This window comes from Hyla sarda, chromosome 4, assembly GCF_029499605.1.
Source record: "Hyla sarda isolate aHylSar1 chromosome 4, aHylSar1.hap1, whole genome shotgun sequence".
Taxonomy (NCBI): domain Eukaryota; kingdom Metazoa; phylum Chordata; class Amphibia; order Anura; family Hylidae; genus Hyla; species Hyla sarda.
The window spans coordinates 62,363,160-62,432,508 of NC_079192.1; the positions used below are offsets into that span (position 1 = coordinate 62,363,160).

The 69,349-nt window shown below is 42.1% G+C and overlaps 1 protein-coding gene across 1 annotated transcript; it reads left to right on the forward strand.

Annotated features, from left to right (window-relative positions):
- The first annotated feature begins 36,057 nt into the window (after positions 1-36,057).
- Positions 36,058-40,801, forward strand: NKX2-6 (NK2 homeobox 6). Its single transcript, XM_056569788.1, has 2 exons — positions 36,058-36,268; positions 40,159-40,801. The coding sequence occupies exons 1-2, from the start codon at positions 36,058-36,060 to the stop codon at positions 40,695-40,697; spliced, it is 750 nt and encodes a 249-aa protein (XP_056425763.1). The 3' UTR covers positions 40,698-40,801.
- Positions 40,802-69,349: the final 28,548 nt, after the last annotated feature.

Consider the following 69,349-nt stretch of genomic DNA (forward strand, 5'->3'; position numbering starts at 1 on the left):
AAATAAAGTGCATATAACATGTATATACGGAGTTGTCTAAGGTGTCTATGGCGATTTATCTAGGAGGTATCCTGCCAGGTCAGGAGAAACGTAACTGCCTCACCGCCATGACAAATTCCCACAAGGTACAAAAGTATACACATTATATTGTATAAAGTTGTACAACACATAGTCAGTGTTACGAGTAGCGCCGCTGGGCGTGGGCGCACTCTCTACCCTACTCTCCGCACGGAGCACAACGCGCTTCGCATGATGCAATGCAATAGTGCTTGGTCAGCCGGTTCTCACCTGCCCCGCCATCGTCCTGCTTCCTCTGTCCTCCCTGGTGGCCTCCTAGGGCGCGTGCGCACCAATTCTCAGAGATTTAAAGGGCCAGTTCACCACTGATTGGTGTTTCCCCTGAACTGACCCTATTTAACCCTGCACTTTCTCCCATTCCCTGCCAGAGCTTTGTGCCCTGTTGCCTTAGAGAAAGCGTTCCCTGTGTTATCTGCTATTCGGTGTACCAGTTATCTTGCTACATTTCCGTGTACCAGTTCCTTGCCGCCAGCCCTGACCTCCCTGCCTGTCCCCGACTCTGAGTATGTCTCTTCCTTCTGTGCCTCGCATCACCTCGGCTGCCTTTGTGGACGAGTCGTGCCCAGTGTAACTTTGTTGTACAATATAATATTGCTTATTGAGTTCTGAGCAGAAGGAGCTAGTGCAGATGGGCCCAAGCAGCCAAGGCATTGGGTAGATAGCCTCAGGCAGCCCAACCCACAACTTATGTATATTAATGTTCTGAATGTGTTAATAAAGCAGTTACAAGGTCAGTTAACCCCACATGGTTATTGCCCTACAACATAGGAGACTGTATGGAAATTTTTTGCAAGATGCTACATGGACTCATTTCTATTCTGTTTGCCACAATCGGACCTGTAAAGGACATTTTGTACTTATGCCTTACGAACTGTCACTAGACCCCAGTGGCCACTTCTAGTCACCCCCCCCCCCCTCCAGGACTGGATGCAGAGGACAGCAGTGCTTAAGAGGGGGAGTTTGTGGTGGCCCAGTATGGGAGGTGTTACCCTGTATCCTTGCTGTACCCAGCCCACCTGTCAGGGCCCACTTGCATCTGCCCCCCCCCCATGTAAATATGTTTCTAATGTATTATACCATGTAATCTGTTCAGAAAGCATTGTCACTTGACTGTTTACCATGTGACTTGTCATGTTATTGTTCTAATAGTACAGTTTGTTCACTGTGGCAGCAGTTTCATCCTTATAACAACACAGATATGGGAGGGTCTCACTCGAATCCCAGCTGGGTCCCTGGAGCAGCCATGGATCAGCCTCCTCAGTGTGTCTTCCTCCAGTAGCTCCAGGGTCACACTCTCACTCTGCCTGCATTCTCAGCACAACACAGATCCGGGTTCCTCCCACTCACTGCCTCTTCTGAGCCTCCACTCCAGATCACAGCGCTGCTGGCACCTGTGTGTGCTGTTGTTCGTGTGGGGGCCGCTACGCTCACAGTCCACTGCTCCCCGCTCGCTACTGCTGTGTCAGGTGAGGTCCCTCTGCACCACTGCCATCCAGCACACTCACATCCCAGCTTTCAGCGCAGCTGAGCGGTGTCCCGGACCAGCAGCATGTGTTTGGTCCACGGAGGGGGCAGGAAGCAGGGGGGAGGAGCCTCTCAACCTCCTCACATCATGTCCTGTCCTCCCCTATATACCCCCCCTGTCAGGGCACACTTGCATCTGCCCCCCCCCCCCCATGTAAATATGTTTCTAATGTATTATACCATGTAATGTGTTCAGAAAGTGTTGTCACTTTAAGACTGTTTACCATGTGACTTGTCATGTTATTGTTACCCAGGAGGTACCAGTGACCAGTGAAAACTGGCAGGCAGCATATAACTGCAATGCTTTGGAATACTAAGTATTCCAAAGCATTAAAAAGTGTAAAAATAAATAAATAATTAAAATAAAAGTGTAAAAATAAATAAAAATGTAATAAAAGTGTAAAAATAAATAAAAATGTAATAAAAGGGTAAAAATAAATAAAAATTTTATAAAAGTGTAAAAAAAAAAATATTAAAAATACATTTATTAAATGAAATTAAAAAAATGCATAATGTGTAGGATCGCATTGGCGGACATCCGCAGCATGTAATATGCTGCGGATGTCCGCCACGTGATCCTACACATTATGCAGCAGTCACGGTAATGAGCTCGCTGCTGCGGCTGGGTAGCTTTGTGTGTCCACTCATAGCAGCGGATTTCCCGCCGGCAGTCATGAGCGGACACACTGAGCTACCCAGCCGCAGCAGTAATGGATATATTCGCCATGAGCGGGTGCTTATTCCCACAACATGGCGGATATATCCATCAGGAGTCTTAACTGTCACAGACAGACACGTTATACTGCCAGCCGACCAATCAGAGAGGTCCCTGGTCCAGCCAATAACTTGTAGGGGTGCGGTATATAAATGGGGTCACTTGTGGGGATAATGGTACTGTTCTGCCCTGAAAGCCAAATGGCGCTCCTCTCCTTCTGAGTCCTACCACGCGGCCAAGGAACCATATATGGCCAAAGCGGGGGTATTTCCGAACATGGGACAAGCAGCTAAATAAAATATAGGGGGCATTTCTTTCAATATCAGAAGTGATGTACAAAAAATATGCCCCCCCCCCCCCCCCAAATGATGCATTTGTGAAAAATTGCAAATTTCAAATTTTTAACACTGACTTTGTAATAATTCCTGCCAAAAAACTATGGTGTTAAAATACTCACTGTACCCCCTAGCAAATACCTTGAGGGGTCTAATTTTTAAAATGGGGTCATTTGGGGGGGGGGTGTTCCTATGTTCTACTACCTTTTAATTTCTGCAAACCTTGCATAGCACATAAAAAAAGATGTACTTTTCAAATTTTCAAAATTTTCAAAATTTCAAGTTAAATTGTTAGGCTTTTAACTAATTTAAAATGTTAAAAACTAAAAAATGACGTCAAAATAAAGTAGACATCTGAAAGTATAAGTTTCATAAACTATTTGGTCAGTAAGTATAAATATATGCAACCTATTAGTGTTAAAATAGCAAAAAATCTAAATTTTTTGTAAAAATTTCATGATTTTTTGCATTGTAAAAAAAAAAAACTACAAATGATATCGTCTTACTTTTACTATGTACATGAAGGACAACTTGTGACAAAAAAACAATGTCAGAATTATCGTGATTGGCAAAACGTTACCAGAGTTATTCTCTAATAAAGACAGACATCCCCGATGTGAAAAAAACAGGCCTGGTCTTTCAGGGGCGTACAGGTTTATTTGCATTGGTCCTTAAGGGGTTAATGAAAGTGCCCATTTAAACCACCTCTACCCATCTATTAAAAAATGAATTAATAAATAAAAAAATGAAAAGAAAAACATATCCCCAGGCAACCACTTTAGGGCAATGCATAACATGTACATCATGAGGCGCAGCAATGTCAGCTCTTTTTGGAGCCCTGAATTAGAAAAGTAAGGCGGGATTAATATATATCAGGCGTCGGGCATAGTTTCCCTCTGTTCAGTTGAATGGGACAGTTCACATTAGTGATGTGCGGCAATAGGCCATATTCGAATTTGCGATATTTCGCGAATATATGGACGAATATTCGTCCTATATTCGTGAATTTCGCAAATTCGTTCACTTCTTTTTTCATGCGAAATTCGTAATGAAATTCGCAAAATGCGCATGCTCGATTATACATTTCAACTAACTACTTTCCTATTGGTTGCTAGGGATGTTGCTAACCTCTGACAACTGTATTTGCATCCTTCTCATTGGCCCACAAGCTAAAAAAAAAAAAAAGGGAGGGATCAGTGTCCTCTGGAAGTGCCGATATTCGCCAACATTCGTGTATTTGCCTTCTTTGGACCGCAAGCTGGAAGCAGGGAGGGATGATCACTTTTTATTTACACAGTACACATCATTGTGATGTGTACTGTGAAAAAAATATATATATATATTTGTTATAACGAATATATTTCACTATATTGTAAATATTAGCGAAATCGCAAAGTGCCAATATTCGCGGTAAAAATTCGCCATTTGAATATTCACGCCCAACACTGTTCACAAGCGTCTCAATTTTGACACCGAATAGTTGAACACACCGGACAGCACCGGACAGGGGAACGTAGTTTGCTGTCCGGTGCCAGAAACAATGGACGCCGAATGCCATACAACTGATGCAGGTTGTCATCAGTTGCGGCATCAGTTGCGTCAAGATTTAGTTCACCTAAGCCTTATGGTGCGTTGACACACGCGCGGATTTTTTTGCGGGTTTTCCGCTGCGTATTTAAAAAGGGATGGGCTCTTCTCGGCTGTCCGCAGAAGATTTTCCATGGCGGAATTTACGCTGCAGAAAATCCGCCGCAAGCCCCATTGAAGTCAGTTGGGACTGCGCGGATTTTCCGCAGCATAAATTCTGCCGCGGAAAATCTGCTGCGGACAGCTGAGAAGAGCCCGCCCCTTTTCACATATGCAGTGGAAAACCCGCAAAAAAAATCTGCGCGTGCGTCAACACACCCTTAGGCTGGGTTCACACCACGTTTTGTTAAATACGGTTCCCGTATACGGCTGGGAGGAGGGGGACGGGGCTTAATCGCGGCACCCGCACTCAGCCGTATTCGGGAACCGTATTTAATGTATGTCCATGAGCCGACTGTATGCGGTTTCCCGACCGTAGGCAAAAACGCGGTCGACCGCGTTTTTGCCTGCGGTCGGGAAACCGCATACGGCCGAAAACGAAGCCGACCGGAGGCTGCGGTTCACTCCGGTCGGCTCATAGACATACATTAAATACGGTTCACGAATACGGCTGAGTGCGGGTGCCGCAATTAAGCCACGCCCCCCTCCTCCCAGCCGTATACGGGAACCGTATTTAACAAAACGTGGTGTCAACGCACCCTTAGGCTGCTGGACTTCCTTATTGTATGTAAAGGTGTCCACCCTCTTCCGGTTGTTATGACATTACATAGTCCTTATACATGATAGTATGGTTGGGCTCCATTGGATTGTACTCGCTCCCCGAGTGTTGTGTGAGCGAGGAGAGACTCGGCAAACACTGGTTAACTCCTGACCCTTGGGAGTCAATATTCCCTTGTTAACTCTTTTATCGGGGGATTGGAAATATGTATATTTGTTTGTACACTTTCAGTGTGAAAGTCAATTTATCTCGTCTCTTGACCGTGAATTTGAAGAGCTCCATTGACTTGTCACTCACTTATTGTGCAATATTACTGTTAATGTACGGAATGTACACTCCACCGATTCCTTCAAGTAGTGTCCCCATTAACTCATTACATACATTTAATGGTGGTTAGTGATCTCCATGACACTAAGTCAATAGGAGGATTGTGCTCGACCTCTTCAACGTTCATTCAGGAACTTGTCAATCTGTGGAGGGTTTAACGTTTCTCCTTAATGGAGAAGATGCCAAACATCAACCTAAAACAGTCTTTTCCAACCAGGGTGCCTCCAGCTGTTGCAAAACTACAACTCCCAGCATGCCCGGACAGCCGTTGGCATGCTGGGAGTTGTAGTTTTGCAACAGCTGGAGGCACCCTGGTTGGAAAACACTGACCTAAAAAGGAACTGTATCAATAGCCCTGACTTACTTTAAAGGGGTACTCTGGTGGAAAACTTTTTTATTTTTTTAATTTTATTTTTTTAAATCAACTGGTGCCAGAAAGTTAAACAGATTTGTAATTTACTTCTATTAAAAAAATCCTAATCCTTCCAGTACTTCTTAGCCGCTGAATACTACAGAGGAAATTCTTTTCTTTTTGGAACACAGAGCTCTCTGCTGACATCACGAGCACAGTGCTCTCTGCTGACATCTCTGTCCATTTTAGGAACTGTCCAGAGTAGGAGAAAATCCCAATAGCAAACATATGATGCTCTGGACAGTTCCTAAAATGGACAGAGATGTCAGCAGAGAGCACTGTGCTCGTGATGTGTTCCAAAAAGAAAAGAATTTCCTCTGTAGTATTCAGCAGCTAATAAGTACTGGAAGGATTAATATTTTTTTTAATAGAAGTCATTTACAAATCTGTTTAACTTTCTGGAACCAATTGATTTAAAAAACAATGTTTTCCAGTGGAGTACCCCTTTAATTGACACCATGCAATGCTTTGGTTGCCCTGTGGGGGTGCTGCAGGGTAATAAAACACTTTGTTTTAGGCTCCGATACAGCTGCAATCAGCTCAGTTTCAGAGAACACTTCTAACAAAATGGAAGTGTAATGGACAACCTCTAATTCCATGCATCCCAGAAGATTCTTAGTGGATTCAGCCCACTATTAAAGGGGTACTCCGGTGGAAAAAAATATATATTTTTTTTGTTTTGTTTTTTAATCAACTGGTGCCAGAAAGTTAAACAGATTTGTAATTTACTTCTATTAAAAAAAATCTTAATCCTTCCAGTACTTCTTAGCCGCTTAATACTACAGAGGAAATTCTTTTCTTTTTGGAACACAGAGCTCTCTGCTGACATCATGACCACAGTGCTCTCTGCTGACATCTCTGTCCATTTTAGGAACTGTCCAGAGTAGGAGAAAATCCCAATAGCAAACATATGCTGCTCTGGACAGTTCCTAAAATGGACACAGATGTCAGCAGAGAGCACTGTGCTCGTGATGTCTTCCAAAAAGAAAATAATTTCCTCTGTAGTGTTCAGCAGCTAATAAGTACTGGAAGGATTAATATTTTTTTTAATAGAAGTCATTTACAAATCTGTTTAACTTTCTGGAACCAATTGATTTAAAAAACAATGTTTTCCAGTGGAGTACCCCTTTAATTGACACCATGCAATGCTTTGGTTGCCCTGTGGGGGTGCTGCAGGGTAATAAAACACTTTGTTTTAGGCTCCGATACAGCTGCAATCAGCTTAGTTTCAGAGAACACTTCTAACAAAATGGAAGTGTAATAGACAACCTCTAATTCCATGCATCCCAGAAGATTCTTAGTGGATTCACCCCACTATTAAAGGGGTACTCCGGTGGAATTTTTTTTTTTTTTTATCAACTGGTGCCGCATGCGCTCGAAACGCGTCTGAGTTCAGGCTGATTTTACCTGTGTGCTGTGTTTCCAATAAAGCTGCATAGAAATAGTGCTGGATCATCTGCCTTTCATTTTCGTTGCTGGTGTTGGCTGGACACCGATCCGGGCACATTACAGGGGATTGGAGAGCTGGTGTTTCCTCGTGGACTCTGCTAGATCTTGACACAACTGATGACAAAAGGCTGGGTTCACATACTGTATGTCAGTTGTCCGGCACAGTTTCCATAGATAGATAGAGAGATAGATAGATAGATAGATAGATAGATATGAGATAGATAGATAGATATGAGATAGATAGATATGAGATAGATAGATGATATCAGGGCTGGCGTTAGGGGGGGGGGCAACCTGGGTAGTTGCCCAGGGCATCCATCCAAAATGGGGCCCCTGAAAATCTTTAGGACACACTACAGAATTTTGCTGCAATTTGCGCAAAATCACGGTAAAATCATTTTTTTTTTTTTTTAGCAATGCAAATCGCGGCAAAATACATTAGTGTGATTATAGCCCTAAAGCAGTTCGGGCTGCAGAGAGCCCATAGACAGAAATAATAGACTTACTATTGACCTTCTAGGACCTGCGATGACTCCTATAGGCTAGGACTTGCAGGTCTTGGAAGATCCATAGTAAGTCTGCTCTGTACAATGAATGAAGAAAGGAGAAGGTAATAGGGGAAAGTATAGAGAGTGGGGGGGGGGGGATAAACATTTCCAGCGCATAAATCGTTGCCTACCCAGTGCGGATCCACTAACATATTGTGGGGGGTAATTTAAGATTTTGACCCCTTGAGGACACAGCTAATTTTGATTTTTGCCATAACTTTTATATTTTTCCATCCAAAGACCCATATGGGGCTTGTTTTTTTGCACCATCAATTGTATTTTGTAATGACACTTTTCATTCTACCATAAAATGTATGGCGCAAATATATATATATATTATTTTGTGGGGAAATTGAAAAGGGAACAGCAATTTAGCTAATTTTGGAGGATTTTGGGGGAGATTTATCAAAACATATCCAGAGGAAAAGTTGCCCAGTTGCCCATAGCAACCAATCAGCTCCCTTCTTTCATTTTTAACAAGGCCTCTGCAAACTGAAAGAAGCGATCTGATTGGTTGCTATGGGTAATGGGTATTGATAAATGTCCCCCTTTATTTTCCTGCTATGCACTTTATGGTAAAACTGACAGGTTCTCTTTATTCTGTACATCCATACGATTTAAATGATCCCCATATTATATGTGTTTCTATTATTGCACTAGTTTTTAAAGAACTTTTCTGTATACAGGGCTGCATGAAGGCTCATTTTGTTGCACTGTGATCTGTAGTACAGTTAGGAGCATGAAGGTGGGCATTATTACACAGTAAGAGGCAAAAAAGGGGCATTATTACAGTGCGGGGCATTAAGAGGAAAACTATCACTGTGTAAAGAATGAAATGAGCACTTTTACTGACAGGCAGCACTAAGATCACTTTTATAGTATATGTGGGCGCTATTACTGACAGGCAGCACTGAGAAGATCGCTGTTATACTATATGTGGTTTCTATTACTGACAGGCAGCACTGAGAAGATCACTGTTATAGTATATGTGGGTGCTATTACTCATAGGCAGCACTGAGAAGATCACTGTTATAGTATATGTGGGCGTAATTACTGACAGGCAGCACTGAGAAAATCACTGTTATAGTATATGTGGGTGCTATTACTCATAGGCAGCACTGAGAAGATCACTGTTATAGTATATGTGGGTGCTATTACTCATAGGCAGCACTGAGAAGATCACTGTTATAGTATATGTGGCCGCAATTACTGACAGGCAGCACTTAGAAAATCACTGTTATAGTACAGGTGGGCGCTATTACTGACAGGCAGCACTGAGAAGATCACTGTTATAGTATATGTGGGCGCAATTACTGACAGGCAGCACTGAGAAGATCACTGTTATTGTATATGTGGGCACTATTACTGACAGGCAGCACTGAGAAGATCACTATTATAGTATATGTGGGCGCTATTACTGACAGGCAGCACTGAGAAGATCACTGTTATAGTATATGTGGGCGCAATTACTGACAGGCAGCACTGAGAAGATCACTGTTATTGTATATGTGGGCACTATTACTGACAGGCAGCACTGAGAAGATCACTGTTATAGTATATGTGGGCGCTATTACTGACAGGCAGCACTGAGAAGATCACTGTTATAGTATATGTGGGCACTATTACTGACAGGCAGCACTGAGAAGATCACTATTATAGTATATGTGGGCACTATTACTGACAGGCAGCCATAGGCGTGCGCAGCCTATTGCATTAGGGTGTGCACCCTAAAGCACAAACTCACGCTGCGCGCGTGCATATATATATATGTATATATATACGCACACAGTTAGTATAGTTCCCCCACATTAGGTGCAGTATAGTTCCCCCACATTAGGTGCAGTATAAGTCCCGCCACATTAGGTGCAGTATAGTTCCCCCACATTAGGTGCAGTATAAGTCCCACCACATTAGGTTGGCAGTATAAGTCCCCGCACATTAGGTTGGCAGTACAGTTCCCCCATATTAGGTTTGCAGTACAGTTCCCCCACATTAGGTTGGCAGTACAGTTCCCCCACATTAGGTTGGCAGTACAGTTCCCCCACATTAGGTGCCACCTAATGTGGGGGAACTGTACTGCACCTAATCTGGGGGAACTGTACTGCACCTAATGAAGGGGAACTGTACTGCACCTAATGTGGGAGAACTGTACTGCACCTAATGTGGGGGAACTGTACTGCACCAGTACAGTTCCCCTACATTAAGTGCAGTACAGTTCCCCCACATTATGTGCAGTACAGTTCCCCTACATTATGTGCAGAACAGTTCACCTACATTAGGTGCAGTATAGTTCCCCACATTAGGTGCAGTATAGTTCCCCCACATTAGGTGCAGTATAGTTCCCCACATTAGGTGCAGTATAGTTCCCCACATTAGGTGCAGTATAGTTCCCCCACATTAGGTTGGCAGTATAGTTCCCCACATTAGGTTGGCAGTATAGTTCCCCACATTAGGTGCAGTATAGTTCCCCCACATTAGGTGCAGTATAAGTCCCCGCAAATTAGGTTGGCAGTACAGTTCCCCCACATTAAGTTTGCAGTACAGTTTCCACACATTAGGTTGGCAGTACAGTTCCCCCACATTTGGTTGGCAGTACAGTTCCCCCACATTAGGTGCCACCTAATGTGGGGGAACTGTACTGCACCTAATGTGTGGGAACTGTACTGCACCTAATGTGGGGGAACTGGCCAGACGAAGCATGTGAAACGGTCCCGTTGCCAGACAGCTGTACCCCCTGTACGTCTTTCTCTCCCCATGTATGTGAGTACTAATAAAGAAGAAACTGCTTGAAAATCAGCTCCGGTGAGTCGCCGACTTCTTTCTCGTTCTACTGTTATAAGATTATTATATTTCTCATGTTGTAGTCACAGCCATTTGACATTTGCAGCACAATCTCATTTACTCACCTTAGCCGAGATGCAGCACAATTCAGGGAGCGCAACATGCTGATCTTTGGTCACGCAATCTGGGGGCCCCATTTTAAATTTTTACCCAGGGCCACACTTAGTATAAAACTGGCCCTTGATGATAGATAGATAGATAGATAGATAGAGATACACAGCCACAAAAGAGGTCCAGCAGCACAACGATGTAAATCAAACGTGTTTTATTTAACCCATGTACAAGTGGATGCGACGTTTCGACAGGATCACGCTGCCATTCTCAAGCATGTTCAAGTGATCACAAGTCTTACATTATATAAGGTGAACAATCAAATACATCTTAAAAGCTCATAATACAATCACGTGACATTATCAAAAGTCTACATCACTCACAATTCATCTAAAAGTATCATATAAATCCATACAGTAGTGCAAAATCATATGAAATACAGTACAAAAGAATATCACAACTCAACGCATGAAAAAGAGTGGAGCGATAATAATCACCAATAAACTGCAGCTGGGTAATAAAAACATGATTAAAAACAACGGTGCGGGGACTGAATATCGTAGCGTTCTCAGACACACCATCATTGTAGACACGGACGCTGACACCGGCTGTGTGCATCACGTGGTCAGTGCCGGGCTAGGATCATGTGACACTCAAACCTCTCCTGAGATCTCACGTTGGTGGAGAGTATAGGGCGGGCATCATAATTATATAAATCAAAAAGAGTAAATATATTAAAGTATAAATATTCAGGTACCTGACAAGTGATTAGAGAATTAGAGTGTGTTGAGAGTTTTGTGAAAGGCTGTTGTGAAAGAAAAACTGCATTCCAATAGAAGGAGAGCAGCACCCAGGCAAACAGGGATCAGTGCACGCAGAGTCCAGACCCGGGTCAGGGATCCATATATAAACAAAAATTGGAAATATCCGCAGCACACTGAGTAATAAAGTCCCAAAAAAGTTTTTATTCCATCACAGTGAGGGTGTCCAGAACAATGTTTCAACCAGCTCCCTGGTTGAAAAAGACCAGGGAGCTGGTTGAAACGTTGTTCTGGACACCCTCATTGTGATGGAATAAAAACTTTTTTGGGACTTTATTACTCAGTGTGCTGCGGATATTTCCAATTTTTTTGTTTGTTTAGATAGATAGATAGATATGAGATAGATAGATAGATAGATATGAGATAGATAGATAGATAGATATTAGATAGATAGATAGATAGATAGATAGATATGAGATAGATAGATAGATAGATATGAGATAGATAAATATGAGATAGATATATATGAGATAGATAGATAGATAGATAGATAGATATGAGATAGATAGATATGAGATAGATAGATGGATAGATAGATAATAGATTGCTATGAGATAGATAGATAGATAGATAGATAGATAGATAGATATGAGATAGATTGATATGAGACAGATAGATAGATATGAGATAGATAGATAGATAGATAGATATGAGATAGATAGATAGATAGATAGATAGATAGATAGATAGATATGAGGTAGATAGATATGAGATAGATAGATAGATATAAGATAGATAGATAGATAGATAGAAAGATAGATGAGAGATAGATAGATAGATAGATAGATAGATATGAGATAGATATATATGAGATAGATAGATAGATAGATATATATGAGATAGATAGTTAGATAGATATAAGATAGATAGATATGAGACAGATAGATAGATATGAGATAGTTAGATAGATATGAGATAGATAGATAGATAGATATGAGATAGATAGATAGATAAATATGAGATAGATAGATAGAAAGATAGATGAGAGATAGATATGAGATAGATAGATAGATATGAGATAGATAGATAGAAAGATAGATAGATAGATAGATATGAGATAGATAGATGGAGAGATAGATATGAGATAGATAGATAGATAGATAGATAGATAGATACAAGGTAGTAATCCGCAGCACTCCAGGAGTAGGTGCAAAAATAAAGTGCTTTATTCCATACTAATACAGCTCTGTATTAGTATGGAATAAAGCACTTTATTTTTGCACCTACTCCTGGAGTGCTGCGAATTACTACCTTGGATGTGTGACCGCCTTGACGGGCTATTTTGCCGCTGGCACCGCTTTACTTATCTGCCTTTTGGATGTGCTGCTCTGTTGGTTTTTTGGATAGATGGATAGATAGATAGATAGATATAGATAGATATGAGATAGATAGATAGATAGATAGATATGAGATAGATAGATATGAGATAGATAGATGGAGAGATTCATGAATCAAAAATAAATAAATAAATACATACATTTCCCAGTTATTCACCAAACAGCAGAATTAGCTTGGTTATATTTCTTTTAGATGTGGTAATAGCTAAAATAGCTTCAAATGTCATGTGTGTCCATTATAAGCAAAATGTATAAAAACAAAAAAAAAGTTAATTTATTGATGATTAATAATTCACCAACTTTGTTACAGATTTTTTTAGGTTTCTTTTTCATTTTATTACTATTAAATTAATCACAATAATATGTTTCATTTTTTTTTTTATAATGGCCATATTACATTATTACATTGCAGAATATGGACACTTCAGGCCACTAAAAAAAAAATCTCAAGAAATACAACTACATATATCACAAGAAGTCAAGGACATGGAGAAAAAAAAGGTCATAACAAAAACTAATGCAACTATTATGCACAGTAAAAGGAAAATAATGATTTATTTATATAAATATTTTCCTTCACAGTGCAGAATAGTTGTGTTACGCCGAGCGCTCCGGGTCCCTGCTCCTCCCCGAAGCGCTCGCGGCGTTTCTCTCCCTGCAGCGCCCCGGTCAGACCCGCTGACCGGGAGCGCTGCACTGACATGGCCGGCGGGGATGCGATTCGCATAGCGGGACGCGCCCGCCCGCGAATCGCATCCCAGGTCACTTACCTGTCCCGGTCCCCGGCTGTCATGCTCTGGCGCGCGTGGCTCCGCTCTCTAGGGCGCGCGCGCGCCAGCGCTCTGTGATTTAAAGGGTCAGTGCACCAATGATGGTGCCTGGCCCAATCACCTTGATTAGCTTGCACCTGTTCCTTGCCCTATTTATACCTCACTTCCCCTGCACTCCCCTGCCGGATCTTGTTGCCTTAGTGCCTTGTGAAAGCTATTACTGTGTTTACCCATACTGTGTTCCTGACCTCCTGCTATTGCCATATTGACTACGAACCTTGCCGCCTGCCCCGACCTTCTGCTACGTCTGACCTTGCCTCTGCCTAGTCCTTCTGTCCCACGCCTTCTCAGCAGTCAGCGAGGTTGAGCCGTTGCTAGTGGATACGACCTGGTTGCTACTGCCGCAGCAAGACCATCCCGCTTTGCGGCGGGCTCTGGTGAATACCAGTAGCATCTTAGAAGCGGTCCACCGGCACGGTCCACGCCAATCCCTCGCTGACACAGAGGATCCACAACCAGCTAGCCGAATCGTGACAAGTTGAAGTAGTTTTTGTTATGTTTCTTTTTATGAAGTGTGATTGATTGATTGATGTGAATCATTTTATATATTGAAAAATTGGTCTGTAACTCAAACTCATCTTATTGAAAATTCCTAGGTATAATAATTACTGACATGTATTTAATATAGGTTTTTATTTCTTGGAAATGTTTTTTTTTGTTCAGATTATTATCTTGTGCTTTGTGTTTTTTTTTATTTATTTATTTATTTTTTTAACAAAGAAAAAAAATTGCCATATTTCTGATGACGATGTTGATGAAAGCAATAATCATTATTTTATAAACTTTTTATGTTTTTTTTATTGTAAGGTTTAGTTACTTATCTATTTTGTTTCAACCCTGTATCCAATTATATTCAATGTCCGTGTAGCACCTCTGTATTGACTGATTATGATCATTAAAAAAATGCTATAGCACCTTGACCCTTGATAAAGCCAGTCACGGACGGCCAAACGTCGGGGAGGGGGGGGGTGTATGAGTGCCTTTTAATAAGCAGCATTTGGATCAGTACAATTGTCTAACAGTGCTGGATGTGAATGGATAATTCCAAAAGTAAAAAAATAGATATCCTGGCTAGGAATCATTTTCCAGCACTGACATGAATATAAGAAGAATGAAAAATAATTATTAACCCCAGATTGACCAAATTACTGTGGTTTTAATCCACATTATTGTTTTGTTGTCTCACTAAGTTTGGACACTATTTTAAAATAACCTAATAAAAGTTGTATTTTAACTAATAGGGTTCCCGAGCTTGGGAAATTAGTCCCAGGAGGGCGCAAGCCTGAATGGGGATTTGAGTAATTTATTTAACCCCTTTAGGACGCAGGGTGTACCTGTATGCCCTGAGTCTGCTCCCTTTTATAACACAGGGCCACAGCGTAAAAAAAAAAAAAGTCAATAAAGATAATTTAACCCATTCACTAATAAAGGTTTGAATCACCCTCCTTTTTTTTTTAGAAAAAAAACCAATGTAAATAAAAATAAACATATGTGGTATCGCCACATGCGGAAATGTCTGAATTATAAATATATGTCATTAATTAAACCTCACGGTCAATGGCGTACGCGCAAAAAAATTCCTGGTCACTTTTTACATCATGAAAAAACTAATAAAAAGCGATCAAAAAGTCCGATCAATACAAAAATGGTACCGATAAAAACTTCAGATTACAGCTCAAAAAAGAGCCCTCATACCGCCCCATACGTGGAAAATAAAATAGTTATAGGGGTCAGAAAATGACAATTTTAAACGTATAAATTAGTAGTAAGGATTTTTTCCAGAAGTACAACAAAATCAAACCTATATAAGTAGGGTATCATTTTAATCGTATGGACCTACAGAACAAGTCATTTTTACAAAAAAAACATTTACTGCGTAGAAACGGAAGCCCCCAAAAGTTACAAAATGGCGCTTTTTCTTCAATTTTGTCGCACAATGATTTTTTTTCCATTTCGCTGTAGATTTTTGAGTAAAATGACTGATGTCACTGCAAAGTAGAATTGGTGGCGCAAAAAGTAAGCCATCATATGGATTTTTAGGTGCAAAATTGAAAGAATTATGATTTTTTAAAGGTAAGGAGGAAAAAACAACAGTGCAAAACCGGAAAAACCCTCAGTCCTTAAGGGGTTAAACCCCCTTTGTGTCACTTATATTTACTTGAAAATGACGTGAGAGATCGCCAAAATCTTGTCTGCTGCATCATGGAATAAAAGTCCCAAGTTTCTTTTGCACTAATTTGGTGTGCTGCCTATATCTATTTTATCTAAAGAAGAATCGGGGTACCGAGGCTCTATTGTGCTTGCGCCCATCTTCATCTGGTCTGGATGTACTGCTTCTTATGGGAATTTATCTATCTAGTTTATATCTATCTCTCTATCTCATATCTAGCTATCTATTATCTATTTATCAATCTATCTATTTTATATCTATTTATCTATCTCATATCTATCTATCTATCTCATATCTATCTATCTATATATCTTTCTATTTTATATCTATCTATTTATCTATCTATCTCATATCTATCGATCATGTCTATGCATCTATCTATATCTTATCTATCTATCTTATATCTATCTATCTCTTATCTATCTATCTCATATCTATCTCTTATCTATTTATTTTATATCTATCTATCTCATATCTATCTATCTCATATCTATCTATTTTATATCTATTTATCAATCTATCTATTTTACATCTATCTATTTATTTATCTATCTCATATCTATCTCTTATCTATTTATTTTATATATTTATCTATCTATCTCATATCTATTTATCTATCTATCTCATATCTATCTATATATCTATCTCATATCTATCTATCTATTTTATATCTATCTATCTCTCTCATATCTATCTATCTCATATCTATCTATCTATCTCATATCTATCTTTTTTATATCTATCTATTTATCAATCTATTTTATATATATTTATCTATCTCATATCTATCTCTTATCTATTTATTTTATATATTTATCTATTTATCTATCTATCTCATATCCATCTATCTCATATCTATTATCTATCTCATATCTATCTCTTATCTATTTATTTTATATATTTATCTATTTATCTATCTATCTCATATCTATCTCATATCTATCTTTTTTATATCTGTCTATTTATCGATCTATCTATTTTACATCTATTTATCTATCGCATATCTATCTATCTATTTTATCTCTATCTATATCTCATATCTATCTAATTCCTATCTATATCTATCTAGTTAGTTTAGCTAATAATGCAGTGTTTACCAATCTCAGGTGCCTCCAGCTGTTGCAAAACTACAACTCTCAGCAAGCCTGTCCGGGCTTGCTGGTAGTTGTAGTTTTGAAACAGCTGGAGGCACCCTGGTTGGAAAACACTGTAATAAATCATGTGGCTATGCCTTAAAGTTCTTCATGTGTTCCACAATCCTTCTCTCTCCGGCATGCTGGGAGTTGTAGTTCTGCTACAGCTGGAGAGCCTCAGGATTGAGAAACACTGTTCTACATAGTTGGAAAACCATTGTCTGTCCTAGAATGAAGGGACAATAGAAGAGAACTGACTTCTCTGTACATGGTGATGGACACTGTGGCAGACACTGGGGTTGGACTCTGTTCACACATCCAGCAGATCATTAGAGCTGATCCTGGTAGATTCCTCCATCCCCATCAGCATATATATATATATATATATATATATATATATATATATATATATATAATCACTCTATACACCCCCAGGTGAGAAGCAGGTGGGGAGGGTCCTCCTGTCCTGACACAGTCCCTGCAGGATGTAGCAGAGCTGGTGTGATCAGTGCTAATGAGGGACACGGTGCGAGCTCTAATGTGCGGCTTTATCAGCGAGAACCGCAGCCTCTTATCTCCAGCACTGATAAGAGTCATTAGAGGAGGATAAAGCCGCATCTCCCCTTCCTGCTGCTCACAATCCCAGCCAAGTACTGTCCCTGGTGGCGCCATCTCTCCATCAGCTGCACAGGGTGTAAGGTTTCCTCTGTCTAGGCCGGGTGTCCATGTGTACACAGGGGATGTACTGCTCCATGTGACCAGCATCCCCATCATATCCAATACATAGGATCAGTGTCATTTGGACTGATCATTCACATAAAGACATATATATTATATTTTGCATATACAGATGTAGCAGAGCTGAATATGTGCTCATAGGCATAAAATGGTTATTGGTAACATGCACCTGTTAACCAGCATTCTTTATGGTATCTGGTTAAAGTAATATCTGTTAAAAATGTTGCAGATTTTTTTCTTGTTCTCAAATATTCCTATATAAAACTGTAAGAAATTAGGGTGTATTACGGTTCCGAAAATATGCAAACCATAAGGCTATGTTCACATGACGGTATAGTCATTTGGACTGATCATTCACATAAAAACCCATATTATTTTTTGCATATACAGATGTATTTTGCAGATACAGATGTAGCAGAGCTGAGTATGTGCTCATAGGCATAAAATGGTTATTGGTAACATGCGCCTGTTAACCAGCATTCTTGATGGTATCTAGTTAAAGTAATTTCTGTTAAAAATGTTTCTTATTTTTTTTCTCAAATATTCCTATATAAAACTGTGAGAAATTAGGGTGTATTATGATTTTGAAAATATGCAAACCATAAGGCTATGTTCACACGAGAGGAATGTCTGCACGGAAAAAATCTCTGTGTGCAGACATTCAGGAGACTGTAGTATACCACACTATAATCTGCCGTCTCATAGACGGCTTTGCATTCCGTTCGGAGTCCACAGAAAGAGTGAACGTGTTCATTCTTTCGGCGGACACGGAAATCGGAATTTTCGTGCCAGAAACATTGCAGAAATTCCGCCGTGTGTACAGTGCTGAAATTCTGACGTGGCCTAAGGCTATGTTTACATGACGAAATGTCAGCACGGAGAATCTCAGTAGGGACATTTCGGCGAGTTCAGGCATAAAATGCTGGCGCTAGGACCGCACAGGAATGTGCCATCTCATAGACGGCTATGCATTCCGTGCAAACTGCACACAAAGAATGAACGTGTTCATTCTTTGTGCGGAAACAGAAAATGGAATTTTCATGTCGGAAACATCTGGCGTGGAAATTCCACCATGTGCACAGCGCAGCAGAATCCCATTGAATTCAACGGGACTCTGCTGCAACGGAATCTCCGTGCCAAACTCCAATGTGGAATCTGGCATGGAAATTCTGACGTGTGAACATGGGCTTAGAGTTCAAAACAGGTAAATACTACTATATATATATATATATATATATATATATATATATATACCCTTAGCCTTGAGGGGACAGCCAATTTTCATTTATGAGTTTTCGCTTTTTCCTCCTCGCCTTCTTGGTTTTTATGTAGAGCACTTTATGGTAAAAATCACAAGTTCTCTTTATTCTGTAGGTTAAAGTGATTAAAACAATAACCAATTTATAAAGTTTTTCTATTATTGTTCCACTTTAATAGGAAGTTAAACTTTATTGAACAAAATCAGTGTATTTAAAATTGTCCTCTTCTGATCCCTATAACTTTTTTTATTTTTCCGTATAAGGGGATGTATGGGGGCTCATTTCTTGCACCGTGATCTGCAGTTTTCATCAGTACCTACATTCTAGTTTTTTTTTATTGATTTTTTATTTTTTTTTCAAATATATGATGTGATTAAAAATCTGTATTTTGGGACTTTGGTATTGCTTTACATTTACGCTGTTCACCCTACGGCATCATTAACATAATATTTTAATGGTATCAGTGCGGAAATGTCCGATCTAAGTATGTTGATTTATTTTTATCTTTTACTCTTTTTTTTATGGGAAAAGGGGAATAGTATTCTTTATTGGTGGAGGGGCTTATTCACTTTTCTTAAAACTTTTTTTTTTACTTTCTTTTTGTTTTTTTTACAATTTTTTTATTCACCATGGGGGGCTATTTATTGCAATCTTTAGATTGCTAATACTGATCAGTGCTATGCATAGGCACAGCACTGATCAGTTTTATCTGTGATCTACTTCTCTGGTCTGCTCTTGGCCGACCAGAGAAGAATATCCCATGATGGCAGCAGGAGGCAGGTAAGGGGACCTCCTGCCACCATCTTAGCTGATCTGATCCCCAAGGCCATACCACGGGCGATTAGATCAGCTACTGGAACCGCCGCATAGCCACAGATCCCGTAATCAATATTGATCACGGCCACTGAGGGGTTAAAGGAATTCTGTCATCAGTTTAACCTGCACTAACCTGTCAGTACAGACAGGTAGGGCAGGTGACACTGATGACAACCATACTTACCTGGTCCTGTTCCGTGCTCTGGTTCTCCAGCTATCCTCTTTGGTATCTTCAGCTCTGGGCCCGACTTGGAGCATGGGCGGAGCTTAGGGATGTCACTAAGCTCCGCCCATGCTCCAAGTCGGGCCCGGAGCTGAAGATACCGAAGAGGATTGCTGGAGAATCACAGCACGGAGCAGGACCAGGTAAGTATTGTTGTCATTAGTGTCACCTGCACTACATGTCTGTACCGACAGTTTAGTGCAGAGTAAACTGATGACAGATTTCCTTTAATGGTGGACATCAGCGCGATCGCTGATGTCCGCCATTATCGGCGAGTCACTGGCTGCTGATAGCAGCCGGGACCCATGGTCTATGGTGTGGGTGCAGCTCCTGCACTCGCTTCGTAGCCCTGGCAGGACACAGGACATACATGGATGTCCTGGTGCGTTAAGTCCCAGGTGCCCAGGGCATACCTGTACGACCTGCATCCACTAGGAGTTAAAGACTTTACATTTTTTTAGTCACCCATAGGAGACTATTATAAGCAATCACTTGATTTCTTTTACTGTTCAATGCTACGCATTGGCATAGCACTAATCAGAAACATTGACAATCCACTAGTACAGCCTGTCTGGCGGCAGACCATTCAGATGGATCCAGGAAGAGCGGCACAGAGCAGGCGAGGGGACCTCCGGGCCACCATCTTGACTCATCGAACCCCCGCAATTGTGCGATATTGCAAAACTACAACTCCCAGCATGCACGGACAGCCGTTGGCTGTCCGGGCATGCTGAGAGCTGTAGTTTTGCAACATCTGAAAGGCCACAGTTTAGAGACCACTAACATTGAGAACCAAGGGATCAGTATCCCTATCATACCGGAGGGCAACTGAGCCAGATCCGAGGACCTTAAAAGTGTCACAATACTGTATCCATTGCCATACGAAGTCATCAACCCTCAAGTCACCACCCAATCCCCCCCCCCCCCCTGTAGAGCCCTTCTCATAACTGGCTGCACAGGACTTGTCAGGGTAGGAGAGGCTGATCCTCTTAACTTGTCAGGGTGTTGGTATAAGAGATTAATAGTGACAAGTCCAGGTGAACGTGCTCCTATATCATAATGCTAAAAGCCAAGCAATTCCCGGGGAAGGTATTGGCCCCTTACACCTGCTCTGCGCACATCTGGTGGCTGTAACCTGAGCTGCGTACATGCTGGCATTGTGTACAGTACTGAACGCTCAATAGTCAGCATTATGGAGACTTATACACAAATGCAAAGGACTCATCTGCCTCCACGGCTGCTACAAGATTATACTGTACATGTTCTTCCAGCCACCACAAAATGTATCTCCATAGGTAGGATTTCCAAGACACATGGCCATAGAGTTCTCTTCTAGTTTGATCTATTGGGGTCTAGTTTGAAAAAATCTTTTTGGAAGCCATTGGACACATTAGCTGCCCTAAGCTTGTTTCTTTCCCCTGAAAGGGATTTTCCTGGGGTATGGTCAAGGGTATAGCTATAGGGGGTGCAAAGGTAGCAGATGCACCCAAGCCATGGTGCCTGGGGTGACCCATTTTGCAATATAAAAAAAACACCAGTATCATAATGACACAATGTAGATGGAGACTGTTCAAATTTTGGATTGGATGCCATGAACGTCTTGTTACGCCTCGGGTTATGTCTCATTGGTTGGCACTAAGTGGAGAAACACAGACATTTGTTGAACAGGTCGCTCTATAACATGCTCTACACACTCTAGTCTATAGACATAGGAAGACAATTATCCTCCTAAAAAATCCTTTCCACCATGGCCTGTCCACCAACCTGTAGGACAACCAGGTCACAGTTCCCATTCCTGGATAGACTGAGTTGTCAAACTCAATTATACCCCCAAAAGATCCTTTCTACCATGGTCTGTCCACCAACCGGTAGGACAACCAGGTCAAAGTGCCCATTCCTGGATAGAGTTGTCTAAGGCTGGGTTCACATATGTCCGATATCTGGCATAGGTGAACTCAGCCTAGATCTTCACACAACTGATGCCACAACTGATGACAAATTGTCATCAGTTGTATGGCATCTGGCATCCATTGTTTCTGGACAGCGGACAGGGAAACACAGCAAGCTGTGTTCCCCTGTCCGGTGCCCTCCGGTGTGTCCAACCATCCTGTGTCAAAATTGGGACATTGGATGATTGTAAACTGTCTTTCTAGCATCAGTTTCCCTCCAGTGCACAATAGAGGGAAACTATGCCATATGTGAACCCAGCCTACCGCAATTATCCCCCCAAAAGATCCTTTTTACCATGACCTGTCCACCAACCTGTAGGACAACCAGGTCACAGTGCCCATTCCTGGACGGACTGAGGTGTTGAACTCAAGTGATGCTACAGGTTCTGTAACTCCTACTTGACTTGATTGACAGCCCACACAGCCTTCCTGTTTCTGCAATTTGTACCTATTCAGTCAAGATTGTTTTTTTTTTTACATGTCCAAAAAATTGAGCCTCGGCCCGGATGGCACTGGCATTTTGTTAGATTTTGTTTTGTTTTACTATACTGATGCACTTGAATGAGAACTAAGCACAAAGTGAAAGCGGCGGTGCAGGGTCTTTTGCTTTTACATAGCAATAGAGTTGAAACTGAATGATGACCATGTAACTTAATACAAATTACTGCATAAGTTGAATCCATTTTCCAGACTTCCATGTGAAAAAAAAACTAGGTAATAAAAAGGTATTAAGAATATCTGCAGCATGTCTAATGCACTGCTGTGCTCCCAGCAGCACTCCGTATAGGGAACTGCTCCAGTCTGTCCATTCTGAGTGCTGCAGCTCCCTCCTTCGAAGATGAAATCATGACATAATTTAGCCATAATTGGATAATCCATTTTATAAGCATTTTATATTTACAAGACACACTTCATTATTTGTCTGTGGGGAATCAGGGTAGGTAAGTATCTTTTTTATTTTTACACCTAACCAGCCATATTTATCCCCAGATAACTGTTTACCTTTGTATGGTCAGTCTTTATCTTACCCTACCTGTTATGTTAAAGGCAATTTCCGGGCTAGACATCTTATCCCCAAAGGATAGGGGATAAGATGTCTGGTCCCGCCATTGAACACCTCCAGGATCTCCCTGCTGGTCATGGTCACAAGCCTCCGTCCCACATTGCCAGTTATCTGGCACAAAGCGAAGTTCGCTCCGTGCACTGGATGTCTGGGGTTCCGCAGCCTAGATCGCGGGGGTCCGGTGGCTGGGGACCCCTGCGATCTCTCTGCTGCACCCAGCGTTCGGTTAGAGCGTTGGGTGCAGCGCCGAACGCCCGTGATGTCACTGCCACACACTCTCAATACTATCCAGCCATTCTTCAAATGATCCCCCGTACAGTGGAAAGTCAAGCCCTGGCAGAGAAGGTAATAGGACCTTGTCAGAACCCTAGCCGGCGTGGAGAATCTTCAGTCTCATATCAAGTCTGGCCCAGGAGAAGCTGTCTCCAACCTTGGACCGTGTATAGGCTAATGTTGCCCTGGCGTCACGAAGTGATCAGGTATTCCGTGCACCCCCGTGTCACCACATGTATTAAATCACACAAATTATAGCCTTATCAATTGCCTCCCATTGTGCTGGTGATGGCTGAGGGGCAGACTAAGTATTTAGCTATCATCTACATTAAACATTGAGATACTTTGTACATTACTTATCTTACACTGCAACATGTATTAAAGCTACATTTACAGTTCTACTTGTTATGCACCCTTAATATCTGAGAACCTATAATACAGTAAGACACTGAAAGCCCCTTTACATGGGTTGATTATTGGCCGATTGAGCGTTCGTAGGGCCAGTGATCTACCGAGGAACAAGAAGACAAGGATGAGACGTGTAAAGGCCAATCTGCTTGCAGAAATTACAAGGTTTGGTCAGCACACATCTAATGTGTACGACAAATCTAAGGGTCTATTTACACAGCGGAATTTCAGAAGTGTGAATGGGAATGTGGAATCCCATAGAAGCCTATGGGCTTTAATTCGAGCTGTAATTCTGCAAGCGGAAATTCTGCAGTGTGAATAGACCCTAAGTGTTCTTTAGGACGGGCATTGAGAGTAATGTCTGGAAGCTCTCCTGCATCTCCATGTCTGGGCTCGCGGTTCCTCGCGTATCAGTGAGATACTCCAGGTCTCACGCTGTTTATTTTATTTCCTGATTATGAAGTTCAAATCCTTCCCCTCTCTTGCCGTGTCTCTGTTTACAGACGGGCCCCATGTGGAGGCACAGGATACATATCTGTGAATGGCTCCATCTTGTCATGTTCGTCACGGGACAGCAGGGCGAGAACTGGAGACATATGGATTTAGCTTAAGGAAAGTCCAGTAAGATGTGAGGTGGGATGGAGATATCACATTGACACTCATCTTTATCGTAGCAAAAAGGCTCGGGCCAGTGGATAATGTTCTATAATCAGCAATCCCTTATATCCTCTCCTCCAATTCATATATCTACATATTACAACTATTTCCATTCACAACCCTCAGATATATCTCCCATATTATATCCATTCCTCATAAAGAATCTAGACATGACCACACATAGTGCCAAATAGCCAAGCATGATGTGTGGCCTGTTTAGATAGGTACAATGGACAACCTGGACACTAAATCTGGCCAAAATCTATTAGATAGCTTGTTTGGTCAACAGCTATCATTACTCCCCTCCCCAAACACATGCACACTTAGTTTGGATGAGCAGGTATGCACTTTCAATAGGGAGATAGAGGTAAGACGCTGCCAGACTCTTCTGGTAATGGCTTAAAAAGGATGGAGCATGTTGAATGCCAACTTCACAATCCTTGTCCTCCCAACCATCATCTACAAATACTAGAACTTGTACTTACAAGCTCTGTATGAACACATCTTCCGATCCATCAATGTCCTGAATTAAAGGGGTACTCTGGTGGAAAACTCTTTTTTTTTTTTTTTTTATGAACTGGTGCCAGGAACTTAAACAGATTTGTAAATGACTTCTATTAAAAAAATCTTTACCCTTCCAGTACTTTTTAGCAGCTGTATGCTAGAGAGGAAATTCTTTTCCTTTAGAATTTCTTTTTTGTCTTGTCCACAGTGCTCTCTGTTGACACCTCTGTCCTTGTCAGGTACTGTCCAGAGTAGCATAGGTTTGCAATGGGGATTTTCTCCTGCTCTGGACAGTTCCTGATACGGGCATAAGGTGTCAGCAGAGAGCACTGTGGACAAGACAAAAAAGAAATTAAAATAGAATATAATTTCCTCTGTAGCATACAGCTCCCTGCTCCTCCCCGGAGCACTCGCGGCGTTCACCTCCATGCAGCACCCCGGTCAGACCCGCTGACCAGGAGCGCTGCATCAGTGTTACCGGCGGGGATGCAACCCGCGTAGCGGGACGCGCCCGCCCGCGGCTTGCATCCCAATCCCCTCACCTGTCCCGTCCTCCGTCGGCTCAGTCCCGGCGCGCGCGGCCCCGCTCCCTAGGGTGCGCGCGCGCCGACTCTCTGAGATTTAAAGGGCCAGTGCGCCATTGATTGGCGCCTGGTCCAATCAGTACTCACACCTGTGTCCTCATTTTAAAAACCTTAGACTCCGTTCCCCTGGTACGGCCCACGTCATCACCCCACTGACACCCATCCGGATCCTGACACTCTAAATAAGTACTGGAAGGGTAAAGATTTTTTCATAGAAGTAATTTACAAATCTGTTTAACTTTCTAGCACCAGTTGATTTAAAAACAAATAATAATTCCACCGGAGTACCCCTTTAAGTCTGAGTTCACATGTAGTGTTTTGTAAAAAAAAAAAATAATTATAAATTTAAAAAGCCAAAAAAATGCCAAGTGGGTTTAGTGTTTCATTATTGACTCCCACCTAACATCTGGCCGTGGTGGTGGAAACATAGCCTTACAGTTCCACTCCTGGTTTTGGTAAAAAGTGACCAAAATACTACATGTGAACACAACCTAAAGGTGCAAGTATGTATAAATTATTAGTACAATTCAAATATAATCAAATGTAACAATAATAATTTCATGTAGATATACGGAAAACTCGAATTTCATACTTTGTGTTAGTGGCTCTTAGTTCCCCATACAATACATGACCCAAGTTTGATACATAAGCTATATCATGCACACTCACCATCACTAGTCATGCATCCATCTATTTTATTACTCTAATTTAGTCATGTGACCACAAGTCTGACTCTCCAAATCTTCCAGTGCCTAATGGTTACAACAGGATGTCAGACTCTAACTTCCTGTCAAACTACAGGATGACATTGTCACCTACAGGACCCCCTCCTACTATTCCCAGATCTTTCCTCTCCCAGCTCCATCTGCTATCTCTATGGGATCAGCATGTAAAGTAGTTAAACATCTTACCTCCAGCTCTATCTATATACTGCTGCTGTGGGATCTGAATATATAGTACGTACATTCTTTTCCTGAGGCTGTGTTCACACATTGTGTTTCTTATGCTTTTTTTTTTTCTGTTTTTGCTGTGATCCTCCCCAAATTATGGCAATGTTGATTTTACCTCAATTGTGCAAAATATGGTTAAAAACATGTAATTTTTACCATGATTTTGGAAAATCACTGCAAAAACTGCTAAAATAGATAAAATATTCATGAAACACCTAAATAAAGCTTATCCCATGCCTGCCACAGCAGCAGGTAAGCAAAAGGCATACACAAAAAGCTCTACATTATTCTCTAATAATAGCCTTTGCTCACACGTTCAGGTTATTAATTGTAATTAATGAAAACAAACAGAATGGAGTTGGAAAGAGGAGAAGTCTCAGTCTTCTCTTTATACATATCCTTCCATTCATGGTCTGCTTCTGGCTTTTTATTCAATACTAGCTGAGTACCCGGCGTTGCCCGGTTTTTCCTTCCTAATCCTTGTTGGGGATGAAAATAAACAAAGGAGGAAGCTTTAAACTTCATATCCCGTCCTCATATATTGTTGTCATATCCCAACCCCATATCCCGTCCTCAAATCCCGACCTCCTATCCCAACCTCCTATACCGTCATCATATCTCGACCTCCTATCCCGTCCTCCTATCGCGTCCTCCTATCCTGACCTCCTATACCGACATCCTATCCCGTCCTCCTATCCTGACCTCCTATCCCGACCTCCTATCCCGTCCTCCTATCCTGACCTCCTATCCCGACCTCGTATCCTGTCCTCCTATCCTGACCTCCTATCCCATCCTCCTATCCCAACTCCTATCCCATACTACTACCTCGACCTCCTATCCCGACCTCTTTTCCTGACCTCCTGTCCCGTCCTCCTATCCCGGTCCTACTATCTTGTCCTCCTATCCCATCCTCATATCCCGTCCTTCTATCCCAAACTCCTATCCCAACCTCCTATCCCAACCTCCTATCCCGGACCTCCTATCCCGTCCTCCTATCCCGTCCTCCTATCCCGACCTCTTATCTCGACCTCCTATCCCGACCTCCTATCCCAACCTCCTATCCCGGTCCTCCTTTGCCGTCCTCCTATCCTGACCTCCTATCCCATTTTCCTATCCCATCCTCCTATCCCAACCTCCTATCCTGACCTCCTATCCCATCCTCAAATTTCGTCCTCATATCCCGTCCTCCTATCCCGACCTCCTATTCCGACCTCCTATCCCGTAATATGTGTACCACTTATTGAAATATCTCCAGCTGTACGGAAGTTATGTGAGAACATACATTTCCCATTGATTTGCATGGGACTTTAAACAAAAACCCCGACCCTCACAAATGGGGGTACTAAAGGGTTAAATTAACTATCCTATATTTTAAGTGGACATATAAGTAACATGTGACCAAGCATTATCGAAATATCTCAAGCCAAGTGGAAATTCAGAAGTGTGAATGAGAGTGCGGCATCCCATAGAAGTCTATTGGGCTTTCATTTTAGTCTGAATTCCTTAAAGGGGTACTCCACCCCTAGACATCTTATCCCCTATCCAAAGGATAGGGGATAAGATGTCTGATTGGAAGCGCTGGAGGTTCTGGCTCCCGACCACGGGGACGGAAGATCGTGACGTCACGACTCCGCCCCCCTGTGACTGTCACGCCCCCTCCCATAGACTTGCATTGAGGGGGCGGGGCCTGATGTCACACGGGGCGGAGTCGTGATGTCACGATCTTCCGTCCCCGTGGTCGGGAGCCAGAACCTCCAGCGCTTCCGGAAGCAGAAACGGTGGGTGCTGCATGCTATATTGCGGGGGTCCCCAATATCAGGCATAAGATGTCTAGGGGTGGAGTACACCTTTAAGCGGAATTTCGCAAGTGGAAATTCTGCCGTGTGAATAGACCCTTAGGGCTATACCGCTTGCGAAATTCCACCTCAAATGAAAGCCCAATAGACTTCTATTGGATTCCACGCTTCTGAATTTCCGTACGAATTCCGCACCAACTCCACACAAAATCCACACAAGCCAGAAACCACCCAAAGAAGCGGAAGCGGAATTGATGGAGAAATTCTGCCCGTGTGAATAAACCCTTATGCTTCCATAACAATATGTGGTGAAGTGAGCCTGATGTTACTATACTGTGATAGCCTGGGGGATGTAGGGTATGGGGAGCATAGCTGTGCTGTTAACCCTTGCTATTCGTGATGCCAGGGCGTGGGCTCCTCAGTGATGCTTGTCCTATCGCCACCCTCCCCAAGAGCGATAGGGAGGTAGATAATAATAGATTGTCCATAACCGGAACGTTTTCTGAAAACAGGTATAACTTTTACTGAAGGTTTTCTGCAAGCTTCAATAACAGAACAGTCTCTATGCATACAAGTGCTTTCTTTGGAGATTGACAAAGGTTGGGACTTTAGCAATTTAGAGTCTTTAAGTACTATGCGTTGTTCCACTGGATTTAATGGATTAGTTCCGGTCCAGTAGTCATGCTAGCATTAGCGGGGGTAGATTAGAACTCACGGTTTTAGTTCTGCCGAGGGCGGTAGGTTTTTGAGGCCTAGCGTGTCTTTGAAAGTTGCGTAGATCCGTCCTGCTAGTCCGGCATCCACGAGAGCAGCAACCCAAGAGAGCGATAATTGGCTTCAGCTCCCTTATATGGGCAGGGACTGGACTAGTGCTAATTGGCCCATTACTGATGTCAATCACCATTACAAAGATTTATGGGTAACACGTGATCCAAGGACCTCCTAAGGTCCTTCAACAAGGAGATTATCATGGTCACATGACCGAAGGTCTACTAGGTACGGTATGTAATACGGTACCGGGACACCACAATACTATATGTTACTGGGACTGGTGGTGATGGTGGTGGACACTTGCAGCCAATGTTATCTCATATCTATATCCATATTTTCCACAGGATACAAAGAAAAGAATTAAAATGGATTATTTGGGTTTGTAGTATATGGGTTGTGTGCAGTATTGCAGGTTATATTGACATTCACTTAAAAGAGGATGAGCTGCAATACCAGATGTAGTCCATGCACAAAGGTGGCGCTGTTCTTTTTCTTTAATCCTTTTTCTGTTACAATATTTCTTTTTTACTTCACCAGTGGTAATAAAGGACTTGTGTGTGGCAAGTGTAATGTGTGGGGTGGTCCGGGGATGACTTTAATAGACACTCTGCGCTTATCTCCCCTCTAATGTGTTTGTAATGGACGCAGAGCTTTGGATTACCCATCAACCAGGCACTGAGCCCATCTCTTCACTGATCTGTCACATTACAAGGGGCTATTTGATAAGGCAAACAAACAGCGGCAGAGACAAAACAAACACCAGAGAGGGGGGTGGCGGTAATAAAGGGCTCATTGTGTGGCTGCGGTGGTAACCCACTGAGGCCATAGAGGTGAGAGGAATCTACCAGGATGGCAGAGTGGGCTTTATAATAGTGGACCCCAAGCTGCGGACCTCCAGATGTTGCAAAACTACAACTCCCAGCATGCCCTGATAGGGGATACATTTTAAACCACTTTAAGGGCCCATTCATGCAACATATTTTCTGAGTGGAACTCCGCTGCATTAAAAATGGTGCAGCAGCCCCCCATTTCATGGGATTCCGCTGCACCATTCACACTACAGAATTGCCACGGTGGACAATCCGGACCGCAGACTCCGCCAAAAGAATGAATATGTTCATTCTTTAGGCGGAATGTGCTTGGAAATGCATTGCCTTCTATGTAGACTGCGCATTTCCGATCGGTCCCAGCGCCGCTCTGAATATCTCAGGGTTGATAATCCGTAGTGTGAATGAGCTCTAAGAACTCATTCTACTCTATTCATTCTACAAGAAGTGCAGGCATTGAGAAACCTGAAGCAAATGATGATGGGTTCACATATGTGCGGAGTTCAGTATAGCTTCCCTCTGACGCGCACTGGAGGGAAACTGATGATAGAACTGATCCCATTCATTTGAATGGGACAGTTCACAATCATCCAGTGTCTCACTCAATTTTGACACCGGATGGTTGGACACACTGGAGGGCACCGGACAGGGGAACACAGCTTGCTGCGTTCCCTTCTCTGTTACCCAGTAAGGCTGGGTTCACATATAGCAGTCGTCCGGCACAGTTTCCCTCCGGCGTGCATCGGAGGGAAACTGATGCTAGAACTGATCCCATTCATTTGAATGGGACAGTTCACAATCATCCAGCGTCTCAATTTTGACGCCGGATGGTTGGACATGCTTGCTGCGTGCTGCGTTCCCCTGTCCGTTGCCCAGAAACAATGGACGCCGCATGCCATACAACTGATGACAAGTTGTCATCAGTTGTGGCATCAGTTGCGTCGAGATTTAGGCTGAGTTCACCAATGCCGGATGCCAGACTTACTGTTTGTGAACCCAGCCTATTAGATGCCATTTTCGGATTTTAGTGTTGCAATTTCTAATACAGTGACCCCCCGACCTACGATGGCCGCAACATACGATCGTTTCAACATACGATGGCCTCTCAGAGGCCATCGCATGTTGAAGGCAGCATCAACATACGATGCTTTTGTATGTCGGGGCCATCGCATAAACGGCTATCCGGCAGCACAGATCCCTTGCATCGTCGGCGCTCTCCATCGTCGTCAACATGTCGCTGCGCACGCCGTCCCGTCATCCAATAGGAGCGGCGCGCGTAGAGACGTGATGGCGGCGACGGAGAGCGAGGATGCTGGGGAAGCAGAGGCCTTGCCGGAGCGTCGGGGACACCATGGGGACGCGGCGACAGCGATGGAAGGCGACATCCCGGGCAGCGGTGACGAGCGGTGATGGCCCGGAGCGGCGGGGACACATGAGTATAACCTCCAATACCAGTGGTCTTCAACCTGCGGACCTCCAGATGTTGTAAAACTACAACTCCCAGCATGCCCGGACAGCCAATGGCTGTCCGGGCATGCTGGGTGTTGTAGTTTTGCAACATCTGAAGGTCCGCAGGTTGTAGACCACTGTCCTATACTTTACATTGCACGGATCCCTCAACATACGATGGTTTCAACAAACGATGGTCCATTTGGAACGGATTACCATCGTATGTTGAGGGACCACTGTATGTTTTAATGTTAATACTAAGGACTGCACCATGTTATTTATAGGGGAGGGACATAGTCATAGTGCATAGATGATGTTAAAATGATGCCCCTCCCTGGAAACATTTCTGTGGCCACCCTATATGCTGTGTGGGATGTGACGGCACTGACAGTATTAGTCCATCTATGAGGATTTTTGATCCGTGCACCTCCTACACTGTCATGTCCAAAACCCTGACATACAAAGGGACCACCTTGTTTGAGGGTGCGTTCACACGCTATTACTAGCGGCGGGTTTCATGCTGCGGGAAACCTGCTGCGAGTTACGCTACCATTGATTTGAATGGGTCCACAGACAGTCCGCAATAGTGTCAGATTTGTGGACTGTCCGCGGAACCATTTAAATCAATGGTAGAGTAACTCGCAGCGGGTTTACCGCAGCATGAAACTCGCTGCTAGTAATAGGGTGTGGACGCACCCTTAATGGGAATCTGTGGACAGCCGGGGCTTTGGCCATTGACTTCTTTGCAGTATCAGGGTATGTTCACACAATGGAATCTCTGTGCGGAATTCCGCAGAAGAATTCCGCATGGACATTCCACTGCAGCAGAGTCCCATTGATTTCAATAGGATTCTGCCGCACTGTGCACACGGTGGAATGTTGGATGTTTCTGCTGTGGAAATCCCAATTCCTGCGTGTGACTATGAATCCACCATAGGTGGCCCATGTAGGTCCGTGGTGTATGTTCTTCATTCATTAAAGGGGTACTCCAGTGGAAAACATTATTATTATTATTATTTTTATTAACTGATGCCAGAAAGTTAAACAGATTTGTAAATTACTTCTATTTAAAAAATCTTAATCCTTCCAGTACTTATCAGCTGCTGTATGCTCCAGAGGAAGTTCTTTTCTTTTTGAATTTCTTTTCTGTCTGACCACAGTGCTCTCTGCTGACATGTCAGGAACTGTCCACAGCAGGAGAGGTTTATTACGGGGATTTGCTCCTGCTCTGGACAGTTCCTGACATGAACAGGGGTGTCAGCAGAGAGCACTGTGGTCAGACAGAAAAGAAATTCAAAAAGAAAAGAACTTCTTGTGGAGCATACAGCAGCTGATAAGTACTGGAAGGATTAAGATTTTTAAATAGAAGTCATTTACAAATCTGTTTAACTTTCTGACACCAGTTGAATTTAAAAAAATTCTAACCCTTTAACCCAATTCTGGATCTCTTCAAAATGACACTATAATACATTGAGCCCTGGTATACATAAAAAGGAGGTGTCCTAACAGAAAGAAAAATGGGCATAAGGTTTGTTTCCCTAAAGTTAAACCTTATCCATTTTTTCTTGGGAGAGGAACCCTGAATGGGGTCCCACCTAATAAAAATAGTTATAGGACCCCTCTTTTTAAAGGGGTACTCCACTGGAAAACATTTTATTTTTTATTTTTTTAAATCAACTGGTGCCAGAAAGTTAAACAGTTTTGTAAATTACTTCTATTTAAAAATCTTAACCCTTCCAGTACTTATCGGCTGCTGTATGCTCCACAGGAAGTTGTGTAGTTCTTTTCTGTCTGACCACACTGCTCTCTGCTGACACCTCTGTCCATGTAAGGAACTGTCCAGAGCAGGATAGGTTTGCTATGGGGATTTGATCCTGCTCTGGACAGTTCCTGACATGGACAGAGGTGTCAGCAGAGAGCATGCTGGGAGTGGTGGTTTCGCAACATCTGGAGGTCCACCGTTTGGAGACCACTGATATATACCTTAAAAAGAGGGGTCCTATAACTATTTTTATTAGGTGGGACCCCATCCAGTATTCCTCTCCCAAGAAGAAATGGATAAGGTGTAATGAGGGAAGCAAACCTTATGCCCATTTTCCTCTCTGCTAGGACACCGCCTCTTTATGTATACCAGGGCTCAATGTATAATATTGTCATTTTGAAGAGTTCCAGAATGGGGTTAAAGGGGTACTCCAATGGAAAAAAAAATAAAAAAATCAACTGGTGTCAGAAAGTTAAACAGATTTTTAAATTAAATCTATTTAAACATCTTAATCCTTCCAGTACTTATCGGCTGCTGTATGCTCCACAGGAAGTTGTGTAGTTCTTTTCTGTCTGACCACACTGCTCTCTGCTGACACCTCTGTCCATGTAAGGAACTGTCCAGAGCAGGATAGGTTTGCTATGGGGATTTGCTCCTGCTCTGGACAGTTCCTGATATGGACACAGGTGTCAGCAGAGAACAAAGTGGTCAGACAGAAAAGAACTACACAACTTCCTGTGGAGCATACAGCAGCTGATAAGTACTGGAAGGATTAAGATTTTTAAATATAAGTAATTTACAAAACTGTTTAACTTTCTGGCACCAGTTAATTTAAAAAAAAAATTGTTTTCCTTCAGAGTACCCCTTTAACCCCATTCTGGAACTCTTCAAAATGACAATATTATACATTGAGCCCTGGTATACATAAAGAGGCGGTGTCCTAGCAGAGAGGAAAATGGGCATAAGGTTTGCTTCCCTCACTACATCTTATCCATTTCTTCTTGGTAGAGGAATCCTGGATGGGGTCCCACCTAATAAAAATAGTTATGTGACCCCTCTTTTTAAGGTATATATCAGTGGTCTCCACAAGGTAGACCTCTGAGTGTTGCGAAACCACCACTCCCAGCATGCTCGGACAGCCGGGCATGCTGGGAATGGTGATTTCGCACATGTGGAGGTCCAGGGCTGAAGTCCTGCAGGAACTTGCGGGAACTGAGTTCCTGCACTTTTTTTCACAGCAGGAACAAGGTATATATCAGTGGTCTCCAAACGGTAGACCTCCAGATGTTGCGAAACCACCACTCCCAGCATGCCCGGACAGCCAACGGCTGTCCGGACATGCTGGGAATGGTGATTTCGCACATGTGGAGGTCCAGGGCTGAAGTCCTGCAGGAACTTGCGGGAACTGAGTTCCTGCACTTTTTTTCACAGCAGGAACAAGGTATATATCAGTGGTCTCCAAACGGTAGACCTCCAGATGTTGCGAAACCACCACTCCCAGCATGCCCGGACAGCCAACGGCTGTCCGGACATGCTGGGAATGGTGATTTCGCACATCTGGAGGTCCAGGGCTGAAGTCCTGCAGGAACTTGTGGGAACTGAGTTCCTGCACTTTTTTTCACAGCAGGAATAAGGTATATATCAGTGGTCTCCAAACGGTGGACCTCCAGATGTTGCGAAACCACCACTCCCAGCATGCCCGGACAGTCATTGGCTGTCCGGGCATGCTGGGAATGGTGGTTTCGCACATCTGAAGGTCCAGGGCTGAAGTCCTGCAGGAACTTATGGGAACTGAGTTCCTGCACTTTTTTTCACAGCAGAAACAAGGTATATATCAGTGGTCTCCAAACGGTAGACCTCCAGATGTTGCGAAACCACCACTCCCAGCATGCCCGGACAGCCGTTCGCTGTCCAGGCATGCTGGCAATGATGGTTTTGCACATCTGGAGGTCCAGGGCTGAAGTCCTGCAGGAACTTGTGGGAACTGAGTTCCTGCACTTTTTTTCACAGCAGGAATAAGGTATATATCAGTGGTCTCCAAACGGTGGACCTCCAGATGTTGCGAAACCACCACTCCCAGCATGCCCCGGACAGTCATTGGCTGTCCGGGCATGCTGGGAATGGTGGTTTCGCACATCTGAAGGTCCAGGGCTGAAGTCCTGCAGGAACTTATGGGAACTGAGTTTCTGCACTTTTTTTCACAGCAGAAACAAGGTATATATCAGTGGTCTCCAAACGGTAGACCTCCAGATGTTGCGAAACCACCACTCCCAGCATGCCCGGACAGCCGTTGGCTGTCCAGGCATGCTGGCAATGGTGGTTTTGCACATCTGGAGGTCCAGGGCTGAAGTCCTGCAGGAACTTGTGGGAACTGAGTTCCTGCACTTTTTTCACAGCAGGAACAAGGTATATATCAGTGGTCTCCGAATGGTGGACCTCCAGATGTTGCGAAACCACCACTCCCAGCATGCCCGGACAGCCGTTGGCTGTCCGGGCATGCTGGGAATGGTGGTTTCGCACATCTTGAGGTCCAGGGCTGAAGTCCTGATGGAACTTGTGGGAACTGAGTTCCTGCACTTTTTTCACAGCAGGACCACCGTTCCCATTACAGAAGTCCTGCAGGAACAGCCCTTGAGTGGTAATCTTGGGTGAGTTCCCATACTTTTTTCCCAGTACTCCCCCCCTGTGGAGGTCCACCCTTTGGAGACCACTGGTATACATGCACTTGTCTACCATTATCCCTCTCTCTTGTGAGGTTTCCTGTGTGTGTATAATCTCAGCTGAAGATCTCCACCATGTCTGGTCTGCTGGGGAGAGCACACTGCACACATCACAGCTCAGACCTTCTTTGTGTTGCTGCAGACAATGGCCACCTCTCTTCCAGCAGGGTAGATAAAGGTGTGGGGCCCTTCATGTGGTGCCCACAGAGGTGGTGGATGTGTGAAGTGCTGAGGTGTGTGCAATGGTAGAGGGGGGTTTGTCTAGAGGTTGGAGAGCAGCCAATGGGCATAGAGAAGATCTAAGCTGGAGGCTGAATGTACAGAGGGGACAAGGGTCCACAGCCTCCCAGGTGTGCAGGGGAAGGACTCACCAGTCACCCATGGTCCTATCTCTATGACCAGGGCACACACTCAGCTCTGCACCCCTGAACCATGCTCCCCTGCCCTGCAACCTCCACTCCCTTCTCAGTCAAGGACATCTTGAGGCTGGATCATTCACAACATCCTGGAGGCCAAGTGGAGGCCCCTTCATTGAGGACAGAACCACCAGAGGTCCCACCAACTAATGACAGAGGAGGGGACAGTGAGGACCTGGGGCTCCCCTGTGACTCCCCAATGAGAGAGGATGAGACCCAGGAGCAAAGTGAGTGTGAGAACTGAGAGAAGTTGGATACATGTTGGGAAATTGTAGCTAAATAGAGGATGTCAGATGTAGTAGAGATGAGGTTGTCATATGGCACTGCATATAGTCATGGAAATAATATGTGGTTTGTATACAAAACCAAACACAGATCCAGCTCTGCTACGTCTGTCTGTGTGTATACTCTATGTATAGTCATGTAATTATATGTGATTTGTATACAACATTATATACAAACTCAACTCTGCTACGTCTGTCTGTGGATACTCTATGTATAGTCATGTAATTATATGTGATATCTATACAAAATGATATACGAACTCAGCTCTGCTACGTCTGTCTGCGTGTGTACTCTATGTATAGTCATGTAATTATGTGATTTCTATACAAAATTAAATTCAAACTCAGCTCTGCTATGTCTGTCTGTGTGTATACTCTATGTATAGTCATGTATTTATATGTGATTTGTATACAACATTATATACAAACTCAGCTCTGCTATGTCTGTCTGTGTGTATACTCTATGTATAGTCATGTAATTATATGTGATATCTATACAAAATTAAATTCAAACTCAGCTCTGCTATGTCTGTCTGTGTGTATACTCTATGTATAGTCATGTAATTATATGTGATTTCTATACAAAATTATATACAAACTCAGCTCTGCTACGTCTGTCTGTGTGTATACTGTACATATAGTCTTGTAATTATATGTGATTTCTATACAAAATTATATACAAACTCAGCTCTGCTACGTCTGTCTGTGTGTATACTGTACATATAGTCATTTAATTTTATGTGGTTTGTATTCAAAACCAAATACATACTCAGCTCTGCTACATGATGTTTGTATAGAGAACTCAATTATTAAAGTGAATGCAACAACTAGCGACTTATCCATGAAAATAAGCGACTTTACATTGCAGTACTATACTCGTAATAATGTGTAAGTATCTGTATAAAATAGGTAACAAAAAAAGATTATGCATTTGTTTTAACAAAATGTAATATTTACTATAGCATTAATGTGATACAATGTAACAAAAGTAACATAGTACAATGTCACAAAGTGTAATTTATATGCAATAGAATGCAATAGAATATATATTGTAACCAGATAAATATTATAGTGCTACCTTAATTTTATTTTTATTTACAATATAATAAAATATAATATCACTTAAAATAATACATTTTATTATGTAAAATATAATGTTATACAATGTGACAAAAGCCATATAAAACAATGTAACAAAATGTAATTTATAATGATGCAATTGGAAATATATTGTGATAAGATAAATATTATAGTGCCACCTTAATTTTATTTATTTATTTTATTTACAATATAATAAAATATAATATCACTTAATATAATACATTTTATCATGTAAAATAATGTTATACAATGTGACCAAATCCATATAAAAACAATGTAACAAAATGTAATTTATTATGATACATCAGAATATATATTGTAACATATTGAATATTATGTTACATTTATAAAACATACATGAAAGATTTTTTTCATGTAAAGCATAGTGTTAAACAACGTGACAAAAATAATAGAAAACAATGCTAATGTAACAAAATTAATTTATTACGATACAATGTAATATATATGAATAGTGTAAATGAGTAAAGTAAAATGTTATATTATACGGGGTACAATAACATGATGAATATTATAATACTAAATGTATTTATTTATTTATAATGTAATAAAATGTAATATCACTTAATATAATAATTTTTATCATGTAAAATATAATGTTCTCCAATGTAAGATACATATCGTACAATGAATATTCAAATAAAATATAATGTAATATAATGTAAAATATAGAGCATATAATAGCACAATATATATATATATATATATATACATACAATACAAGGTAATACGATGTATATTAAAATAAAGTATAATGTAATATAATGTAAAATATAGAAGATATAATAGCATAATATATATATATATATATATATATATATATATATACATACAATACAAGGTAATACGATGTATATTAAAATAAAGTATAATGTAATATAATGTAAAATATAGAAGATATAATAAATATATATATATATATATATATACATATATATATATATATATATATATATATATATACACACATATATATATATATATATATATATATATATATATATATATATGGTAATAAAATGTAATATCCCCTAATATATTTATGAAATATATTAAATAATATATTAAATATAACATATAATGTTATGCATTGTAAAATATAGTATAATATATATTAAAATAATAAAAATAAAGCATAATATATGTGTGTGTATATTATAAATGTATATATAAATATTAATAATATAAATATTAGAAAATAAATATTAGAAAATGATAAAATATTATAAATATATAAGAGCAAAATATACAGTAATTTAATACGATATAATCCATTTGATTGTATTTGTATTATAATATTTAATCGTTTGTAAGTAAAATCTAATGCATACAACAAAATGTGAGATAATATAATGCATACTACAACCTAAATATTATGTAACATGTATATAACCTATTTTAGATGAACACCAATGCCATACAATGCTAAACAGGACGATGTAACACTTATTTTTTAGGTCAAATATTATTTTTTTTAAAAGGCATAAGAACAATATATAAAAGACAAGTAAATAAAATACAAGGCAATTCAGTATTTATTGTGACTGTAACATCTCCAGTATAAGGTTATGTAACAATTCAGCGAGAAATAATTGAATGTAATGCAATAACATAAACAATAAGTGTAATATATCACAGAACACATAACAAATAAAAACTGATACACTTAATACAAATCTTTTATATATATATATATATATATATATATATATATATATATATTTTAGATTCATTTTAGTTGATTTTGATTTATTTGTATTTTAATACAAATCTTTTATTTATTTTTATAGATTCATTTTAGTTGATTTTGATTTGTTTGTTCATTTTGGGTGATTTTGATTAATTTGTATTTTAATACAAATCTTTTATTTTTTTAGATTCATTTTAGTTGATTTTGATTTGTTTCTTCATTTTAGCTGATTTTGATTAATTTGTATTTTAAAACAAATCTTTTATTTGTTTTTATTTTTTAGATTCATTTTAGTTGATTTTGATTTGTTTGTTCATTTTAGCTGATTTTGATTTATTTGTATTTTAATACAAATCTTTTATTTATTTTTATGTTTTTTTAGATTCATTTTAGTTGATTTTGATTTGTTTGTTCATTTTAGCTGATTTTCATTTATTTGTATTTTAATACAAATCTTTTATTTATTTTTATGTTTTTTTAGATTCATTTTAGCTGATTTTGATTTGTTTGTTCATTTTAGCTGATTTTCATTTATTTGTATTTTAATACAAATCTTTTATTTATTTTTATGGTTTTTTTTAGATTCATTTTAGCTGATTTTGATTTGTTTGTTCATTTTAGCTGATTTTGATTTTTTTGTATTTTATATATCCACATATTTTATTATAGTCTGATCTATTGTTATCACCTCCTTATTCATTGTAAATCAGTGTTTCCCAACCAGGGTGCCTCCAGCTGTTGCAAAACTACAACTCTTAGCATGCCCAGACAGCCTTCGGCTGTCTGGGCATGCTGGGAGTTGTAGTTTTGCAACAGCTAGAGGCACCCTGGTTGGGAAACACTGTTTTAAATCTTTGGGATTCTCTATAGCTGAGGAGATGGCTCTGGTCTTAGGCTCACATGGTATGCTGTGACTTGTAGTTCCACTGAAGATAAGACTAGCAGCACATGATGGTACTTGTAGTTCCACAGGGGGATATTGTGATAGGGAAATGATACAATAAGTTTTCCCATTTTCCTGCAGGTCCCAGGAGGTTGGTGTCCAGGAGAGGAGAGCACCCAGAGCGGCCCCTGCAGATTCAGAGGAGGAAACCCCGTGTCCTGTTCTCCCAGGTTCAGGTGTATGAGCTGGAGAGGAGGTTCAAGCAGCAGAAGTATCTGTCTGCCCCAGAGAGGGAGCAGCTGGCATCAGTGCTGAAACTTACCTCTACCCAGGTGAAGATCTGGTTCCAGAACAGGAGATATAAGTGTAAGAGGCAGAAACAGGACCAGTCCCTGGAGATGGCAGGACACCCTCTTCCTCCACGCAGGGTGGCAGTGCCAGTTCTGGTCAGGGATGGTAAACCCTGTCTGGGAGGAGTCCAGACTTTCCATTCCAGTTACAATGCCAGCTCCTATCCTTACCCAGTCTGCTTTAGTGGCTACACTGGGAATCCCTACTACTCAGGATCAGTGGCAGCCAGGGGCAGTCCATCAGTGCAGATGGTTAACATGAACTTGTCAGGAGCCCCTGCTGAGCAGGGACATCTACAGCCCACACTGCCTGGCATCAGGGCATGGTGACTGCCCATACGTGATATCTCTCAGGAAGGGCAATGGAGCTGTGCCCACCCATACTAACCTCAGGACACCAGGATACATTCACTGGAAACCGCCAATGCCAATGAGAAAAAGGGCTGGCACCATGTGGGTGGAGGGGGCAGCAAGGGGGGGGGGGACTGGAAAATATCATTGTGTGCCAGCATTGTATATTATACATTTTATAGAAGAAGGTTTATATTAATAAACGAGATTTAAATGACACCAGACCTGATGTATATGATGTCATAGAGAAAGAACTGATGTATATGATGTCATAGAGAAAGGCCTGATGTGTATGATGTCATAGAGGAAGAACTGATGTATATGATGTCATAGAGAAAGAACTGATGTATATGATGTCATAGAGAAAGAACTGATGTATATGATGTCATAGAGAAAGGCCTGATGTGTATGATGTCATAGAGAAAGGCCTGATGTGTATGATGTCATAGAGAAAGAACTGATGTATATGATGTCATAGAGAAAGAACTGATGTATATGATGTCATAGAGAAAGGCCTGATGTATATGATGTCATAGAGAAAGGCCTGATGTGTATGATGTCATAGAGAAAGGCCTGATGTGTATGATGTCATAGAGAAAGGCTTGATGTATATGATGTCATAGAGAAAGCCTGATGTATATGATGTCATAGAGAAAGGCCCGATGTGTATGATGTCATAGAGAAAGGCCTGATGTATATGATGTCATAGAGAAAGAACTGATGTATATGATGTCATAGAGAAAGGCCTGATGTGTATGATGTCATAGAGGAAGAACTGATGTATATGATGTCATAGAGAAAGAACTGATGTATATGATGTCATAGAGAAAGAACTGATGTATATGATGTCATAGAGAAAGGCCTGATGTGTATGATGTCATAGAGAAAGGCCTGATGTGTATGATGTCATAGAGAAAGAACTGATGTATATGATGTCATAGAGAAAGAACTGATGTATATGATGTCATAGAGAAAGGCCTGATGTATATGATGTCATAGAGAAAGGCCTGATGTGTATGATGTCATAGAGAAAGGCCTGATGTGTATGATGTCATAGAGAAAGGCTTGATGTATATGATGTCATAGAGAAAGCCTGATGTATATGATGTCATAGAGAAAGGCCCGATGTGTATGATGTCATAGAGAAAGGCCTGATGTATATGATGTCATAGAGAAAGGCCTGATGTGTATGATGTCATAGAGAAAGACCTGATGTATATGATGTCATAGAGAAAGGCCTGATGTGTATGATGTCATAGAGAAAGACCTGATGTATATGATGTCATAGAGAAAGGCCTGATGTGTATGATGTCATAGAGAAAGACCTGATGTATATGATGTCACAGAGAAAGGCCTGATGTGTATGATGTCATAGAGAAAGGCCTGATGTATATGATGTCATAGAGAAAGGCCTGATGTATATGATATCATAGAGAAAGGCCTGATGTATATGATGTCATAGAGAAAGGCCTGATGTATATGATGTCATAGAGAAAGGCCTGATGTGTATGATGTCATAGAGAAAGGCCTGATGTGTATGATGTCATAGAGAAAGACCTGATATATATGATGTCATAGAGAAAGGCCTGATGTGTATGATGTCATAGAGAAAGTCCTGATGTATATGATGTCATAGAGAAAGACCTGATGTATATGATGTCATAGAGAAAGGCCCGATGTATATGATGTCATAGAGAAAGGCCTGATGTATATGATGTCATAGAGAAAGGCCTGATGTGTATGATGTCATAGAGAAAGACCTGATGTATATGATGTCATAGAGAAAGGCCTGATGTGTATGATGTCATAGAGAAAGTCCTGATGTATATGATGTCATAGAGAAAGACCTGATGTATATGATGTCATAGAGAAAGGCCCGATGTATATGATGTCATAGAGAAAGGCCTGATGTATATGATGTCATAGAGAAAGGCCTGATGTATATGATGTCATAGAGAAAGGCCTGATGTATATGATGTCATAGAGAAAGGCCCGATGTGTATGATGTCATAGAGAAAGGCCCGATGTGTATGATGTCATAGAGAAAGGCCTGATGTGTATGATGTCATAGAGAAAGGCCCGATGTATATGATGTCATAGAGAAAGGCCCGATGTATATGATGTCATAGAGAAAGGCCTGATGTGTATGATGTCATAGATAAAGGCCTGATGTGTATGATGTCATAGAGAAAGGCCTGATGTGTATGATGTCATAGAGAAAGGCCTGATGTATATGATGTCATAGATAAAGGGCTGATGTATATGATGTCATAGAGAAAGGCCCGATGTATATGATGTCATAGAGAAAGACCCGATGTATATGATGTCATAGAGAAAGGCCCGATGTATATGATGTCATAGAGAAAGGCCCGATGTGTATGATGTCATAGAGAAAGGCCCGATGTGTATGATGTCATAGAGAAAGGCCCGATGTATATGATGTCATAGAGAAAGGCCCGATGTATATGATGTCATAGAGAAAGGCCCGATGTATATGATGTCATAGAGAAAGGCCCGATGTGTATGATGTCATAGAGAAAGGCCTGATGTATATGATGTCATAGAGAAAGGCCTGATGTGTATGATGTCATAGATAAAGGCCTGATGTGTATGATGTCATAGAGAAAGGCCTGATGTATATGATGTCATAGAGAAAGGCCCGATGTATATGATGTCATAGAGAAAGGCCCGATGTATATGATGTCATAGAGAAAGGCCCGATGTGTATGATGTCATAGAGAAAGGCCTGATGTTTATGATGTCATAGAGAAAGGCCTGATGTGTATGATGTCATAGAGAAAGGCCTGATGTGTATGATGTCATAGAGAAAGGCCTGATGTATATGATGTCATAGAGAAAGGCCTGATGTGTATGATGTCATAGAGAAAGGCCTGATGTGTATGATGTCATAGAGAAAGGCCTGATGTGTATGATGTCATAGAGAAAGGCCTGATGTATATGATGTCATAGAGAAAGGCCTGATGTGTATGATGCCATAGAGAAAGGCCTGATGTATATGATGTCATAGAGAAAGGCCTGATGTATATGATGTCATAGAGAAAGGCCTGATGTATATGACGTCATAGAGAAAGGCCTGATGTGTATGATGTCTTAGAGAAAGGCCTGATGTATATGATGTCATAGAGAAAGGCCTGATGTGTATGATGTCTTAGAGAAAGGCCTGATGTATATGATGTCATATAGAGAAAGGCCTGATGTATATGATGTCATAGAGAAAGGCCTGATGTATATGATGTCATATAGAGAAAGACCTGATGTATGTGATGTCATAGAGAAAGGCCTGATGTGTATGATGTCATATAGAGAAAGGCCTGATGTATATGACGTCATAGAGAAAGGCCTGATGTGTATGATGTCATAGAGAAAGACCTGATGTATATGATGTCATAGAGAAAGGCCTGATGTATATGATGTCATATAGAGAAAGACCTGATGTATATGATGTCATAGAGAAAGACCTGATGTATATGATGTCATAGAGAAAGGCCTTATGTGTATGATGTCATAGAGAAAGGCCTGATGTGTATGATGTCATATAGAGAAAGGCCTGATGTATATGATGTCATATAGAAAGGCCTGATGTATATGATGTCATAGAGAAAGGCCTGATGTGTATGATGTCATATAGAGAAAGGCCTGATGTATATGATGTCATAGAGAAAGGCCTGATGTGTATGATGTCATAGAGAAAGACCTGATGTATATGATGTCATAGAGAAAGGCCTGATGTATATGATGTCATATAGAGAAAGACCTGATGTATATGATGTCATAGAGAAAGACCTGATGTATATGATGTCATAGAGAAAGGTCTGATGTATATGATGTCATAGAGAAAGGCCTGATGTGTATGATGTCATATAGAGAAAGGCCTGATGTATATGATGTCATAGAGAAAGGCCTGATGTGTATGATGTCATATAGAGAAAGGCCTGATGTATATGATGTCATAGAGAAAGACCTGATGTATATGATGTCATAGAGAAAGGCCTGATGTGTATGATGTCATATAGAGAAAGGCCTGATGTATATGATGTCATAGAGAAAGACCTGATGTATATGATGTCATAGAGAAAGGCCTGATGTGTATGATGTCATATAGAGAAAGGCCTGATGTATATGATGTCATAGAGAAAGGCCTGATGTGTATGATGTCATATAGAAAGACCTGATGTATATGATGTCATAGAGAAAGGCCTGATGTATATGATGTCATATAGAGAAAGGCCTGATGTATATGATGTCATAGAGAAAGGCCTGATGTATATGATGTCATAGAGAAAGGCCTGATGTGTATGATGTCATAGAGAAAGGCCTGATGTGTATGATGTCATATAGAGAAAGGCCTGATGTATATGATGTCATATAGAGAAAGGCCTGATGTATATGATGTCATAGAGAAAGGCCTGATGTATATGATGTCATATAGAGAAAGGCCTGATGTATATGATGTCATAGAGAAAGGCCTGATGTATATGATGTCATATAGAGAAAGGCCTGATGTATATGATGTCATATAGAGAAAGACCTGATGTATGTGATGTCATAGAGAAAGACCTGATGTATGTGATGTCATAGAGAAAGGCCTGATGTATATGATGTCATAGAGAAAGAACTGATGTATATGATGTCATAGAGAAAGGCCTGATGTATATGATGTCATAGAGAAAGGCCTGATGTATATGATGTCATAGAGAAAGACCTGATGTGTATGATGTCATAGAGAAAGGCCTGATGTATATGATGTCATAGAGAAAGGCCTGATGTATATGATGTCATAGAGAAAGACCTGATGTATATGATGTCATAGAGAAAGGCCTGATGTATATGATGTCATAGAGAAAGGCCTGATGTATATGATGTCATAGAGAAAGACCTGATGTATGTGATGTCATAGAGAAAGGCCTGATGTATATGATGTCATAGAGAAAGGCCTGATGTATATGATGTCATAGAGAAAGGCCTGATGTATATGACGTCATAGAGAAAGAACTGATGTATATGATGTCATAGAGAAAGGCCTGATGTATATGATGTCATAGAGAAAGGCCTGATGTGTATGATGTCATAGAGAAAGGCCTGATGTATATGATGTCATAGAGAAAGGCCTGATGTAAGAAACAGAAAAGCCAAAATATTAAGGAAACTAACCGGGGAAAAAATCTATAAAAAAAGCATTTTCTTCTTTCTTTATCGCATCTATGTCCTATCTATCTATCTATCTATCTATCTATCTATATATATATCTCATATCTATTTATCTATCTATCTCTCTCATATCTATCTATCTCATTTCTCTCTCATATCTATCTATCTATCTCATATCTATCTCATATCTATCTCATATCTGTCTAACTCATATCTATCTATCTATCTATCTCATATCTATCTCATATCTATCTCATATCTATCTCATATCTATCTATCTCATATCTATCTATCTCATATCTATCTATCTATTATTTATCTATCTTCTATTTATTTATCTGTCTATCTCATATCTATCCATCTATCTCATATCTATCTATCTCATATCTATCTATCTCATATCTATCTATCTATCTCTTATTTATCTATCTAAGTAGCTGTTTATCTATATCTGTCACATCACCTATTATTTATCTTACATTTATCTATATCCGGTGTTCTTTGCTGTCTGTCTATTATCTGTATGAGTGATATGTAATAATAAAAAATATATATATAATTTTTTTTTGAAAAATGAAATATTACTGGAACAATAATTTAACATTGGTTATTAAATGAAAGCTACATTTCCTAATGGATTTTCATGGATGAGCTGTTAAATTACTTTTACCAACATTACAATGTTATATATAATACTATATACATCTCTTTATATAGAATCGTTGTGAGCTAAATATATATATGATACTATTTATCTGTATGATGACATTATTTATACATACATATTGTAGATATACTAAACATTATTTATACACACATATTATATGTATAAAGTATCATCATACAAATAAATAGTATATCTATAATATGTGTATAAAGAATCATTATACAGATACCTAGTATATCCATAAAATGTATGTATAACTAATGTCATCATACAGATAAATAGTATTTTTTATACACATTATGAGGGACATTTATCAATCTTCGCTTATGTATTCTTTTTTTTTAGTAATTTTTTCCTTACTGCGACGTATTTATCATCTGGTTTCAGTCTGTTGATAATTTTCTTTCACGTAAACACTTTTCCCTTTTTTTACTTTGGTAGTAGCTTTTTCTGCTCCATGTTTGAGCTGGAGTAAATTTAGTCAATTTTTAATCCTGTTGCAACTTTTTTTTGTGCAGTTGCGACTGTCGCAGTTAATAAATACCTGACTACCCGTAGTCCATTTTAAAATTATTACTACGTAGTTAATTTTTGGAAAACTTGCTTTTCTCGCTTTCCAGTCAAAATTAGATAGATATGAGATATGAGATAGATAAATAGAGATGAGATAGATAGATACGAGATAGATATGAGATAGATAGATATGAGATAGATAGATATGAGATAGATAGATATGAGATAGATATGAGATAGATAGATATGAGATAGATAGATAGATAGATATGAGATAGATAGATATGAGATAGATAGATATCAGATAGATAGATATGAGATAGATAGATAGATAGATAGATAGATATGAGATAGATATGAGATAGATAGATAGATAGATATGAGATAGATAGATAGATATGAGATAGATATGAGATAGATAGATATGAGATAGATGGATAGATAGATAGATATGAGATAGATAGATATGAGATAGATAGATATGAGATAGATAGATAGATATGAGATAGATAGATATGAGATAGATAGATATGAGATAGATAGATATGAGATAGATAGATAGATATTAGATAGATAGATATGAGAGAGAGAGATATGAGATAGATAGATATGAGAGAGAGAGATAGATATGAGATAGATATGAGATAGATAGATATGAGATAGATAGATATGAGATAGATAGATATGAGATAGATATGAGATAGATAGATATGAGATAGATAGATATGAGATAGATAGATATGAGATAGATATGAGATAGATAGATATGAGATAGATAGATAGATAGATAGATATGAGATAGATAGATATGAGATAGATAGATATGAGATAGATAGATATGAGATAGATAGATAGATAGATATGAGATAGATATGAGATAGATAGATATGAGATAGATAGATAGATATGAGATAGATATGAGATAGATAGATATGAGATAGATGGATAGATAGATAGATATGAGATAGATAGATATGAGATAGATAGATATGAGATAGATAGATAGATATGAGATAGATAGATATGAGATAGATAGATATGAGATAGATAGATATGAGATAGATAGATAGATATTAGATAGATAGATGTTGAGTTAGCCTAAAAATCCACACCAGGTGTTTCACAGGCAGATTTTCTTCTATATTGTTGCAGATTTGTCTACATAATTTTTTTCACACTGTGAGTGAATGGCACTTATTAACCCCTTGGGACAAAGCCCATTTTAACCTTAAGGACCAGAGCATTTTTTGCACATCTGACCACAGTCACTTTAAGCATTAATAACTCTGGAATGCTTTAACTTATGAATTTGATTCTGAGATTGTTTTTTCGTGACATATTCTACGTTATGTTAGTGGTAAATTTTCGTTGATACTCGCATCATTTCTTGGTGAAAAATTCAAAAATGTCATGAAAAATGTGAAAATTTAGCATTTTTCTTACTTTGAAGCTCTCTGCTTGTAAGGAAAATGAACATTCCAAATAAATTATATATTAATTCCCAAACACACTGGGGGATATTTATCAAAGCTGCCTATGTCCCGCATCAATATAGACCAAACTACAGAGGGTTAGTCCGGTCTATTGTGCTCCTAATTTATCAAATGGCGCACGGCTCTTGATAAATTCTGCGCACAGACTGCATGATCTATGCTTTAGACTGTATTTATACCTGCTCCAGCAGGGTCTGACATTTCGGAGTACTTTCAGCCTATGCGACTTGTCGCTGAAAAGTCGCTATTGATAAATTCAGCACCTATGCATTTTTCCGTCTAAAATAGACTAGAATGGATCATGTTCTAAAAATCCTCTAAAGCAAAAGTCGCGAAAAAGTCGCACATATTTAGACTTATTTAGACATATTTAGACTTTGTGTGCGACAAATTTAGACAGGAAAAAACTGTCTAAATCCTTTGATAAATCTCCCCTAATATGTCTACTTTATGTTTCCATCATAAAGTTGACATGTTTTTTCTTTTGGAAGACATCAGAGGGCTTCAAAGTTTAGCAGCAATTTCATTTTTTTAAGGACCGGTCCAGTTTTGAAGTGAATTTGAGGGTCTTTATGTTCGAAATACCCCATAATTGACCCCATTATGAAAACTGCACCCCTCAAAGTATTCAAAATGACATTCAGTAAGTGTATTAACCCTTTAGGTGTTTCACAGGAATAGCAGCAAGGTGGAGGAGAAAATGTAAGATCTTAATTTTTTACACTAACATGTTCTTGTAGACCCATTTTTTTTTTCATTTTTACAAGGGGTAAAAGGAGAAAAAGCAACCAAAATGTGTAGCCTAATTTCTCTCGAGTAAGGAAATACCTCATATGTGGATGTAAAGTGCTCTGTGGGTGCACTAGAGGGCTCAGAAGGGAAGGAGCGACATTGGGGTTTTAGAGAGTACATTTTGCTGAAATGTTTTTTTTTTTTTTGGGGGGGAGGGGAGGGGGGCATGTCACATTTAGGAAGTCCCTATGGTGCCAGAACAGCAAAAAAAAAAAAAAAAAAAAAAAAAACATGGCATACTATTTGGGAAACTGCACCCCTCAAGGAACATAACAAGGGGTATAGTGATAAATGGAGATACCCATTTTGGGGGATTTTTTCCCATTAGCCCTTGTGAAAAAGAAAAATTTGGGGTATAACCAGCATTTTTGTGAAAAAAAATTAATTTTTCATTTTCATGTCCACCTTTAACCCCTTAACGACCACGGACGTAAATGTACGTCCTGGTTTGGCGGTACTTTGCGCACCAGGATGTACATTTACGTCCTGTGTATGACCACGAGCATTGGAGCGATGCTCACGTCATACACGGCAGGTTCCAGCTGCTATCAGCAGCTGGGGACCCGCCGGTAATGGCCGACATCAGAGATCGTGCGGATGTCCGCCATTAACCCCTCAGATGCCGAGATCAGTACAGATCACGGCATCTGCGGAATTGCGCATGTTAAAATAGATGATCAGATCGACCGCATCGCTGCCGCGGCGATCCAATCATCTGTAATGGCGGAGGGAGGTCCCCTCACCTGCCTCTGTGCATTTCCCAGCATCTCCTGCACTGGTCTGAGATCGAGCAGACCAGAGCAGGAGATAGCCGATAATACTGATCAGTGCTATGTCCTATGCATAGCACTGAACAGTATTAGCAATCAAATGATTGCTATAGATAGTCCCCTATGGGGACATAAAAAGTGTAAAAAAAAAAAAGTTGGAAAATGTAAAAATTAAAAGTAAAAAAAGTGAAAAATCCCCTTCCCCAATAAAAATGAAAATTTTCAGTTTTTCCCATTTTACCCCCAAAACGCGTAATTTTTAAAATAAACATATTTGGTATTGCCGCGTGCATAAATGTCCGATCTATCAAAATATAATGTTAATAATCCTGTAGGATTGAACGGAGTAAACGTAAAAAATAAAATCATTTCCAAAAATGCTGCTTTTTTGTCACATTTTATTCCCAAAATTTTTTATGAAAAATGATATAAAAGTTTTATATATGCAAACGTGGTATCAATAAAAAGTACAGATGACGGCACAAAAAATGAGCCCTCATACCGCCCTATATAAGGAAAAATGAAAAAGTTATAGGTGGTCAAAATAGGGCGATTTTAGATTACTGATTTTGTACAAAAAGTTTTAGATTTTTTTAAAGCGGTACAGAAATATAAAAGTATCTAGTCATGGCTATCATTTTATTCATATTGACCCACAGAATAAAGAACACATCTCATTTTTACCATAAATTGTACAGTGTGAAAACGAAACCCTCCAAAATGTGCAAAATTGGGGTTTTCATTTAAATTTCCTCCCTAAAAAAAATTTTTTTTTGGCTTCGCCGTACATTTTATGGTGAAATGAGAAATTTCATTACAAAGTACAATTGGTCACGCAGAAAAAAAAAAAACAAGCACTTTTATGGGTCTGTAGATGGAAATATAAAACAGTTATGGATCTTAGAAGGCGAGGAGCAAAAAACGAAAACGCAAAAATAAAATTGACCTGGTCCTTAAGGTGAAAATGGACTTGGTCCTTAAGGGGTTATTGAAAATTCATCAAACACCTGTGGGGTGTTCAGGCTCACAATACCCCATGTGGTTTTTTTTTTTTGGTTTTTTTTGCATTTATGTCAGAACCGCTGTAAAATTAGCCACCCCTGTGCAAATCACCAATTTAGACCTCAAATGTACATAGTGCGCTCTCACTCCTGAGCCTTGTTGTGCGCCCGCAGAGCACTTTACGTCCACACGTGGGGTATTTCCGTACTCAGGAAAAAGTGTGTTAAAAAAGAATTTCTGTAAAAAATTATATTCTACTGGTGTAGACCCCCAACTTTTCCTTTTCATAAGGGGTAAAAGGAGAAAAAGACCCACAATTTGTAACGTAATTTCTCCCAAATAGGGAAATACCCTGACAGACCGCGCATGCTGGAAGTCGCCTGTTTTGCCACAGCTGGAGGCACATGGGTTGGGAAACACTGAGTTAGGTTACAGACTAATTCAGTGTTTCCCCACCAGGGTGCCTCCATCTGTTGCAATACTACAACTCCCAGCATGCCCAGACTGTCTAGGCATGCTGAGTTGTAGTTTTACAACATCTGGAGGGCCACAGTTTGGAGACCACTGCACAGTTGTCTCCAAACTGTGGTCCTCCAGATGTTGTAAAACTACGACTCCAAGCATGCACTGACAGCCGAAGGGCAAGCTGAGAGTTGTAGTTATGCAACAGCTGGAGAGATGATAGATAGATAGATAGATGATAGATAGATAGATAGATATGAGATAAATAGATAGATAGATATGAGATAGATATATATGAGATATATAGATAGATATGAGATAGATAGATATGAGATAGATAGATAGATATGAGATAGATATGAGATACATAGATATGAGATAGATAGATAGATATGAGATAGATAGATATGAGATAGATAGATAGATATGAGATAGATATGAGATACATAGATATGAGATAAATAGATATGAGATAGATATGAGATACATAGATATGAGATAGATAGATATGAGATAGATATGAGATAGATAGATAGATAGATATGAGATAGATATGAGATACATAGATATGAGATAGATAGATAGATATGAGATAGATAGATATGAGATAGATAGATAGATATGAGATAGATATGAGATACATAGATATGAGATAAATAGATATGAGATAGATATGAGATACATAGATATGAGATAGATAGATAGATATGAGATAGATAGATATGAGATAAATAGATATGAGATAGATATGAGATACATAGATATGAGATAGATAGATAGATGTGAGATAAATAGATATGAGATTGATATGAGATACATAGATATGAGATAGATAGATAGATAGATAGATATGAGATAGATAGATAGATATGAGATAGATAGATATGAGATAGATAGATATGAGATAGATATGAGATAGATAGATATGTGATAGATAGATAGATATGAGATAGATAGATAGATATGAGATAAATTGATATGAGATAGATAGAAATGATATATATATATATATATATATATATATATATATATATATATATATGTATATATATATATATATATATATATATATATAAAAATAGATATGCAGGTTTAGTAAACATGGAGAAGAGATAAGCCTCTGTCAGCCACCTCTCCACCTCCCAGGGGATTATGGGATCAGGAATGTTGAAATCCACTGTCCCTGATCCTTTTCTCAGCTGATAGACATAAAGTGCAGTTTGGGGTCTATCATACATACAATGTTCCCCTATAAGAGCAGATGCATGTTATCTCAATAAGTTGATACAATTAAAGTAATGCAGCACCTCAAGTGTGTAATGATTTGGGGGAAAACAGAGGAACAAACACATAATAATCCAGCTGTACTCCACCACCAAAGACATGAGATGATCATAAGAAAATCATTGATATACATATATGTTTCAGAGGTAATAATGCAGTGGTTGGGGGGTCACCTGCCCCAAATGTGGAGATCAGCACTACAGATGACATGTGATTAATATTATTATTATTATTATTATTGAGGGGGTCTGTTTACAGATTTTGCACCCAGGAGCAGCATGCTATACCTCTACTGTGTGTTCTGAAGGCGAGGGCCTTATGTGGTGATCGCTCTACATTAGATGGTTGTGTATCTTGCTAAGTAGGTGATATGGGTATAATTTGTATATTATCCTCTTCCGGCAGCACTTATCCCCCTATCCCATGATCAGTCATAGTATTATCTCCATGATCACTTGCCTTCTCCTGCTGGGATAGGAAGTAATTGGCCTTTAACACAACAAAGGGATAAGCAGAAGACAGACCGGCCACTTTCCTACCTGTCCACTCACCGGCTTCACCCGGGACAGGTAGAAAGGTAAACAAATCCCCAGACATGCTGGCTCCCTTCATCTCATCCATTCTTCCCCAGATCATCGTCTTCCTCATCCTCTAATGCACAGGACTGGGATGGCTAACTGGACTGTAGAAAAGGCCTCTTAACCCCTTGTGAATAGTGACCATAGACTTACAATGTATAAAAATCAAACAAGAACAAAAACAAAAATCAACACAAGAACAAAAACATTATTATAATCATTATTATTCTTAGTAGTATTATCATTATTATTATTATCATTATTGTTATTAATAACAACAGTACGGAGTGTACGGAGTATGAGGGTCTGTGGAGTATTACCCAGCTTGACAACACTGCGTATCTATGGTCAGTGTCCAGATCCCAGGCTACATGTACCCAAACAATAGCAATGGTTGGGGAATGTGTTATTCCTGACTGTTGCCATCATAGCATTGGTGGTTCTGTCCACAGGCAGCACTGTTTATGCAAAGTATGTCTGCACACATGCTGTTCAAGACCATAAGAAGCAGCTCCTAGGCCCACAGTGGGTGGCTAGATATGTGGCTTGGTTAAAGGGGTACTCCGCCCCTAGACATCTCATCCCCTATTCATCTTATCCCCTATCGGCTGCGGCACCCCAGACACCCGGTGAATGAAATGAACATCGGCTCCATGCTGGATGACTGGCAATGCAAGGCGGAAGCTCGCAACGTCACTGCCGCGCCCAGGATATGATTTCACGGCCATGCCCCCTCAATGCCAGTCTATGGGAGGGGGCATGACAGCCGTCACGCCCCCTCCCATAGACTTGCATTGAGGGTGTGTGGCCGTGACATCATGAGCTCCTGGCGCTGCACCCGACGTTCTAAACGAATGTTGGGTGCAGCAGGGAGATCGCCGGGGTCCCAAGCGTCTGGACCCCCGCGATCAGACATCTTATGCAAGGGGTAGGTCACTGCCAGACTCCTCTGAGCTGTTGAAACCCAACATTCTCCCCCAACATCATCTCTCAGGGAAGAGTCAGGAGGTCCCCATACACATCAGACTGCCAGCTCTTTCCAACACAAGTCTATAGGCCTTCACAAAATTCTGCAAACTCTCCGAATGACCAACTTTCACCTGTTGACAAAAGCTTAATAAATATTTTCAGTTTACACCGATCAGCCATAACATTAAGATCAAGAGAAGTAAATGACATTGGTTATCTCATCTGGTGACAAAGGTGCTGGTTAAGCATTAAGATATACTACACAGCAAGTGATCAGTCAGTTCTTCAAGTTGATCTGTAAGAAGTAGGATATGTGTAAGTGCAAAGATCTGAGCAACTGGGATGGCTGGAGCATCTCCAAACGGCAGGGCTTGTGGGGTGTCCCCAGTATGGATGGTTAGTACCAAAAGAGGTCCAAGTAAGGATGACTTGGAAACCAGCACTCAAGGCTCTTTGATGCATGTCCAATTTATGGGGACCTCACCTTAATTGGCTGTCCAGTGGGTCCTAGCAGTCGAACCTAGGATAGGTTATGAGTGTTGTTTAGTGTGGAGGGGGGGGGGGGGGGGGGGGGGTCTTTAGACTTATGGTGATCCTACTTGTCTAATAGATCACCGAAATGGCTAATATCATTCTCCAACTAGTTCTCTTCCACAGATTTCTGCTGCCCTTTTCTATCCATCCTGCGTATGTTAATGGAAAATGAAGGAGAACTGAATGAGGACCACTGTTATTATTACTGTTCAGGGGACAGAAGATCTGTAAGACATATCAATCATATGTAGCGGAACGTCTCCCATTGTTCTGCATCTTTCTTCAGCCTTGATCTTGGGATGCCTCCTTTTTGTTACTGATATATATGTGATATGGACAGCATTAGGTTACACAAGCCCTAAGCCATCTCTGGGACTCTGGCCTATGAAACATGGCAGCACAGGTTAATGATATCATTGTCTGATTGAATCTAATCTATCTATCTATCTATCTATATCTATCTATCTCATATCTATCTCATTTTTATCTATCTACCTCATATCTGTCTATCTATCTATCTATCTCATATCTATCTTTCTATCTCTCTCTATCTCATATCTATCTATTTATCAATCTATCTTTCTATCCCTCTTTTTTTCTCTATCTATCTATCTATCTCATATCTATCTATCTATCTATCTATCTATCTATCTCTCATATCTATCTATCTCATATCTATCTCATTTTTATCTATCTATCTCTCATATCTGTCTATCTATCTATCTATCTATCTATCTATCTCATATCTATCTTTCTATCTCTCTCTATCTATCTCATATCTATCTATTTATCAATCTATCTTTCTATCTCTCTTTTTTTCTCTATCTATCGATCTATCTATCATCTATCTCATGTCTACGATCTATCTTTCTATCTCTCTTTTTTTCTCTATCTATCTATCATCTATCACATGTCTACGATCTATCTTCCATATCTGTATCCAGAAACCAATAGGTACACACTCATGTCTGTATCACATTTCTCGGTATATCTATCTAGAAATAGATGCAAACCATAGTAGTTTATTGGGCAGCCACATGGACAACCAGTCGGTAAGCCTATATACAACAGACTGATCCTCTGTTGGTATGTCCATAAAAATCCCTTTCCTTTCATTCATTCATGTATACATTCTCCTCATCCAATGTGTTAGATGCATTTATTGAGAGATTTGTTCTTATACTGTCCATGGTCCGATCCTCAGCTCATTGGCTATTATAGGTGAAGGCTTAAAAAAAAAGTAAAACCATTGATGTTTGTTGAGTCTGTCTCATTCCCTCTGCTTGGCCGGCTGCATCAGCTAAACGCAGGTAATTACCGCTGCCCCCGGGGCCCGGCATGGATCGGTGTCATGCTTTGCATTGTTTGCATGTTGTAATGGATAACCTTTCATAGGAACAAAAGCTAAATAGCAAAAACGCTACATGGTCTGCAGGACACAAGCAACTGACAGGCCCAGACTACCCAGGGGCCGATGGAGCTGAGGCTGCAGGACTATCTGGCAAGACAAGAGAAGAATGTTTTACGAGGAATTATATACCATGTGACCATTATTAGCAACCAACACTTAAGACGTATCAATCCCGCAAGCACAAAGAATTGCTAGGATGCCATATCTTGGAGCGCACACTCTGTCCGCAACAAACTTTCCTTCATGTACTGGTCTACCCGAAACATGGCCGATTCTATCTCCCCTGATGCACCTTCCTAAGGCAGCGCCCCTTTCCCTGGTAACAAACAAAGCGGTGGTGTTGGCCGCTGTTATTGGATAATTCCTTCACCCCAACTACATCTCTTTCCTCCTCTCCACCTTTTTTTTAAAAAGTACTCTCTGTCCTCAACTACTCTCCCTCCAACCTTAATGTGGCTGTGATTTATTGACCACTAGGCCCTGCATCCATCTTTATTGACCCCTTCACGATCTGACTTCTACATGTCCTCTCAACAGACATCCTCACCATCATCATCATGGGTGACAACCCCATCAACACACCCCAGTCAGCAACCTCTAATCTTCTGTCGCTAACCTCTTCCTCAGACCTTTTGTAGTGGTCCTCCATGACCACTCACATTGAGGGTCACTAGTTCTAACTTTAACCCACCTGTGTTCTATCTCTAACCTCTAAAGCACACCTTTCTACATATGTGACCATAACCTCCTTACATTCTCTTCTCTTTAACTGGTCCCCCAGTACAGAACTCTGCCCACCCTCATAGGAACCTTAAAGGCGTACTCCACTGGACAGCGTGGGAACGAAATGTTCCGAACACTGTGTTTGCGCTGTGGGATTCGGCCACGCCCCCTCGATGTGTGGTGTCCCGGCACCGTATTTCATACTGCGCCTTGGTAGGGGGGGTCCCCAAAGTCAGAGTCCCTAGGACTTTCGGGGTCTGCTTCCCTAGTTAGCCCCTAGTCACCCCTAGTAACTTGATATTTATAAATATTATCATTGTAAATATGTATATTGTGTTACTCACTTGATTAGCATCGCAGGACCTGCGGGTCATGTGACTTGGTGCAGAACTCTATGGTATGTTGAAGGACCTTAGGTGGTTCTTAAGTCACGTGTTCTCCCATAATGCAGTGTAACGGTGAGTGACAGTTGTTTTGGACCAATCCAAAACAGTCCGCCCCTGCCCATATAAGGGAGCTGCAGCCATTGATCGCTCTCTTGGGTTGCTGATTCTGAATGAGGTAGAACCTCAAGTACGTTTACTAGGCCAAAGCCTTGCTGCCTCGGCCTATACCACAGCGGTTATATATCTATAATTCCCCGCTACTCTCCGCAAAATCACTGGACCTAAACGCACCCTTAAATCCAGCGGATCTATGCAACGGAATCTTCCTAAAGCTAAATTGAGCTTATCTGATCCCAACCAACTGTCAATCGCTGCTCATCTATAAATAGACTTTATTATCTGGACTGTTATTGCTATTGCCTGCTTCAGAAAATCTTCAGTAAAAGTTCCTGCAAGTTTTCAGTTGACAGTGGTTGTGGACAATCCATTTATTACGCATTCACCTATCGCTCTTGGGAAGGGTGGCGATAGGCCCAGCACCATTACAGTATTTAACCCTCACCCTGGCGTCACGAGTGACAAGGGTTAACAGCGCCCTTTATAATCCAGAACAGCAACACCCCAACTACCCTATATACCCCACCAAGGCACCACAGATGTGTTAATAGACAGCCCTGGCACAAAAATCTGACTAAACAACTGAGACAAACCAACAGGGCTGCAGAGTCCAACAAGTGCTCTTCAATCTCAATCCCACATTCACCTCTACCAAACAGGACTACTCTACTTCTGTCATATCATTTATGTCTGGCAACCCCAGGCAGCTATTTAATACCTTTTACTTTTTTCTGTCCCAACAACTCTCATCTCAGCTGAGGCCTTTGCCACATACTTTAAACACAACAAGAGATCAACAACCTCAGACAAAGCCTTATCCTACAGTCCCCACAACCTGCTCTGTTCTTCTCCATAACTCACTTTTTCACCATTACCAAACTACTCTCCGCATCACACCTCACCACCTGTGGACTTGACCTAATCCCTGACCCAACCCTACCCCATTTTATCCCCAACATCACTATTGTGTTCATTCTGGCCCATCCTTTTTGTCCAGCGACCACCCCAGATCACTTCTTCTCTTTGCCTTAAAACATGTCTACCTCAAACTGTTTTCTTACCTATCAGTCAGTTTCCCCCACTGACAAATCACCTCCTCACCTCATCCGCTCACTGTTGGAGTCCTCCAAGACTCTGTCCTGGGAAATACAGTCAATGGTTCCACTCTCTCCCTTGTACCAAAAGTCCTCTGCCTTGAGCTAACTTAGAATTCTGCCTTGTCTGTCAAACCTCAAATCCAGGCCCTTATCACCTTCTGTTGCCTCCACCTCAAAAATATTTATCAAGTCTTCTCTTTACTCAACTTTGACTCTACAGAACTACCGGTACATGTCCTCATCATCTTCCACTTGGACTACTGCAATATCCACCTCTGTGGCCTTCCATCTAACAGCTTTGCTACCCTCTAATCCATGCTTAACCCTGCTGCCCAACAAATCCACATGTCCAATCGCTTCTCCTCCGCCTCTCCCCTCTGCCAAAACCTTCACTGTCTACCCATCGCCCAACAAATTCCCTTTAAATTGGTAACAATGACATACAAGGTCCTCCACAAACTGTCCCCCCACCCCATACATCTCTGACCTGGTCCTGATACCACCCTTCACGCATTCTTCAATCCTCCCAGGATCTCTGTCTGTGATTCCTTCTCATCCCCGCCTCACACAACCGTCTCCAAGATTTTTCCCTTACTTACCCCATACACTGGAATGTACTACCCTGACACATCCGACTCTCACCCACCATTGCAACCTTCAAAAGCAACTTGAAAACTAATTTCTGCAGGAAAGTGTCAACCTACAATTACCCTGCTGCCACTGTACTGCATCGTGATCACGATGGAAGTTCATGCCCCAGCGGAGAAGGCTTCAATACCTTGAAAGTGTGGTGTTGGGTGAGGGTAAAGTGCAATTAACCTTTTCGTAATGCCAGGGCATGGTTAACCTAAACACCGTCCAAGATTGAGCCAGCTTCTCAGGTCAGGCACGGGGCAATAAGTACTCCAACGCAAGGTTATGTAAAAACTGACTTTACTGAGGCAGGATAGATGGTAAAATCTGTTAAAGCTCATATTGGTTTAAGGGAGGTGCAGGGTAAACCTTGGAAGCATATCGGCTTACTGGGACTTGTAGTTGATTGTGCTTTACATGACTGACTTGCTGTATGGCAACCCACGCTGACTTTAGTGACTTGAATGACTGACTTCTATGACTGACTTCTATGACTGCTTTAGACTGACTTGGATCCCCAGGACTATAGTGCTTATTGCTAGGCTGTGACGTTGGCCTGGGTGCAGGAGACTTACTTTAGCAGATGAGTGGTTGCAGGATTAGACTTGAGGCCTCCTCAGAACACCTCACACTCACTCCTCAGACTTCCTCCAAACTGTACCTCAGCATAAACTTAACTCTGAACTCCTAACACACTATATTAGGGGAAGGTTTGGAGGGTCCCTATTGGGCTGACAAGTCAAATGGTTTACCACATGCACACTCCCCTAACAACAGGTTTCTAACAGGCTTAAAGCAACAGGTACACAGAAAATACCAGAACATTAACCATAGCATAACCTTAAGGCATATTGAGTCCTGAGTAATGTGGGCCCAAGACGGACACATCTGCCACACAGGATGGGCAGAATACAATATTCTGTACTGGGTCACCACACCAGAACCCTACCTACCAGGAGGATTCATTTACCCATCTTACAAGTCAGTATAAATCCGTTTGGCAAAAGCACCACAAGTCCTAGCAAGGCAACAGGGCTCCCAAGGGGTTACACTGCATTCTCTCACCCACAACCAGCTGTCTGTGTAATACCATCTGCACCCAGCTCAGTAAAAATAGTTATCTGTAACCTGACATCGGTGTGTTCATTTACTCCTCATGTCTGGCCCAGGAGAAGCTGTCTCCAACCTCGGACCGTGTATAGGATAACGGTGCCCTGGCGTCATGAAGTGATAAGGTATTTCTACTAACACCCCATGGCTACCACACTTGTAGATTGCAAGCCTTCACGTCAGGACCTTTTCGCCCTCTCCTCACCTTGTAGATTGTAAATCCTCACAGGCAGGGCCTTCTCTCTCTCTCCTTACCTTGTAGATTGTAAGTCCTCACAGGCAGGGCCTTCTCTCCCTCTCCTCACCTTGTACATTGTAAGTCCTCACAGGCAGGGCCTTCTTTCCGCTCCTCACCTTGTAGGTTGTAGGTCCTCACAGGCATGGCCTTCTCTCCTCTCCCCCCCCCCTTTGTAGATTGTAAGTCCTCACAGGCAGGGCCTCCTCTCCCTCTCCTCACCTCGTAGATTGTAAGTCTTCACAGGCAGGGCCTTCTCTCCCTCTCCTCACCTTGTACATTGTAAGTCCTCACAGGCAGGGCCTTCTCTCGCTCTCCTCACCTTGTACATTGTAAGTCCTCAAAGGCAGGGCCTTCTTTCCGCTCCTCACCTTGTAGGTCCTCACAGGCATGGCCTTCTCTCCTCTCCCTCCCCCTTGTAGATTGTAAGTCCTCACAGGCAGGGCCTTCTCTCCCTCTCCTCACCTCGTAGATTGTAAGTCCTCACAGGCAGGGCCTTCTTTCCTCTAATCACATTGTAGATTGTAGGTCCTCACAAGCAGGATCTTCTCGCCCTCTCCTCACCTTGTAGATTGTAGGTCCTAACAGGCAGGGCCTTCCCCTCCCTCTCCTCACCTTGTAGATTGTAAGTCTTCACAGGCAGGGCCTTCTCTCCCTCTCCTCACATTGTAGATTGTAAGTCCTCACAGGCAGGTCCTTCTCTCCCTCTCCTCACCTTGTAGATTGTAAATCCTCACAGGCATGGCCTTCTTTCCTTTCCTCACAGGCAGGGTCTTCTCTCCCTCTCCTCACCTTGTAGATTGTAAATCCTCACAGGCAGGGCCTTCTCCCCCTCTCCTCCTCTTGTAGATTGCAAGTTCTCACAGGCAGGGCCTTCTCTCTCTCTTCACCTTGTAGATTGTAAGCCCTCACAGACAGGGCCTTCTTTCCTCTTCTCACCTTGTAGATTGTAGGTCCTCACAGGCAGGGCCTTCTCTCCCTCTCCTCACATTGTAGATTGTAAGTCCTCACAGGCAGGCCCTTCTCTCCTCTCCCCCCCCCCTTGTAGATTGTAAGTCCTCACAGGCAGGGCCTTCTCTCCCTCTCCTCACCTCGTAGATTGTAAGTCCTCACAGGCAGGGCCTTCTTTCCTCTCCTCACCTTGTAGATTGTAGGTCCTCACAGGCAGGGCCTTTACCTCCCTCTCCTCACCTTGTAGATTGTAAGTCTTCACAGGCAGGGCCTTCTCTCCCTCTCCTCACATTGTAGATTGTAAGTCCTCACAGGCAGGTCCTTCTCTCCCTCTCCTCACCTTGTAGATTGTAAATCCTCACAGGCAGGGCCTTCTTTCCTCTCCTCACAGGCAGGGTCTTCTCTCCCTCTCCTCACCTTGTAGATTGTAAATCCTCACAGGCAGGGCCTTCTCCCCCTCTCCTCCTCTTGTAGATTGCAAGTCCTCACAGGCAGGGCCTTCTCTCTCTCTTCACCTTGTAGATTGTAAGCCCTCACAGACAGGGCCTTCTTTCCTCTTCTCACCTTGTAGATTGTAGGTCCTCACAGGCAGGGCCTTCTCTCCTCACATTGTAGATTGTAAGTCCTCACAGGCAGGCCCTTCTCTCCCTCTCCTCACCTTGTAGATTGTAGATCCTCACAGGCAGGGCCTTCTTTCCTCTCCTCACAGGCAGGGTCTTCTCTCCCTCTCCTCACCTTGTAGATTGTAAATCCTCACAGGCAGGGCCTTCTCCCCCTCTCCTCCTCTTGTAGATTGCAAGTCCTCACAGGCAGGGCCTTCTCTCTCTCTTCACCTTGTAGATTGTAAGTCCTCACAGGCAGGGCCTGCTCTACCTCTCCTCACCTCGTAGATTGTAAGTCCTCACAGGCAGGGCCTTCTTTCCTCTAATCACATTGTAGATTGTAGGTCCTCACAAGCAGGATCTTCTCGCCCTCTCCTCACCTTGTAGATTGTAGGTCCTAACAGGCAGGGCCTTCCCCTCCCTCTCCTCACCTTGTAGATTGTAAGTCTTCACAGGCAGGGCCTTCTCTCCCTCTCCTCACATTGTACAGGCAGGGTCTTCTCTCCCTCTCCTCACCTTGTAGATTGTAAATCCTCACAGGCAGGGCCTTCTCCCCCTCTCCACCTCTTGTAGATTGCAAGTCCTCACAGGCAGGGCCTTCTCTCTCTCTTCACCTTGTAGATTGTAAGCCCTCACAGACAGGGCCTTCTTTCCTCTTCTCACCTTGTAGATTGTAGGTCCTCACAGGCAGGGCCTTCTCTCCCCACATTGTAGATTGTAAGTCCTCACAGGCAGGTCCTTCTCTCCCTCTCCTCACCTTGTAGATTGTAAATCCTCACAGGCAGGGCCTTCTTTCCTCTCCTCACAGGCAGGGTCTTCTCTCCCTCTCCTCACCTTGTAGATTGTAAATCCTCACAGGCAGGGCCTTCTCCCCCTCTCCTCCTCTTGTAGATTGCAAGTCCTCACAGGCAGGGCCTTCTCTCTCTCTTCACCTTGTAGATTGTAAGTCCTCACAGGCAGGGCCTGCTCTACCTCTCCTCACCTCGTAGATTGTAAGTCCTCACAGGCAGGGCCTTCTTTCCTCTAATCACATTGTAGATTGTAGGTCCTCACAAGCAGGATCTTCTCGCCCTCTCCTCACCTTGTAGATTGTAGGTCCTAACAGGCAGGGCCTTCCCCTCCCTCTCCTCACCTTGTAGATTGTAAGTCTTCACAGGCAGGGCCTTCTCTCCCTCTCCTCACATTGTAGATTGTAAGTCCTCACAGGCAGGTCCTTCTCTCCCTCTCCTCACCTTGTAGATTGTAAATCCTCACCGGCATGGCCTTCTTTCCTTTCCTCACAGGCAGGGTCTTCTCTCCCTCTCCTCACCTTGTAGATTGTAAATCCTCACAGGCAGGGCCTTCTCCCCCTCTCCTCCTCTTGTAGATTGCAAGTTCTCACAGGCAGGGCCTTCTCTCTCTCTTCACCTTGTAGATTGTAGGTCCTCACAAGCAGGATCTTCTTTCCTCTTCTCACCTTGTAGATTGTAGGTCCTCACAGGCAGGGCCTTCTCTCCCTCTCCTCACATTGTAGATTGTAAGTCCTCACAGGCAGGCCCTTCTCTCCTCTCCCCCCCCCCTTGTAGATTGTAAGTCCTCACAGGCAGGGCCTTCTCTCCCTCTCCTCACCTCGTAGATTGTAAGTCCTCACAGGCAGGGCCTTCTTTCCTCTCCTCACCTTGTAGATTGTAGGTCCTCACAGGCAGGGCCTTTACCTCCCTCTCCTCACCTTGTAGATTGTAAGTCTTCACAGGCAGGGCCTTCTCTCCCTCTCCTCACATTGTAGATTGTAAGTCCTCACAGGCAGGTCCTTCTCTCCCTCTCCTCACCTTGTAGATTGTAAATCCTCACAGGCAGGGCCTTCTTTCCTCTCCTCACAGGCAGGGTCTTCTCTCCCTCTCCTCACCTTGTAGATTGTAAATCCTCACAGGCAGGGCCTTCTCCCCCTCTCCTCCTCTTGTAGATTGCAAGTCCTCACAGGCAGGGCCTTCTCTCTCTCTTCACCTTGTAGATTGTAAGCCCTCACAGACAGGGCCTTCTTTCCTCTTCTCACCTTGTAGATTGTAGGTCCTCACAGGCAGGGCCTTCTCTCCTCACATTGTAGATTGTAAGTCCTCACAGGCAGGCCCTTCTCTCCCTCTCCTCACCTTGTAGATTGTAAGTCCTCACAGGCAGGGCCTTCTTTCCTCTCCTCACAGGCAGGGTCTTCTCTCCCTCTCCTCACCTTGTAGATTGTAAGTCTTCACAGGCAGGGCCTTCTCTCCCTCTCCTCACCTTGTAGGTTGTAAATCCTCACAGGCAGGGCCTTCTACCCCTCTCCTCCTCTTGTAGATTGCAAGTCCTCACATGCTGGGCATTCTCTCTCTCTCCTCACCTTGTAGATTGTAAGCCCTCACAGGCAGGGCCTTCTCTCCCTCTTCTCACCTTGTACATTGTAAGTCATCCCAGGCAGGGCCTTCTTTCCTCTCCTCACCTTGTAGATTGTAGGTCCTCACAGGCAGGGTCTTCTCTCCCTCTCCTCACCTTGTAGATTGTAGGTCCTCACAGGCAGGGCCTTCTCTTCCTCTACTCCCCTTGTAGATTGAAGTCCTCACAGGCAGGGCCTTCTCGCCCTCTCCTCACCTTGTAGATTGTAAGTCCTCACAGGCAGGGCCTTCTCTCCCTCTCCTCACCTTGTAGATTGTAAGTAGTCACAGGCAGGGCCTTCCTTCCTCTCCTCACCTTGTAGATTGTAGGTCCTCACAGGCAGGGCCTTCTCTCCCTCTCCTCACCTTGTAGATTGTAAGTCCTCACAGGCAGGGCCTTCTTTCCTCTCCTCACAGGCAGGGTCTTCTCTCCCTCTCCTCACCTTGTACATTGTAAGTCCTCACAGGCAGGGCCTTCTCTCGCTCTCCTCACCTTGTACATTGTAAGTCCTCAAAGGCAGGGCCTTCTTTCCGCTCCTCACCTTGTAGGTCCTCACAGGCATGGCCTTCTCTCCTCTCCCTCCCCCTTGTAGATTGTAAGTCCTCACAGGCAGGGCCTTCTCTCCCTCTCCTCACCTCGTAGATTGTAAGTCCTCACAGGCAGGGCCTTCTTTCCTCTAATCACATTGTAGATTGTAGGTCCTCACAAGCAGGATCTTCTCGCCCTCTCCTCACCTTGTAGATTGTAGGTCCTAACAGGCAGGGCCTTCCCCTCCCTCTCCTCACCTTGTAGATTGTAAGTCTTCACAGGCAGGGCCTTCTCTCCCTCTCCTCACATTGTAGATTGTAAGTCCTCACAGGCAGGTCCTTCTCTCCCTCTCCTCACCTTGTAGATTGTAAATCCTCACAGGCATGGCCTTCTTTCCTTTCCTCACAGGCAGGGTCTTCTCTCCCTCTCCTCACCTTGTAGATTGTAAATCCTCACAGGCAGGGCCTTCTCCCCCTCTCCTCCTCTTGTAGATTGCAAGTTCTCACAGGCAGGGCCTTCTCTCTCTCTTCACCTTGTAGATTGTAAGCCCTCACAGACAGGGCCTTCTTTCCTCTTCTCACCTTGTAGATTGTAGGTCCTCACAGGCAGGGCCTTCTCTCCCTCTCCTCACATTGTAGATTGTAAGTCCTCACAGGCAGGCCCTTCTCTCCTCTCCCCCCCCCCTTGTAGATTGTAAGTCCTCACAGGCAGGGCCTTCTCTCCCTCTCCTCACCTCGTAGATTGTAAGTCCTCACAGGCAGGGCCTTCTTTCCTCTCCTCACCTTGTAGATTGTAGGTCCTCACAGGCAGGGCCTTTACCTCCCTCTCCTCACCTTGTAGATTGTAAGTCTTCACAGGCAGGGCCTTCTCTCCCTCTCCTCACATTGTAGATTGTAAGTCCTCACAGGCAGGTCCTTCTCTCCCTCTCCTCACCTTGTAGATTGTAAATCCTCACAGGCAGGGCCTTCTTTCCTCTCCTCACAGGCAGGGTCTTCTCTCCCTCTCCTCACCTTGTAGATTGTAAATCCTCACAGGCAGGGCCTTCTCCCCCTCTCCTCCTCTTGTAGATTGCAAGTCCTCACAGGCAGGGCCTTCTCTCTCTCTTCACCTTGTAGATTGTAAGCCCTCACAGACAGGGCCTTCTTTCCTCTTCTCACCTTGTAGATTGTAGGTCCTCACAGGCAGGGCCTTCTCTCCTCACATTGTAGATTGTAAGTCCTCACAGGCAGGCCCTTCTCTCCCTCTCCTCACCTTGTAGATTGTAAGTCCTCACAGGCAGGGCCTTCTTTCCTCTCCTCACAGGCAGGGTCTTCTCTCCCTCTCCTCACCTTGTAGATTGTAAGTCTTCACAGGCAGGGCCTTCTCTCCCTCTCCTCACCTTGTAGGTTGTAAATCCTCACAGGCAGGGCCTTCTACCCCTCTCCTCCTCTTGTAGATTGCAAGTCCTCACATGCTGGGCATTCTCTCTCTCTCCTCACCTTGTAGATTGTAAGCCCTCACAGGCAGGGCCTTCTCTCCCTCTTCTCACCTTGTACATTGTAAGTCATCCCAGGCAGGGCCTTCTTTCCTCTCCTCACCTTGTAGATTGTAGGTCCTCACAGGCAGGGTCTTCTCTCCCTCTCCTCACCTTGTAGATTGTAGGTCCTCACAGGCAGGGCCTTCTCTTCCTCTACTCCCCTTGTAGATTGAAGTCCTCACAGGCAGGGCCTTCTCGCCCTCTCCTCACCTTGTAGATTGTAAGTCCTCACAGGCAGGGCCTTCTCTCCCTCTCCTCACCTTGTAGATTGTAAGTAGTCACAGGCAGGGCCTTCCTTCCTCTCCTCACCTTGTAGATTGTAGGTCCTCACAGGCAGGGCCTTCTCTCCCTCTCCTCACCTTGTAGATTGTAAGTCCTCACAAGCAGGGCCTTCTTTCCTCTTCTCACTTTGTAGATTGTAGGTCCTCACAGACAGGGCCTTCTCTCCCTCTCCTCCTCTTATAGATTGTAAGTCCTCACAGGCAGGGCCTTCTCTCCCTCTCCTCACATTGTAGATTGTAAGTCCTCACAGGAAGGGCCTTCTCTCCCTCTCCTCCCCTTGTAGATTGTAAGTCCTCACAGGCAGGGACTTCTTTCCTCTTCTCACCTAGTGGATTGTAAGCCCTCACAGGCAGGGCCTTCTCTCCCTCTTCTCACCTTGTAGTTTGTAGGGCCTCACAGGCAGGGCTTTCTCTCTCTCTCCTCACCTTGTAGATTGTAAATCCTCACAGACATGGCCTTCTTTCCTTTCCTCACCTTGTAGATTGTAGGTCCTCACAGGCAGGGTCTTCTTTCCCTCTCCTCACCTTGTAGATTGTAGGTCCTCACAGGCAGGGCCTTCCCCTCCCTCTCCTCACCTTGTAGATTGTAAGTCTTCACAAGCGGGACCTTCTCTCCCTCTCCTCACATTGTAGATTGTAAGTCCTCACAGGCAGGCCTTTCTCTCCCTCTCCTTAACTTGTAGATTGTAAGTCCTCACAGGCAGGGCCATCTTTCCTCTCCTCACCTTGTAGATTCTAAGTCTTCACAGGCAGGGCCTTCTCCCCCTCTCCTCCCCTTGTAGATTGTAAGTCCTCACAGGCAGGGCCTTCTCTCCCTCTCATCATCTTGTAGATTGTAGGTCCTCAAAGGCATGGCTTTCTCTCCCTCTCCTCACCTTGTAGATTGTAAGTCCTCACAGCTAGGGCCATCTTTCCTCTTCTCACATTGTAGATTGTAAGTCCTCACAGACAGGGCCTTCTTTCCTCACCTTGTAGATTGTAGGTCCTCACAGGCCGGGTCTTCTCTCCCTCCCCTCACCTTGTAGATTGTAGGTCCTCACAGGCAGGGCCTTCCCCTCCCTCTCCTCACCATGTAGACTGTAAGTCCTCACAGTTAGGGCCATCTTTCCTCTTCTCACCTTGTAGATTGTAAGCCCTCACAGGCAGGGTCTTTTCTCCCTCTCCTCACCTTGTAGAGTGTAAGTCCTCACAGACAGGGCCTTCTTTCCTCACCTTGTAGATTGTAGGTCCTCACAGGCCGGGTCTTCTCTCCCTCTCCTCACCTTGTAGATTATAGGTCCTCACAGGCAGGGCCTTCCCCTTCCTCTCTTCACCTTGTAGATTGTAAGTCTTCACAAGCAGGGCCTTCTCTCCCTCTCCTCACCTTGTAGATTGTAAGTAATCACAGGCAGGCCCTTTTCTCCCTCTCCTCACCTTGTAGATTGTAAGTCCTCACAGGCAGGGCCTTCTTTCCTCTCCTCACAGACAGGGCCTTCTCTCCCTCTCCTCCCCTTGTAGATTGTAAGTCCTCACAGGCAGGGCCTTCTCTTTCTCTCCTCACCTTGTAGATTGTAAGTCCTCACAGGCAGGGCCTTCTTTCCTCTTCTCACCTTGTAGATTGTAAGCCCTCACAGACAGGGCCTTCTTTGCTATACTCACCTTGTAGATTGTAGGTCCTCACAGGCAGGGTCTTCTCTCCCTCTCCTCACATTTTAGATTAAACGTCTTCACAGGCAGGGCCTTCTCTCCCTCTCCTCATATTGTAGGTTGTAAGTGTTCACAGGAAGGGCCTTCTCTCCCTCTCCTCACATTGTAGACTGTAAGTCCTCACAGACAGGGCCTTCTTTCCTCTCCTCACCTTGTAGATTGTAGGTCCTCACAGACAGGGCCTTCTTTCCTCTCCTCACCTTGTAGATTGTAAGTCTTCACAGGCAGGGCCTTCTCTCCCTCTCCTCCCCTTGTAGATTGTAAGTTCTCACAGGCAGGGCCTTCTCTCCCTCTCATCACCTTGTAGATTGTAGGTCCTCAAAGGCATGGCTTTCTCTCCCTCTCCTCACCTTGTAGATTGTAAGTCCTCACAGTTAGGGCCATCTTTCCTCTTCTCACATTGTAGATTGTAAGTCATCACAGACAGGGCCTTCTCTCCCTCTCCTCACCTTGTAGATTGTAAGTCCTCACAGACAGGGCCTTCTTTCCTCACCTTGTAGATTGTAGGTCCTCACAGGCCGGGTCTTCTCTCCCTCTCCTCACCTTGTAGATTGTAGGTCCTCAAAGGCATGGCTTTCTCTCCCTCTCCTCACCTTGTAGATTGTAAGTCCTCACAGGCAGGGCCTTCTCTTCCTCTCCTCACCTTGTAGATTGTAAGTCCTCACAGGCAGGGCCTTCTTTCCTCTTCTCACCTTGTAGATTGTAAGCCCTCACAGGCAGGGCCTTCTTTGCTATAC

Bases quoted from the DNA above. Each gene is read 5' to 3' on its own strand.
- NKX2-6 (XM_056569788.1), top strand. From the start codon at position 36,058: ATGCTCCCCTGCCCTGCAACCTCCACTCCCTTCTCAGTCAAGGACATC. The intron at 36,269-40,158 runs GTGAGTGTGAGA...ATTTTCCTGCAG, and splicing joins GGATGAGACCCAGGAGCAAA to GTCCCAGGAGGTTGGTGTCC.